The sequence below is a fragment of the Nicotiana tomentosiformis genome, chromosome 12 (genome assembly GCF_000390325.3).
Source record: "Nicotiana tomentosiformis chromosome 12, ASM39032v3, whole genome shotgun sequence".
Classification (NCBI taxonomy): domain Eukaryota; kingdom Viridiplantae; phylum Streptophyta; class Magnoliopsida; order Solanales; family Solanaceae; genus Nicotiana; species Nicotiana tomentosiformis.
Window position 1 is genome coordinate 81,689,528 of NC_090823.1, and position 72,089 is coordinate 81,761,616.

At 38.1% G+C, this 72,089-nt stretch overlaps 4 protein-coding genes across 4 annotated transcripts; 2 read left to right on the forward strand and 2 right to left on the reverse strand.

The window, feature by feature from the left end:
• Window positions 1–1,704: 1,704 nt before the first annotated feature.
• Window positions 1,705–4,528, forward strand: LOC104100282 (glucan endo-1,3-beta-glucosidase 8-like). Its single transcript, XM_033657139.2, has 2 exons — window positions 1,705–2,591; window positions 3,308–4,528. Exons 1-2 carry the CDS (start codon window positions 2,251–2,253, stop codon window positions 4,407–4,409), a joined length of 1,443 nt encoding a protein of 480 aa, XP_033513030.1. The 5' UTR covers window positions 1,705–2,250; the 3' UTR covers window positions 4,410–4,528.
• A 20,288-nt stretch (window positions 4,529–24,816) lies between these two features.
• LOC138902940 (uncharacterized) lies at window positions 24,817–26,373 on the reverse strand. The gene is made up of 3 exons (XM_070190843.1): window positions 25,898–26,373; window positions 25,306–25,741; window positions 24,817–24,840 (listed from the first exon to the last, which is right to left on the reverse strand). Exons 1-3 carry the CDS (start codon window positions 26,371–26,373, stop codon window positions 24,817–24,819), a joined length of 936 nt encoding a protein of 311 aa, XP_070046944.1.
• Window positions 26,374–30,997: 4,624 nt separating this feature from the next.
• On the forward strand, window positions 30,998–39,296 carry LOC104100280 (PHD finger protein ING2). Its single transcript, XM_009607489.4, has 7 exons — window positions 30,998–31,195; window positions 31,314–31,385; window positions 32,502–32,695; window positions 37,157–37,220; window positions 37,704–37,960; window positions 38,094–38,132; window positions 38,906–39,296. The coding sequence occupies exons 1-7, from the start codon at window positions 31,150–31,152 to the stop codon at window positions 39,008–39,010; spliced, it is 777 nt and encodes a 258-aa protein (XP_009605784.1). The 5' UTR covers window positions 30,998–31,149; the 3' UTR covers window positions 39,011–39,296.
• A 16,575-nt stretch (window positions 39,297–55,871) lies between these two features.
• On the reverse strand, window positions 55,872–58,021 carry LOC104100279 (patatin-like protein 3). Its single transcript, XM_009607488.4, has 2 exons — window positions 56,984–58,021; window positions 55,872–56,635 (listed from the first exon to the last, which is right to left on the reverse strand). The coding sequence occupies exons 1-2, from the start codon at window positions 57,905–57,907 to the stop codon at window positions 56,261–56,263; spliced, it is 1,299 nt and encodes a 432-aa protein (XP_009605783.1). The 5' UTR covers window positions 57,908–58,021; the 3' UTR covers window positions 55,872–56,260.
• Window positions 58,022–72,089: the final 14,068 nt, after the last annotated feature.

Here is a 72,089-nt window from a genome sequence, read left to right on the forward strand (position 1 = left end):
ATAATATATAATCAAGTAGAAATTACATACTCTCAAAATATAGGTGAAATCCATCTCCAAAATAGCCTCATTCCATGCTCCAAAACTCAAAATAATGGAAAATAGGTGAAACCCTTGAAAAATATGCCACTGCCAGGCATCATCTCGCACATGCACTCACCAAACTGCAGGTGCAGAGTCGCTTCTGCGACCAAATATTCGCTTATGTGAACTCCCAGCTCACACGCCACTCTCGTTTATGTGATAAGTCTTCGCAAAAGTGGCGTCGCAGGTGCGTCCAAATCTTTTGTGTCTGCGGTCCTTCCTGAGCTGACAAATCTTGTATCTCCGTGCAGCCTTTCGCAAATGCGGTATCGCAGATGCGACAACATCCTCGCATCAACGACCTTCCCCATCATGACCAATATGCGCATCTGCGCAAAATGCACCGCAAATGTGACTTCGCATCTGCGTAACCTCACTCGTAGGTGCGACACACAAGAACCCATTGTGCCAAGTAACTCCCAAAAGGTTTGAACCCATTCCGGAACACCCTCGAGCCCTTCGAGACCCCGTCCACTTACACTAACAAGTCCAAATATATTATCCAAACTTATTCAAAATGCTCGAAACACCACAAATAACATCAAAATCAATGATCAAAGATCAAAATCATTCTCTTAACTTTCAAACATTCTAACTTCGTCGAATATGTCCGAACCACACTTAGACATTCCAGATCACAATCAAACTTTGCACACAAGTTCTAATCAACTAAATGAACTTATCTGGGGTTTCAAAACCACAATAGGAGCCCTATAATACTGAAGATGACTCCCACTTAAACCTATGAACTATACAATTGTTCAAATTGTCAACTTTTGACAAATAGGGCTAAAACCTTCTAGGAATGTCCAAATTCAAACCTAACATACGTCCAAATCCAAAATCAATATACGAACCTACTGAAACTATCAAACCTCGATTCCGATGTTGTTTACTCAAATGTCAAACCTTGGTCAACTCTTACAACTTAAAACTTCCAAATTGAGAATCACTCTAACTAATTAATTTGAATCTCTAGAACATCAAAACCAACCTTACACACAAATCTTAATGCATCATATGAAACTATTCAAAGTCTTAAATTATAAAATGAAATGCTAGAACTTAAAACGATAGGATGGACCCACCAAAATATATGATATACAAAGAATGTTATGCAAACCACTTGTTACTTCATAATTTTCGTCGTGGTATTGCAAATCTTTCTGTAATGGACACTTCACTCTCAGAGTGAATCTGAATTGATGGGGTCAGCGTGACTAAGATGTTGGATGAGAAAAAGAATATAAGGTCAAGTAAAATGAGATGAACCGAAATATATAAATGAAATTAAATAACTTAAGCTTAGTATAATGTCAAAAATAAATATCGTGAGTCGGCAACCGACTTGCAGGTCCCCATGATTTTGTTGAAGTGGTGTGATCCAATATGGGCGCCTTGAAACTCGTTCTCTTTCATCTATCAATATCACACACTGTAGTACTGGCTTTGACTCCACTATTAAAGATATTTTAATAAATCATTTATAATAAGTCGGAATAAGAGTGAATTTTCTAGTGGTAAGCATCATCCACTTTCAATCAAGAAGTTGTGAGTTTGAGTCATCCCAAGAACAAGGTGGAGAGGAGTGAGCCGAGGGTCTGTCGAAAATAGCCTCTCTATCTCAGAATAGGAGGTAAGGTCTGCCTACACACTAACCTCCCAGACCCCACTATTTATAATAAGTCCATTAAGTTCAGCCATTCTTCTTTCTTCACTGGCTTAGCTTCAATAACAAATATTAACCATAAACCCCTAAATAAAGCCTAAACTCTCTCTCTCTCCCTCTCTCTGTTTCTTCCTAGAATTACAAGATTTTTCATCAGAATTATCCCCCACGTTTAGTACTTAACTGGTATATTGTCAGACTCGGTCTATTCTCTCTACACATTCCTCCCATAATTCTTTTACTGATTCGCCCTTTTCTTCATTCTTGTACTATTTATCAGGTCTCTTGTCAAAAATCCTTCTCCTTTTCTCTTTCTGGATTCTCTTTTCTCCCCACTAGCTAATTCTTTGTTCAAGATACCATTTTTTTTCTCCACAATAAGTCACTTGAATTTCCAAGATTCTGCTTACCCATCTGCCAAATTCATTATCTTTTTCTGAAAAAAGAACTTTCTTCAAGTGAGAATATTGCCCTGTTTTAATTTCCTCTGGAGCAACATGTTGAAACTTGGGGTTTTAGTAGTAGTATTATATTTCCTGGTATATTTGGGTGATAATAAAAAAAGTGTTGAAGGCCTAGGAGTAAACTGGGGAACAATGGCAAGCCACCCATTGGAGCCAAAAATAGTGGTGCAAATGCTGAAGGACAATGGTATAAAGAAAGTGAAGCTGTTTGATGCAGATAAGACAACAATGAATGCACTTGCAGGTACTGATATTGAAGTTATGGTTGCCATTCCTAATGATCAACTTCTTACTATGACTGATTATGATCGAGCTAAAGATTGGGTTAGACGCAATGTCACTCGCTACAATATCAAAGCTGGTGTTAACATCAAGTAAGATATATTACATCTTTTATTTTCCTCCTTTCAATTCCCATTCTTGTTTGGATTTCTCTTTGCTTCATTTGTCGAATATCTGTGTCAACTTGCATCCACCTTTGTGCCTAGTATCACATCATTCTGTCAACTACTTAAGGCTTAGGTAGATAAGAAAAATTAATACTGCTAGTATTTTTTTTCTTTTTGTTAGGACTTGAACCTTCAATCTTCCATAATTTTTACCGATCATTAGAATGTACCCTTGGGTTTAATAAACAAATGTTCTTATAACTAAGACTACTAATTAAATTCTTAAGAGGTGCGCAAAAATTTTAAAAATCAAATAGTATGAACTTGATATAATTTCTTTTTCCTTTTACGTATTATGATACTTCCATGTGCAGTTGTTCCTCCTTGCGTAGCTTTCAAAAATGTAAATGCAAGATATGTGGATCTGTGCTCATCTTTATTGGTTCAATAATTTATTATTCTCAATGCTCTAGAATTTGCTTATAAATGCCGTCTTGAGTTGGCAATATATGTAATACTAAACAAGCCAATTACAGCTAACTATTATAGCAAGCCTGGATTAATAACATGCATAACATGGCAAAATGACCTCTACACGGTTACTGTGAAATTTTTTACACTGTCAGTTTATATAAGTTAAGCTCGAATTCAATTTTGTATGTCTGTCTTCTTAGTCTTGTTGCATTTTAATCTGTCTACAGATATGTGGCAGTTGGTAATGAGCCTTTTTTGACAGCCTACAACAACTCCTTTGTGAACTTAACATTCCCAGCTCTACAGAACATCCAAAATGCACTAAATGAAGCAGGAGTAGGGGACTCCATAAAAGCAACTGTACCACTAAATGCTGATGTCTATTTCTCACCAGAGTCTAATCCTGTACCTTCTGCTGGTAGATTCCGGACCGACATAGCTGAACTAATGACACAGATTGTTCAATTCATGAACAAGAATCAAGCACCCTTTACTGTAAACATTTACCCCTTTCTAAGTCTTTATTCCAATGAACATTTCCCAATTGACTTTGCTTTCTTTGATGGTGCTAGCAACCCTGTAGTCGATAACGGGGTCGAGTACACCAATGTCTTTGATGCCAACTTTGATACCCTGTATTCAGCATTAAAAGCAGTTGGTTATGGCAACATGAACATTCTAGTTGGAGAAGTTGGTTGGCCTACAGATGGTGACAAGAATGCTAATTTAAACTACGCGTATCGATTCTATAAAGGACTGTTTTCCAGGCTTGCAGCTAACAAAGGAACACCCCTTAGACCTGGATACATTGAAGTTTACTTGTTTGGACTAATTGATGAGGATGCTAAAAGTATTGCTCCTGGTAATTTTGAGCGACACTGGGGAATTTTTCGATACGATGGGCAGCCAAAGTTTCCTATGGACATTTCAGGTCAGGGACAAGATAAGCATCTTGTTGCTGCAAAAAATGTGCAATATCTTCCTAAAAGATGGTGCATGCTTAATCCAAATGCTAATAATTTGAGCATACTTGCTAATAACATTGACTATGCTTGCACATTCTCAGATTGTACAGCATTAGGATATGGTTCTTCTTGCAATAATTTAGATGCTAATGGGAATGCATCATATGCATTTAATATGTATTACCAGGTTCAGAATCAATTAGATTTGAGTTGTGATTTTCAAGGATTGGCAATGGTGACTGACAAGAATATATCTCAAGGGACTTGTAACTTTATTATTCAGACAGGTATTTACTCTGTCTCTTCTAAGGTTTTGCCTGGAATTGTTGTATTGCTAAGTGGCTTCACATTTCTTTTACTGTAGATATATTTCTGTGTAGATAAATTTACATTTTGATTAATTTATTTGCATTATAGATTGTATTCAAGAATATTATTGGGTATCTCACCCTTCAATAAAAGTTTACAGGATTTGTGCTTTTTCGTTCCAATTCTCAGCTTCTTTTGTGATTGAAATGCTCAAAATTGCCTTTTGCTATACTATAGGGACCAAAAAGCCCCCCAAGGTTACCTAAGGTCCAAAAATACATTTCTCCACTAATGCCCGTCCAATTTTAAAAAACTCTTGGCAATTTTTTCATGCCACTTTTGACCCAATAATATAATGTAGCCACATACAATAAAGGGTGGTCAATTGAATATTTTTGGAGCTCGTTTGAATTGACTTAAAAAAAGTGATTTTCATTAGAAATAGCTTTTAAGCCAAAAAACAGTAAGTTAGGGTTGTCAGCTTATTGGTTTTTGCTTGTTTTAAGCAGTTTTAAACTTATTTTAAGCACTTTTTAATTTTGCCAAACACTGAAAAAAAAAGCTAAAAAGAGCTTAAAAACTGATTTGACCAGCTTAAAAGCCAATTCAAACACCCTCTTCATCGAAAAATTATACCATGTATATAAAATATTATACTAGCATATAAATCAAAAATTACTTATTATACATGTATATTAAATCTTGAACACTCTTAGTGAAATTCCTGGTTTCGCTACCGGATGTACTTTGTATTATACTTAAACATTTGCGTTTGAGAATGTTTACTTTATTTTAAACAAAGATGTTAAGTATTTCACAATGTTGTTAAAGTTACATGTCAAAACATTTGTATTATAAATAAATATGTTATACTTATAGAGATATAGAAAGCAAAAGCTGGTAGAATTCCAGTCTATTTCTCTTGTAATAGAAAAGCTCAATGTTAGTAAGTGAAAAAGTTAACAAAATATTAGGCACTCAAGAAGGCCAAGACTTCCATATGACAAACGCTACCTTAATAGTCTATTTTAAAAATAAGAACAAACTGAATAATGAACTATTATAACCAAGCAGAATACAAAATTTCTATTCCTTAATAATCTATTTTAAAAATAAGAACAAACTAAATAATTAACTATTATAACCAGGCAGAATATAAAATTATTAACAAAAGACTAATCTGTAAACATTACTATGCCATTTCAAACAAAAACATTGAGTTACATTTATTAATTGTTAATTAAGTTATTCTCATTTAGTAAAAACTTCTTTCGGCTTAATTTACAATATTAATAATAAACATATTATGTTTTTTGATATATATAACAAGAAAAGAGTAATTTGATTAAGAAATGATAGTCAATTTAGAATTCACGATATGATTATTCAAACTGTAATAACTTGACCATTTGAATCTTCAAGATTATTTTGAATGTCAAGTAAACATTTCAAAGTGGAACTGCTCAAACAACTACCATTAATTCTAGCACTTAATGACAAAAGTCTATAAAAAGAAAAGATAGAATTGATACTCCTTTAAAAATATTTGTTTCTTTATTTTCAGGTCCACTTCTAATGACACATATTTTTTCTTATGTTATAAAAAGTTATGTCATCTTATTTAATATTATTAACTAATGAATTATCAACAAAGAAAAATGCAAACTTTTTTGTTATTCACAAGTTGATCAAATTTAAATATATTATGAACTTTTTCCCTCCTTAAATTTAACGCTAAGAAATTACCAAAATGTATTCCCTATAAGTTCATATGCTACAAATAAGCCTACTTATTATTATGCTAAAAATATGTTATTATAAATTTTAAATTAGAATGTGAGGAATAGACAACACACAAACACAAAGAAAACCCAAATTGATGAAATATTGGTTATATTTTTACTCTTTTTTCTTTGATGTTTAATTCGAACAAATTAAGTTTAAAATTAGATGGCTAACTCGGAAATGCAATAATTTTTATCGAATAAAGATGCATAAGAAGTTCTTATTTTTAAATATTATCTAAATGAATATGAATGGTTTTACAAAACAATTAGAGTAATACAACTAAGAAAATATTTTTGTAATTACGTGTTGGGCCCATGAGTCATCCCTCATCTAGTAGTGATGATAAAGAAGAAGACGCCATTGTTGGTGTTTGTTGTTGAGAGATAAAGTGGGTAAGGAGGGAAAATTTATTCCCAATTCCAACATTGGTAAAACTGTACAAGAGAAAATTTATTGGCTTTCCTTTAACCACCCCCACAAGACTTGTAAATGCTACAAGGACAGTGTTGTAGCAAACACAAAAAGATGATTTTTTTTTCATGGAAATGTTTAATTTTCTGCTCCAAACACACACTAAAGCTGAAAATTTGACAAACCTTCAGCAATATTCACATGACCATCATCATAATTATCTCTAGTAATTTCACCATAGCAAATTTTGAGCAAATATTCTTCAAGATTTTTGGCTAAATCAACACCCCAATTGGATTCTAAATCCCTAAGTGGCTGTACAACACTGAAATTTCACATTTTCTTCATCTGCCGCGCCGCCGCGGCTCGCTTCTTCTTGACTGCTTTTCATCTTGTGGGACTACAAATCCCACCTTCCATTACTGAAAAAGAATCCTAAATTCTACAATTTGTGAATTGTTCAAATGAATTTACAAATCCCCAATTTTTGGGGAAAGGGTACATTAAAGTGACGTCGTTTAACTTCTGGCTCTGAGGGGAACGGAGATTTTTTAAATTTTTGGAGTAATGTTTTTCCACCTTTTTCCCGCTCCGAGGTGTATATATATATATGCTGGTAACCGATAGCCCATACTGCGCGCGAGCTCAATAAACATATGCTAAATATTAGACTACAATTTTTGGGATCTTCGTACAGATAGACGGTTATTGGTTTTTTCTAGCATATATACACAAAACGTACACTAATGATACATGATTGTTCATATAATATATATAAATTGTACATATATATTATATATTTGACCGGTATTTTTAGCTTAAGCGGTTGGATGTACGGCTATTTAGCTTAAAAATCCTAAAGTTAATCTTAAATCACCTAAAATAATTGAAAAGGAAAAACAATATAATGTTGTTGGTCACAACTATTACCTGAAATTCAAATTTTAAAAGGAGTCTGCTTTTATGATCATGTTGTGCTAATTAACATGAGCAAATTTTTCGCCTAACTTAAGTTGAATGATACAAAGATCCCTTTTTATAACATAAGAAATTACATATCGTCGCTTCTATGTTCTCTCTGTGATTTTTTTGCTTCTAAAGTTCTTCTCTTATTTTCTTCGTCTCTTTCTCTGTTTTTATAGATGTTTTGTTTCTATTAAAGGTGCTCATGCAACTATTTTCACTGTCAATTTTTTGTATATCTTTCTAAGGTAATTAATTTTCTTTAATATGTCTTGAATATAAAAAATATGGCTATAGTTTAATAAAAAACTTAGGTTTAATATGTCTATCAGTCTCTAATCGCTCCTCTTGCCCTTAACTTCGGGCCTCTGGTCTGTAAGTGTGTTTATCTCTTTAAACTTCTACAAATTTCAATTTGTTTCCTTTGTGAATTTTGTACCACTTTTGTATTAATATCTTAAATGCATCGGTTCTTGATGTTGTATCAACCTTTTTTACAAGAAAAATTAGGTTTCGATTGAGTTTCTCTGTTGCCCAAAGTCTCCATAGCATCGCAACGCCCATCACTAGAAAAAAAGCTTAACACAAATTAAACCTGGTGTCTTTGTCTTCTGCAGTTCTAATTTGGCCATTAGTGTAGAGAATATCGTACATTTTAATTTTTAATTTAAGAGGAGCGAAATTATCGGTTGACGAAAATGAAGTTGGTGGGGATATCTAAGGCTCTAAGTGGCTCGACAACGTCGTCAATTAGATGGTAAAGTAAGTTACCGCTGAACTTCAAGAAGATTAAGAGAAATAAAGAGAGGTTCTCAGTGGTGAGAGTTAATCTATGATGGAGCAAACTGATGATTACCCCAGGATTCTTGCTTTCTCTGTTTTTTTATTTTGTATTTTTATTAAAGAATTTGAGGTTTTAATGGAATTTTAATATAATTAATACAATTTATTTACAAACAATTCAGGTAAGTGAAAAGTATAATAATCGTATATAATTAATTGTTGAGTCATTCCTCTGTCATAATAATAATTAACACAATTAGGATCCTTTATTTTCTAATTTCCATAGTAAGCATATTAAAGTGTATAGTTGTTTCTTCATTTATCCATTTGTAATAGTAATGGATAGTACTTGTTTTTTTTTTTTTTTACTTCAAGTTGACTATGTTTTATTCTAACAAAAAGTCTTTACCCAAAACAAAAGTTACACTATATATAAATTTTTAGAGATAGGCATGCTAAAGTTAGATCAATATAATGAAAATAAAAAATTTGAATTTAATTTATAGAATGAACTTATCTTGTTTACCCAAAACGGACCTGCTATTAATTTTTGTATAAGATTTTACAAATGAGTATGCTACAGCTAGATGAAATTTAATTTGCAATGAAGGATACAGAAATAAAACAATAAAAGAAGAAAATAATACTGCAGAGAAAAGTAGGGAGGGAGAATTCTAATTGATTTGGGATAAATTACAATGGAATAGAACCCCCATATTTACAGGGAAAAAGTGACTTAGCTACCAAGTAACAAATCATATAATTTCTCTAAAATATAGACATTCACCTTAAATACAATTCTATTTATAACAATTCCCCTTGAATGTCTATTCAACAGATAATGTGCCTCGTTAAACCTTAATTAAAATAAAATCCAATGAAAAAAAATTTTAGTAAAGGAAAAAGAGTACACATATCTAACAATACGCATTTTGGTTGCCTCATTAAAAACCTTGCAGGGAAAACCCAGTGGGACAAAACCTTGTAAGGAAAAAAGAGTACAACGCGTATTAACTCCCCCTGATGAGAGCATCAATTCACATCCTTGAACCTTCGCATTCCAATCTTGTGCACTAGCTTCTTGAAGGTTAACGTCGGCAGAGATTTGATGAATAAATCAACCATATTAACTCCAATGAATATGTTGCACCTTGAAAATCCTCGTTATCACATTATCATGCTTATAGTTATAGCAAGATACATATGTGCACAAATTGCCCTTAGGATTGTATATGCTTTAAGCGATTTGAATCCTTCAGGGATTGTCATATAAGTTAAGTCATATAAGTCATTTAAATAGACTTTAGATGCATATCAAGTTTTCATGTCATGCTAAACATCTAAGATAGATAAAAGTGATTGCACACACCATTGACTTTATACTATCAAGTATTTGAACTGCAGGTCCAAAACTATATGTCTTTCATATGAAACAAATTCTATTTGAATTCTGTCTCTTTCATTTGGCCAATATTTTTGTGTCTGTATTTAACATACTTAATATCTCCATCTATACTTAGCGCTATCATTGATGTTGTCGACGAATATTTTATATCGATTCCAATATTTTTTCATAAAGACATAACATAAAGATCTTTTCATTCATATTTTCAGGTACTTGAACCTCTCCTTGAGATTTTATGAATTGTTATATCATATGATCTTTTAGATTACTTGCCTCATTATTATGATCATTTGCTCATCTTCTTTATCAAGAATTTTATTTGAAACCGATTTGTCTATACGCTTTAAGCGTATCATAGATTTTGTCCTTCTAGGACTTATTTTAATGGGAGTATTTGTAGTGAGAGTATAGTTACTTTCTTTGGGTCAGCAAATGCGTCTCCCATGCTTTGCAATATAGTGCAGATGAATTATCTTTTTATGAATTTCAAATTCATATTATCTTATTCGAGGATCTAGATGTACAAATGATAATTCATTCCGTAACTTTTTCTCGATTGTTTATCCTGTCTCCCCTCATGTTAGAAAAACTAACTTGTTTTATCATTTTTGAGTGTTATGGTATTAATCAAAATATACACCGCACATCAATAATAATAAGATGAAATTATTTGGTTCATGACCCCTGAACCATTTGTGAGGGGAGAATATAATATACTTTCGTATATAACGTATATCAAATTAATATAGATAACTTTGTTCTCATAAGCAATAGTTTAACTATTAATCGGAGGCATTCAGTAAATTATTTTGCTAAATTAATTATGATATAAACCAACTTATCAAGATGAACTGTCTTGAATAGAAAATCTAAAAATTATGCTCTAAATTAATCTATTGAGCAAGTTAACTCACAAATATCAGGTTGCGGGTTAATAATAAGAGCACATGTAACCATCTCATATATGCATCTTATGTGGTATACATGGCAGGTGAATGAGCCCATATTCACCTTTGATATTTTCAGCATTCATGGGATCCAATCCCAATTTTAGTTGGTCTATTAATTAATAATAACAAACAACATAAGAGAATTCGTAAAGAACTTTCTAGTTCTTTAATATTTACCCATGTGAGTTCTTTTTTTTTTTTGCACATCATACTGAAATTGATATGGCTAAACTAGTTATGCCAACTAGATAAATTATCAATATTGATAAACTTCAGGTTTACACCATGACGCGTACAATTATCAATAAACTCCAAGTTTATTATGATATGAGATTTTATATCAATAAACTTTTACTTTATTGTGGCATTCTTTTATTTGTGTAGTACAAACTGGAGAATAACACGGGTAACTTTTTACATACATATTACCCCGCTACAAGTAGTAGTAATAGAAGATATTAAATCTTTTCTTTATTTATAGTCTCAACATAACCAACCACTTTCGCGAATACTTTAGAAACTAAATAAGTTTTTTTGAGACTTACTACAATACAATACATTATTGGTAATCAATTTATTTCTCCAAAATAGTATAATTGGCTCTTCCAAAGCTCTCAATTAATTTTTTACTACTACATATTCATCAACATCCATATGATAAATATATCATTCAACGAGAAAATTATACCATTATGGTCATGGTCAAAATTATTATAGGCAAGCTATGTTGCTTCCATTACTTTTGCCCTGTAATAATTACATTGCCATAATATTTTGGCATATTTACAATAGGTACGTGATCAATGATCATCCATGCCATAATAATAAAATTATTTTCTTATTTCGTCTCAAACCTCCTTCCAGAGGTGAGTGCAGTATATTCACTACCACTAGCGCGTTCATATTCTTCCAAGAATGAATATGTATTCATGAATCACATGTTATCACATTCACATCATGAATGGACCATAATCATTTATATGTGCTTTACAAATATCATGTCAAATCCATGACAAACATTACTTTCACTGAGTGAAGAATTATTTTGAGAATCCTTATTGTTCTCATTACCACAATGATGACGATTATAATTTCGTATATTACCACGTCCGCATCCATTGATACCTTCACAGTAATAATTTTGTCTTCTTTCAGACTTATCACATATTGTTATCACATTTTCTTAAGGGAATAAGAATGAAGCAAAGTCAATGGGACGTGTTTTCACTTCTTGTGCTCATAATCATACATAAATTTGATCATGGCAAGAAATAGAAATTTTACCACTTCGGGTGGTTATAATTTCTTACAAACTCTATTAGAGTTATAATCAAAATTTATTGTCTTTGCTTGTATTTAAAATCAAATTATAGAATTTCAAGAATTTGAAAGAGAAAAATAAGGTAAAATACTTACCTTCAATCCATAATTTAATCGTGAAGGAAGTTCATGGAACAGTTGAAAATCATTATGCTCAATCCCAAAGCGTCTACTCAATTGGTTAGAGTCTCGTGCTGATAACGTGTTATAAAACAATAAAAGAAGAAGAAGAATATTGTAGAGAAAAGTAGGGAGAGAGAATTCTTATTGATTTGGGATGAATTACAATGGAATAGAATTCATATATTTATAGGAAAAAAATAACTTAGCCACAAAATAACAAATCCTAGAATCTCTCTAAAATATAGACAATCACATTAAGTTCCTTATTTCTCTACTTTAATTAATGAAGTGAAATTTCAGCCAACTTTCATCATTCGGGAACCGCTTAAGTTTCTAACTCGGATTCCGAGTGGGATTTTATTTTAAACAAAGAAACTGCATAAAGTAGAAGAAGACATCTCCCTACCTATATGAGAAGTAGACAAGCCTAATTATTATGCATGAATAGGCTGTTTCAATCCAGTACAATTATCCTATCCTATACTAAATGAGGGGAGGATTCCTCCCATTTACAAGTGTTATGTTATGTAGCTAGTGTGATGCCTGAAATGCATTTAAAAGAGAAAAGGACTATACTTCATCTAATGGATTTTATTAGAAAATATAATCCTCTTATTACAGATGCAGATACAAGAAGAGAATTTAGACCTACTATCACGATTCAAAATCACGTCACCCGGTATACTACCCGACACAAAGGAACCAACCCATTTAAAAATACACATCTATATATCTAATAAATTCATGTGGAAGCCTTTTTCAAATATAATTATCTTTAAATGATTAAAATCATTAATTAAACACAATCTTTAAAACCTTTTTCAATAATTAAAAGTCATAAAGATAATAATATTTCTTTCGTGCCATATGAATAACCGTCAACTATAATCCCAAAAGAATAACAATGTCTATAGAATCTCCATGACACGAGAATAAAAAAAATACTTTTGATAATTTTTTATTTAAAAGAAAGCATGAAATAACATGATAGCTACCACCGAATATAAGTGGCGTCTCATCATATACCTCGGGTAGAGAGTCATCCTAGTCTTGTATGCTCATCATGTACCACACCTCATTATGAAATGCGTAAAGTAAACAGGGCCCTGGAGAGGGCCCGCGAGGGTTGAGTACATCGTTCGTTATAGTACCCAATAAGTGTCGTAGAATGTCACAACTCGAGTTCCTAAGACAATGCTTTACAAAAAATAATACATCCAACACTTGATATAAAGTGATAAATATTTATATCAATCATGTTCTTTATCATTTTAAATAAAATGATGATGGAATGTGAGCCATGATATAACCTTTTAAAACATTTATATCAATACACAATTTTAATAAAAATCATATAAAACCATTTCAATTTCATTAAATCATTGAAATCACTTTTGGCTCATTAGACCTAAACATAAGAAAATCCTCTTTTACCTTTTACGACGAGCACTATAAGACACCAACATAAGAATAATCACTAGGTGATCAACCTAGCAACAGGTACGATGCAAGCCGACGTAACATCATTACATAAAGTAATGATCATTTGCCGATGAAATAGGAGACTTTATCTCATAAACCTTGACTTAGCCTTGGATTATGTTCCTACACTGATAGGTATAGTTCCATCGTAATGAACTCAACATTCAAATCAATCTCGGTGGTCTCTACTAGTATGTCACGACCCAAAATCCCACCACAGGCGTCGTGATGGCACTTAGTCTCTAAGATTAAGTAAGCCGATTATAATTAAAATTCAAGCCAAATTTCTTCTTTTTTTTTTTAAATAATTAATCGAAACCAACAACGAAAATAGTTACAAATAACCTCCCAAGACTGGTAATACCGAGTCACGAACTCTAACTGAATAAATGAAATGATCTCAAGGATCGAATACTCAATACTGTTTGATTAATAATTAATAATACAATAAAATGAAAAGACTCCAAGGGACTGCGACGACCAAACAACTCTACCTTGAATCCTTGCGATCACACTCGAACACTCCAATACCTGGCTCTACACAAAAATATGCAGAAGTGTAGTATGGGTACACCACAGTCTGTACCTAGTAAGTATCAAGACTAAATACAGTGAAGTAATGACGAGGTACAGTCAAAATACTCACTAGTCTAATAACCTGTGCAATATATTATACAATAATAATAGGAAATAAATAACAATAATAGCAACACTAATCAACCAGTGATATACACAGCAGGGCAACAAGAACACCATTAATATTGCTCAACAAATAATAAGTACAAGTACACCCAATTAATCAAGTCCTTTAAATATAAATCTTTCGCCTATATGCTTCTCAAATAATAATCTTCAGGATATAATGCTTTCCAATAAATATATTTCGGATATACTCCCTTCAAATATATATATTTCAAATATAATCCTTTCAAATAAATCTCTTTCAAATATAATTCCTTCAAATAAATATCTTTCAAATAAATCTCTTTCAAATATAATTCCTTCAAATAAATATCTTTAGAATAAAAGTCACCTTGTGACACCTCATTTCAAAATCATAAAATACGGGTCTCAGCCCACTTTCATATTTTCACGGCACCTCGTGTCAATTTCTCTATCACAACCGCACGGACAACTCACGTGTCAATATCATCATCATTTAACCACGGCACCTCGTGCCCATATTTTATATCACAACTGCACGGACAATTCACGTGCCAATATCACCATCATTATTTACTCACGGTACCTCGTGCCCACATTTCATTTCATAATCCACCTGGCAATAGCCAAAGGCTCCCAATTTCAACATAGATGAGACTATTATCAAGTTTACCGAAACAACAAGACAAATTGCACAAGATATAAAAATAAACATAAGAAAAATCACAACATCACATAAAAATTACCAACGCAATAACTCCACATCATCACATATCATCCCTGACAATAGCCACCCTTATCTCTCCTATAGCCACCTTTATCACTCTTATAATAGCCTCCCTTATCCCTCTGCCCTGACAATATCAATAGCCATCCTTATCGCTCATATAGCCACCCTTATCGCTCAGTATAATAGCCACCCTTATCACTCCGTCCAAATAATATCCCAACACATATAACCACAGTGAAATGCAATCCTTATACCCACATAATATCAACAGTGAAATGCCACCCTTATATCCTCATAATAATAACTTAAATCATACAATAATTTACACGAAATATTATCACGATAACACAACACAATCAATTCCTATCACAATTTGCCCAACAACCACAATCAATTCCAATGATATAGTAAAATCAATAAATTTTTCAAAAATAGCCCAAGGCTCCACACAACGTATATAAAACCTCAAAAACAATCAACATAGATAGAAAATACTCAGTATAGGGCAACGCCTTCATTAATCCAAATTCTTGATAATTATATTAACGCTTCAGTTTAAGCTTAGTTCATTAATTATTTGCAGATGAAAAATCCATAATATAATTATTTCCAGGAAATATCAAATCAATAAAATCACGGAATTTACATAAATATTCAAGCAACAATCACATCAAATTGTCATATAAAAACAAATTCAACAAACAAGGATTTAGGCATGGCAAAATATATGATTTAATAAATGCCAACAATTATCCAATTTACTACGCAATAATGCCTAAGACTTTAACCCAATAAAATTTGCACATATAAGCCCGAGTACGTACTCGTCACCTCACGTATACGGCTTTTCACATTTTACAAATGGCACATAAGACTCGATGCCTAAGGGATAATTTTCCCCACTCAAGGTTAGGCAAGATACTTATCTTTTTGGAGTTATGCCGATATTTCAAAATCGCCTTCTTGCTTGAATTGACCTCCGGATAGCTCAAATCTATCCAAATTAATTCAATTCATTCAATACTAATTATAGAAATTAATTCCATATGAAAATACTAATTTTTCAATAAAATTCGAAATTTAACTCAAAAATCGTCTGTGTGGCCCACATCTTGGAATCTAACGAAACTCACAAAATCCGATAACTCATTCAATTGCGAGTCCACCCATACCAATTTTATCAAATTCCGATAACAACTCAACCTTCAAATCTAAAATTTTCGTTCTTGAAAAGTTTTGCAAAAATCTTGATTTCTTCCATTTAAATCCGAAATAAATGATGAATATAATCATGTATTTATGAAATATAATCACTTTTGGATATAGGACACTTACCCAAGTCGAAGTCGTGAAGAAATCCTCAAAATCGCCCAAGAACCGTGCTCCAAAAATCCAAAAACGAAATGAAGGAAATGACCATTTTTGGTCCTTAAGTTTCTGCCCATCCGTCACTAAAAGTTTATTTTCCGTCACTAAAAATCCACATCGGAACTTGCTTGCACCAACAGTTATTTGTTTCACTAAAAAGGCTTTAACTCCATCATACGAATTCAGAATTCGACGATTCTTATTCCTATGAGTCACAAATAATAATACGAATCTAGTCGTTCAATCGAAACTCAATTCGGAGCTCATTTGCTTAATGCGATACCAATTTCGCTCGCTAAACAATTAACTCATGTTTCACGCTAAAAACCCAATCGCGACTTGATGAAATTAGACCAAACTTTTCAGATCACTCCTACAATTCATTATCAAAATCTCGGAAGTCTCGAAATTGAATTTTGATCTCTAGAACTAAAAATGGACCTTTGGATCATTACATACTTATGCTGAAAACATCAAACTCTTCCAAAACTCTTCCCCGGCAGCTTGTAGTATATCAATCATAACTTCTTGTACTCAACTCCAACTGCCAAACAATTTAAATTTCTGCAAATTAGATACAAAGGGCTACAACTTTCATGGTTTACTCATTGCCCAACTCCTTATAGATTGCGATATATAAGCTCCCAAAGTCAGCCATGTGCAACAGAAATTTCTGGCGATGCACGCTGCTGTAGCCAAAATCTGCAGTACCAGCTTTAGTCAATCGATCATAACCTTTTGTACAAATGTCCGAATGATGAATGATTTATCATTCTGAAAACTAGAAGCAAAGGGATAAAACTTTCATGTTTTGATAATTTCCATATTCCTTATATATTTCAAGATATAAGCTTCCAAACTCAGCTCTGTGCATAAAACATTTCGCACATTGCTGTATAAAAAACAAGAGTTAAAAAATGATCCAAAACCACTCCAAAACTCATATGAGGCCCTCAGGACCTTAACCCAATATACCAACAAGTCCTAAAATATCATACAAACTTAGTTGAACCTCAAATCACATAAAATAACGCTAAAATCACGAATCATACCCTAATTCAAGCTTAAGGAACTTAAGAATTTCCAATTTCTACATTCGATGCCGAAACCTATCAAATCAATTCCAATTGATCTCAAATTTTGCACACAAGTCATAAATGATATAACGGATCTATAAAAATTGTCAGAACTGGATTCCGACTCCGATATCAAAAAGTCAACTCCCCGGTCAAACTTACCAAAAATTCAACTTTCTTCATTTCAAGCAAAATTTCACTACGGACTTCTAAAAATATTTTCGGACACGCTCCTAAGTCCAAAATCACCATAAGGAGCTATTGGAATCATAAAAACTCTATTTTGGGGTCGTTTAATCCGGTCAGTTATTTCAACTTAAGCTTCCAAAACAAGAATTGTTCTTTCAATTAAATCCTGAATCATCCGAAAACCAAACTTGACTGCTCTCGCAAGTCATAATACACATTTCAATGCTGCTCGAGACCTTAAGCCACCGAACGGAATGTAAATTCTTAAAACGACAAGTCGGGTCGTTACATAGTAGCTCCCAAAATATTTAATATTCCAAAAATAGATTCATAACTTTGTAGCCTCAAAAGACCTACTTTTATCAAATTACGATGTTAATAACCGATCCAACCATTTGAACAAAAATCAAATGAAATCCTTTCTCATTTCATGTTAAAGTGATTAACAAAATGAGATTTCAATCCTTAAATATTTAACAAGTGTTATTTCAATATGTAAATGTTTCGAAAAAATATTACACTTCACATTTTATAAAAATCATAACAATAGAACTCAAACATTTTATTCCTTTATCAATAACATAAGTTTTTAATAAAACTTATAACTTTTGTCTCAAGTGTCATTTTCCAACAAGTTTGAGAATAATTTTTTTAATGAATATGTAACACAACTCAAAATACATGGTTACGTTCTTACTCACTTATCCCCACAAGCACAAACGTATATCTACAAATAACTCACATGTAGACTCAAATCATGCTTAAGAGAAAAATTTTCGAGAAGAGTAAGTCTAATAAACTTATCTCAGGTCCAAGCTCCAAAATAATGTTACGACACTCTAAAATTAACAAAATTCTCCAACGACGCCAATGATCACAATCTACATATACGAGCTCATATAAATCAATAATGCATCACAACAATTCCGACTAAGTCAACTAAGTATATAATACTTAGTTCCAACTTCACAAGTTTAGCAAAAATTCATATTTCACCATTCGAAGGTCAATTCTTAGGTTTTAGCTCCAATTCATCCGTTAAACGTGTAATGAAATCAAACTGTTCATTAGAAACTCAAAACGATATCGTTCAACCAAACCCAAAACTATTCATCTTCTCTACCATCCAATTTCAATGTTTATTTTCCAAGATTTGATGAATCAATGTTTAAATTTAAATTTCTCTTCATAAATATACTCTACTATGCCTATGGAATATAATATACAAGATTAGGATGAAAGGACTACCCCTTTGTCAAACCTTAAGAGCCTGTTTGGAAGCCACTTAGAAATTGAATTTGGGTATAATTGGGTATAATTACATAGTTTGACATATTTGTTTGGCCAAGTAATTACTTGGTCAGCATGGAATTAGGTATAATAAGAGAAATGTAATTACACTCTTCAATTCTAAAGGGGATGTGAGAATTTGTCACGACCCAAAACCTAACTCGTCGTGATGGCGCCTATCGTGATACTAGACAAGCCGACATCTCCAAAACACTTTCAACATTTAACAGAAATGAATTAATATATTTAAAATAATCGGAGTCTTTCATAAAAACGGGATAAAAACCAAAGCATAAGTGCGGAAAAATAGCCTGACATCAGGGTGTCATTGAGTCATGAGCATCTAGATATCCAGTCTAATACAAACAGTGTCTAAGTATCAATACAGAAAAGAAAGAAAACATAGAAGGAGAGACAAGGTCTGCGGACGCCGGCAGCTACCTCGTAATCTCCGGTACTCGATCGCGCATGAATTCAACGACATCCGTGATCAAACACACCTGGATCTGCACATAAAGTGCAGGGTGTAGCATGAGTACAACCAACTCAGCAAGTAACAGAAATAAATAAGGAACTGAGAAGGTAGTGACGAGCTATGCAAATACAGTTCATTTTCAATAATTCCATCAAAGAATAGACATGCTTTCAAATCCGGTAGTTCAAGTCAAATCAGTTTATACAGTTACAGGGTAGGTAATCCGGATATAGAATCTTTCAGAAATTTTACAACAATGACAGATAACAATTAAGTGCATCAACAAATGACAAACAAGTACAACCTCTCAGGGCAACAAACACTCAACTCGTCACAACAGCTCGATCACTCGTCTCTCAGCCCTCAGTACTCAAACTCAATAGGTACCTGTGCTCCCTGGGGGTGTGTATACTCCGGAGGAGCTCCTTCAGCCCAAGCGCTAATATCGACGCGGCGTGCAGTCCGATCCCATATAAATAGCCATAAGGCTCGTTGTGACGTGCAAACCAATCCATATATATAGCCCTAAGGCTCGTTGTGGCGTGCAACCCGATCCATATATACAGCCCTAAGGCTCGTTGCGGCATACAATCCGATCCATATACATACATATAGCTCACAGCTCGACACTCAGGCCCTAACTCAGTCACCAATCTCTCTAGTCTCTCGGGCTCTCAGAAATCATAAAGATCTGCCCAGACAAAAATAATATCAACAAGAATCAAGAAGAGACTGAGATATGATACGCAAGTAAAACCATGACTGGGTACAAGACAACAATTAGCAAATACTTCAACAAGTACACGACCTCTGCGGGTCCCAACAGTACCTTCACATAGCCTAAGCATGATTTCTAACATGATTTGCAGTCCAATTTCTATAACACAGAGAGAACATGTAATTAACAATAAGCTATTCGACTTTACAGTCTCACGGGACGGACCAAGTCAAAATCCCCCACGGTGCACGCCCACATGCCCGTCACCTAGCATGTGTGTCACCTCCAAAATAGTCACATCATACCAAAAATCTGGGGTTTCATACCATCAGGACCAGATTTAAAACTGTTACTTGCCTCAAACCGCGCAAAATCCTACTCCACAATGCCATTGCCCCTCGAATCAATCTCCAAACTCCCCGAATCTAGCCACAAGCAGTACGATGTAATTAATATAAGCTAAAAGAATCAATTCCAGAAGAAAAACATGAAATTATAAGCCAAAAATCCGAAATAGGCTCAACTCGACCCCCGGGCCCACGTCTCAAAATCCGACAAAAGTCATAAAACCCGAAAGCCCATTCACTCACGAGCCTAACCATACCAAAATTACTCAAATCCGATAATAAAATCCCATTCAAAACCTCAAAATTCTAACTCAAGAGTTCTTCCTCTTTCCCCCCAGTTTCTCACCCCAAATCACATATTAGATGATAAAATTAAAGATGAAATCATGGGATTTAACCAAAACCAAGTAAGAATCACTTACCCCAATCAACTCCACAAAAATCCCTTCAAGAATCGCCCAATTCCGTGTTCTCTAGCTCAAAATATGAAAAAAAAAATGGGTTCAAACCCTCGTTTTTAAAATTAATAATGTCTGCCCAGATTTCCTTCTTCGCGAACGTGACCGTCCTCTCGCGTTCGTGTAGGCCAACTCAGACTGCCTCCCAGTTTACTCTTTGAGAATGCGATCAACGCTTCGCGAATGCGAAGCTTTACAAGCTCAACTCATCGCGAACGCGGCAGACCTCAAATTCATAGTCCGGACATGCTCCTAAGTCCAAAATCACCCAACGGAGCTAACGGAACCGACAGAACTCCATTCCGGAGTAGTCTTCACACACTTCCGACTACGGTCAAAATCCTAAGACTTAAGCTTCTATTTTAGGGACTAAATGTTCCAAATCACTCCGAAACCAAAAACAAGACCTCCCGGCAAGTCACATAAGCAGAAACAGATACAGGGAAAACAATAAATAGGGGATCGAGGCTAATACACTCAAAACGACCGACCGGGTCGTTACATCCTCCCCCTCTTAAAACAATCATTCTTCCTCGAACGAGCATAGATACATACCTGAAGTGGTAAAAAGATTAGGATAACGGCTACGCATATCATGCTCGGTCTCCCAAGTCGCCTCCTTGACCGGCTGACCCCTCCACAGAACCTTTACAAAAGCAATATTCTTTGACCTCAGCTTTCTGCCTATCTAAGATCACCACCGGCTCATCAACATAAGATAAATCCTTGTCCAACTGGACTGAGCTGAAATCTAATACGTGAGACAGATCGTCGTGATACTTCTGAAGCATAGAAATATGGAATACTGGATGAACTCCTGCTAGACTGGGAGGCAAGGCAAGCTCGTAAGCAACCTCCCCAACACGTCGCAATACCTTAAATGGACCGATAAACCACGGGCTCAGCTTGCCCTTCTTTCCGAACCTCATAACACCCTTCATGGGTGACACTCGGAGCAAGACCCGCTCTCCAACCATGAATGCAATATCGCGAACCTTCCGATCTGCATAACTCTTCTGTCTGGACTGGGCTGTGCGTAGTCTATCCTGAATCACCCTAACCTTCTCCAGAGCATCCTAAACCAAGTCTGTACCCAATAATCTAGCCTCGCCCGGCTCGAACCAACCCACTGGAGACCTACACCGCCTACCATACAGAGCCTCATACGGTGCCATCTGGATGCTTGACCGATAACTATTGTTGTAAGCAAACTCCGCTAGAGGCAAGAACTGATCCCACAAACCCCCAAACTCCATCACACACGCACGGAGCATATCCTCTAATATCTGAATAGTGCGCTCGGATTGTCCGTCCGTCTGAGGGTGAAATGTTGTGCTCAACTCCACCCGAGTACCCAATTCATGCTATACGGCCCTCCAGAACCGTGATGTAAACTGCGTACCCCGGTCAGAAATGCTAGATACCAGTACGCCATGAAGCATGACGATCTCGAGGATATACATTCGAGCCAGATGCTCGGAAGAATAGGTAGTCATCACAGGAATGAAATGAGCTGACTTGATCAACCGGTCCACAATCACCCAAACTGCATTAAACTTTCGATGAGTGCGTGGAAGCCCAACAACGAAATCCATAGTGATCTGCTCCCATTTTCACTCCGGAATATCTAACTTCTGAAGTAACCCACATGGTCGTTGATGCTCATACTTCACCTACTGGCAATTTAGGCACCGAGCTACATACTCCACTATGTCCTTCTTCAATCTCCTCCACCAGTAATGTTGTCTCAAGTCCTGATACATCTTCGCGGCACCCGGATGAATAGAAAACCGCAAACTGTGAGCCTCCTGGAGAATCAACTCACGCAAACCATCTATATTGGGCACACATAGCCTGCCTTGCATCCTCAATGCACCATCATCCCCAATAGTGACCTCCTTAGCATCACCGTGCTGGACTGTGTCCTTAAGGACAAGCAGATGGGGGTCCTCATACTGACGCTCCCTGATACGATCATAAAGAGAAGACCGAGATATCACATAAACCAATACTTGACTCGGCTCATAAACATCCAATCTAACAAACTTGCAAGCTAAGACCTGAACATCAAATGCCAGTGGCCTCTCCGCTGCTGGAAGATATGCTAAGCTCCTCAAACTCTCCGTCCGGCGACTCAAGGCATCGGCCACCACATTGGCCTTCCCGGGATGGTACAAAATGGTGATATCATGGTCCTTAAGAATCTCCAACCACCTCAGTTGACGCAAGTTAAGATCCTTCTGTTTGAACAGATGCTGCAAACTCCGATGATCAGTGTAAATCTCACAATGGGCCCTGTACAAATAGTGCCGCCAAATTTTCAAGGCGTGAATAATAGATGCTAACTCAAGGTCGTGGACAGAATAGTTCTTCTCATGGGGCTTCAACTGGCGCGAGGCATAAGCAAACACCCTACTCCCTGCATCAGAACACACCCAATGCCGATCCGCGAGGCATCACAATACACTGTGTAAGAACTAGAAACTGATGGTAGGACTAGAACTGGAGTCGTGGTCAAAGCAGTCTTGAGCTTCTGAAAGCTCTCCTCGCACTCCTCCGACCACCTGAAAGGAGCACCCTTTTGGGTCAATTTGGTCAAGGGCGATGCAATAGATGAGAAACCCTCCACAAAATGACGATAATAGCATGCTAACCCAAGAAAGCTCCGAATCTCCATGGCTGAGGACGGTCTGGGACAACTCTTCACCGCCTCTATCTTCTTCGGATCCACCTGAATAGCCTCACTGGACACCACGTGCCCCAAGAACGCCACTGAACTGAGCCAAAACTCACACTTGGAGAACTTTGCATAAAGTTTCTCCTCCCTCAATCGCTATAACACAATCCTCAGATGTTGAGCATGCTACTCCTGTCTACGAGAGTACACCAGGATATTATCAATAAATACAATAATGAACGAGTCGAGATAAGGCTGAAACATACTATTCATCAAATGCATGAACGCTGATGGGGCATTGGTCAGCCCAAAAGACATCACAAGGAAATCATAATGGCCATATCGGGTCCTGAAAGCTGTCTTAAGAATATATGAGTCCCGAATCTTTAGCTGGCAATACCCTGACCTCAAATCAATCTTGGAGAACACCATCGCTCCATGAAGATGGTCAAACAAATCATCAAGACGCGGCAAAGGATACTTGTTCTTGATTGTGACCTCGTTCAACTGTCTATAATCAATGCACATTCTCATAGTACCATCCTTCATCTTCACAAATAGAACTAGTGCACCCCGAGGTGACACGCTAGGCTAAATAAACCCCTTATCAAGGAGTTCCTGAAGCTACTCCTTCAACTCCTTCAAATCAGCTGGTGACATACGGTACGGTAGAATAGAAATGGGCTGAGTGCCCGACACCAAATCAATACCAAAATCAATATCCCTGTCGGGTGACATGCCCGGCAAGTCTGCAGGAAATACATCCGGGAAATCTCACACCACCGGAATTGAATCAATAGCATGGGCCTCTGCACTAACATCCCTCACAAAGGCTAGATAAGATAGACAACCTTTCTCAACCATCCGCTGAGCTTTCAACTATGAAATCACTCTACTGGAACATAGTCTATGGAGCCGCTACACTCAATCCTCGACAACCCCGGCATCGCCAACGTCACGATTTTAGTGTGACAATCTAGAACAGTATGACATGGAGACAACCAATCCATACCCAAAATCACGTCAAAATCGACCATACTAATCAACAGAAGATCTACTCTGGTCTCCAGACTCCCAATAGTCACCACACACGACTGATATACATGGTCCACAATACTAGTATCGCCTACTGGAGTGGATACATAAACAGATGAAACTAAAGACTCACGGGGCATATCCAGATAATGAGCGAAATACGAGGACACATATGAATAAGTAGAACCAAGGTCAAATAATACAGAGGCATCTATATGGCAAACTGAGACAATACCTGTAATCACAACATCCGAAGCAATGGCATATGGTATGGTGAAGAAACTGACTAGGCCTGATTGTCCTCCCTCTCTCGGGCGACCCCTAGCTGACTGGGCTCCACCTCAAGCTGCCTGAGCGGGTGGTGAAGAAACTGCTGTTGATGTCATAGACTGGCTCCTCTACTGAGCCGGACATCCAATAAGGCGGGGACAATGTCTCTTGATGTGGCCAAACTCTCCACACTCATAGCAACTCCCCGGTGCTGGTGCTGGGTACTGAAGGGAGCCCCGAGCACTAGGATAACTGGTAGAAGGACCTAGCATAGACGAGCCCTGACCCGATGGAGCACGAGACGAACTCTGAGCTGGGAGGGCACTGAGAGATGAATGGCCATGCTGATAACTGTGTGAACCATGACCAGATGATGCACCACGGTGAACTGGGAGAGCCGTCTGAGCATTTCTGAAAGGACGACCCCTACCGTGGTGGAACTGCCCCCAGAAGAAACACCGCTAAATCCACCTTGTCCACGAGGCCTCTTGGACTCTCTCTCAACCTGCTCCTGGCTGCGAACCATCTCAATCTGACGAGCAATGTCGACAACCTCATCAAAATTAGCATCAGACTCTCTCTCTCTAGTCATAAGCAATCGCAGCTGAAAAGTGAGGCCATCTATGAACCTTCTGATCCTCTCTCTATCAGTGGGAACCAACCAGATTGCATGACGGGACAACTCAGAAAATCTCATCTCATACTGAGTCAAGGACATATCACCCTGACGAAGCTGCTTGAACTGCATGCGCAGCTCCTCTCTGTGGGACTGAGGCACGGACTTCTCCAGGAAAAGAACGGAGAACTGCTGCCATGTAAGGGGTGCTGCGCCAACTAGCCTACGCCTCTTGTAAGCCTCCCACCAACTGAAGGCAGCCCCAGAGAACTGAAAAGTAGTGAACGAGACCCCACTGGTCTCCAGAATACCTGCCGTATGGAGTATCCTCTGACACTTGTCCAAGAAACCCTGTGCATCCTCTCCCTCTGCACCACTGAAAGATAGAGGCTGGAGCCTCCCAAACCTCTCCAATCTACGCTGCTCATCCTCAAGCATAGCAGGAACCACATAATCTTGAGCAGCGGCAACCGGCTGGACTGGTGGTGGCCCCGGTGTCTGGAATCCCTGTACCACCTGCTCTGGTGTGCGGGCGGCGGCAGTCTGAGCGCCTCCCCTGGCCTGAGAAGTGGCTGCTACGGCCGGAATAGAGACCGCCTGAGCAAGACTGGTACACGCGGTCAAAATCTTAGCTAAGGCCTCCTGAAGGCCTAGAACCACAATAGGCACAGGTGGTGCCTGAGCTGGTCCCACAGGCTCATCCATAACTGGTGTCTGCTCCTGAACTGGGGCAACTGGGGGGTCTGCAGGTACTGCCCCAACTGTTGTGCGGGCTGCACCTCTGCCCCTACCACGGCCTCTACCGCCACCTCGGCCTCTCGTGGCCCTGGCTGGAGGTACTGGTGGTTGCCCATCCTGCCTCGTAGTACGAGTCCTCACCATGTGTGAGAGAATAAAAGAATAAATATTTAGTCACCAGAATCAACAGATTCGCACGACACGAATTCAAGAATGTGAAGTTTTCCTAAGGGTTCGGCGGCCTCTCGAACATAAGTACAAACGTCTCTGTACCGATCCGCAAGACTCTACTAAACTTGCTCATGACTCGTGAGACCTATGTAACCTAGGCTCTGATACCAACTTGTCACGGCCCCAAACCTAACCCATCGTGGTGGCGCCTATCGTGATACTAGGCAAGCCGACATCTCCAAAACACTTTCAACATTTAACATAAATGAATTAATATATTTAAAATAACCGGAGTCTTTCATAAAAACGGGGTAAAGCCCAAAGCATAAGTGCGGAAAAATAGCCCGACATCGGGGTGTCACTGAGTCATGAGCATCTAAATATCCAGTCTAATACAAACAGTGTCTAAGTATCAATACAGAAAAGAAAGAAAACATAGAAGGAGAGACATGGTTTGCGGACGCCGGCAGCTACCTCGTAGTCTCCGGTACTCGATCGCGTACGAACTCAATGACCTCCGTTATCAAACACGCCTGGATCTGCACATGAAGTGCAGGGTGTAGCATGAGTACAACCAACTCAGCAAGTAACAGAAATAAATAAGGAACTGAGAAGGTAGTGTCGAGCTATACAAATACAGTTCATTTTCAATAATTCTAGCAAAGAATAGACATGCTTTCAAATCCGGCAGTTCAAGTCAAATCAGTTTATACAGTTGCAGTGCAGGTAATCCGGATATAGAATCTTTCTGAAATTTCACAACAATGACAGATAGCAACTAAGTGCATCAACAAATGACAAACAAGTACAGCCTCTCGGGGCAACAGACACTCAACTCGTCACAACAACTCAATCACTCGGTTCTCAGCCCTCAGTACTCAAACTCAATAGGTACTTGCGCTCATTGGGGGTGTGCAGAATCCGGAGGGGCTCCTTCAGCCCAAACGCTATATCGCTGCGGCGTGCAGCCCGATCCCATATAAATAGCCATAAGGCTCGTTGTGGCGTGCAACTCAATCCATATATACACCCCTAAGGCTCGTTACGACGTTCAACCCGATCCATATATACATCCCTAAGGCTCGTTGCGGTGTGCAACCCGATCCATATACATACATATAGCTCACAGCTCGACACTCAGGCCCTAACTCAGTCACTAACCTCTCTAGTCTCTCGGGCTCTCAGAAATCATAAAGATTAGCCTAAACAAAAATAATATCAACAAGAATGAAGAAGAGACTGAGATATGATACGCAAGGAAAACTATGACTGGATACAAGACAACAATTAACAAATACGTCAACAAGTACGCGACCTCTGTGGGTCCCAACAGTACCATCACATATCCTAAGCATGATTTCTAATATGATTTGCAGTCCAATTTCTATAACACAGAGAGAACATGTAATTTACAATAGGCTATTCGACTTTACAGTCTCACGGGATGGACCAAGTCACAATCCCTCACGGTGCACGCCCACACGCCCGTCACCTAGCATGTGCGTCACCTCCAAAATAGTCACATCGTACTAAGAATCCGGGGTTTCATACCATCAGGACCAGATTTAAAACTGTTACTTACCTCAAACCGCGCAAAATCCTACTCCACAATGCCCTTGCCCCTCGAATCAATCTCCAAACGCCCAGAATCTAGCCACAAGCAGTTTGATGTAATTAATATAAGCTAAAAGAATCAATTCCACAAGAAAAACATGAAATTATAAGCCAAAAATCCGAAATAGGCTCAACCCAGCCCCCGGGACCACGTCTCGAAATCCGACAAAATTCACAAAACCCGAAAGCCCATTCACTCACGAGCCTAACCATACCAAAATTACTCAAATCCGATAACAAAATCCCATTCAAAATCTCGAAATTCTAACTCAAGAGTTCTTCCTCTTTTTTCCCAATTTCTCACCCCAAATCACATATTAGATGATAAAATTAAAGATAAAATCATGGGATTTAACCAAAACCAAGTAAGAATCACTTACCCCAATCAACTCCACAAAAATCCCTTCAAGAATCGCCCAATTCCGTGTTCTCTAGTTCAAAATATGAAAAAAATGGGTTCAAACCCTCGTTTTTAAAATTAATAATGTCTGCCCAGATTTCCTTCTTTGCTAACGCGACCGTCCTCTCACGTTCGCGTAGGCCAACTCAGACTGCCTCCCAGTTTACTCTTCGCAAACGCGAAGCTTTACAAGCTCAACTCATCACGAACGCGGCCCATACCTCGCGAACGCGTAGACCAAAGACCTGGGATTCCCAGCTACCTCAAGTCTCTTCGCGAACACGACACCACTCACGCGTTCGCGATGCACACGCAGACCACACCTTCGCGTTCGCGTCCTCTTCTTCACAAACGCAAAGAACAAAATCTTCCCAGCTCACATTAACCCTTCGCGAATGCGAGGCTCCTCTTGCGAACGCGTAAGAGTAAACCATAAAATATACACCAATAGATATCAACCATCAACCAAAGTCCAAAAATGATCCGTTAACCACCCGAAACTCATCCGAGGCCCCCGAGACCTCAACCAAACATACCATTAAGTCCCAAAACACTATAGGAACTCAGTTGAATCCTCAAACCACCTAAAATAACATCAAAAACACGAATCACTCTCCAATCCAAACTTAATGAACTTTAAAATTTTCAAATTCTACAAACGATGCCGAATCATAACAAACCACGTCCGATTGACCTCAAATTTTGCACGCAAGTCATATTCAACATTATGGACCTACTCCAACTTCCGGAATCGGAATCCGATCCCGATATTAAAAAGTCAACCCCCGGTCAAACTTTTCAAAAATTCGACTTTCGTCATTTCAAGCCTAAATTAGCTACAGACCTCAAATTCACAGTCCGGACACGCCCTTTAAGTCCAAAATCACCCAACGGAGCTAACAGAACCGACAGAACTCCATTTTGGAGTCGTCTTTGCGCACTTTCGACTACGGTCAAAATTCTAAGACTTAAGCTTCTGTTTTAGGGACTAAATGTCCCAAATCACTCCGAAACAAAAAATAAGACCTCACGGCAAGTCACATAAGCAGAAACAGATATGGGAAAAATAGTAAATAGGGGATCGGGGCTAATAAACTCAAAACGACCGGCCGAGTCATTACAGAATTGGTGTTAATTACACTGTGTAATTACAAGGTTACTTTTTAATTGCTTTCCTTTTTGTTATTTCCATTATTTTAACTTCTTTTAATTTTATTTTTACTTTTTTTAATTTTAAAATATATTTTTGTTTGTACATTATTTATATTTTATTTTTCTATATTTACTTCTTGTGATTCTATTTAATTGCTCGTATATTTTATTTCTTATTTATTTTATTTTCTTTATTTAGTGTAACTGCGTTACTATTCTAGTTTTTGAAACTACACCTCGTAATGTTAGAAATAATAAGTCATTAACAAACTTGATATATAATTGGTGAGTCCATTAAAGTAGAATTTCGTTGTTGAATGAGATTATAAACTTATTATATTTTCTAATCGTAAGTTGTATTAGAACTTATTTTTATTATGTTGGAATTTGACATATGTTAAACTATTTGTTTTTGAATTTTAAAATTGTGTTATATTTATGGTTCCAATTTACTTATTTTAGTAGTATTGACTTGTTATTTCACATTGCATGTTGTTCATTTTTTAGTTAGAATTAATAGATTAGTTTTGTCAAATATTTGAATAATATTATTATATTATTTATAAATATTAATTTATTTTATCAAACATGCATTCCATGATGTTTTTACAAAACATATGTTTTTAGTTTTATAATTAATTAAACTAAATATTACTCATTTGAAAAATATATATAAATTATTTTTACAATATTAGTTATAAATATATGATTACTAATTAATGTATATTCAAGAAAAAATATGCATCTTAAATACCAAATCTAATATCATTGGTACTTATAAAAAATCATTTATAGGTACATATTTATTATATTAACTTTTAATAATTAATTCATTTAAAATTTAATCTACTATGTAATTACACTTGTGAAACCAAACAATACACTTATAATTACATTGTAATTACGTTATGACAAACAAACAGGTCGTCGTTGGTGGCAGTTTATGATGCTGGGCAGTGCCAACTATGATTGTTGCTGGTGATGGGGTGGTTAGTTGTGGTAGTTGAGGTGGATGAGTGTTGGTTGTGGTTGAGAATGATGATGGTGGGAGTGGTGGGGATGATGGGTGGTGGTAGTCGATAATGGTGGATGCTATGATTGAGGATGATGGTAGTGGTGGTGGTTGAGTATGGTGGTGGTGTGTGGTATGGTGGTAGTTGATAATGGTAGGCAGTGGCGGCAGTTAATAATGAATATGGATGATAGTATTTTAATGATATTAAGTCTTTGTTATAAATCTTAATCATATACACATATTTACACCCATTAAGTGATTATGAAGTAAAAAAAATAAACACACCTAATGATTAAGATCTGAATAATTAATATTTAAACTTTTAAAATAAACACTTAATGTCTAAGATCTGAACGATCAAAATACAAAACTCGGATAAGTGCAAACAAATGAGGCCTAAATATACTGATCTTTTCATATTTCCCTTGATAAAGAAAAAAAAGGAAAAATTGGGAAATAGGTGCGGAGAAGAACATTTTCGAATAAACATCGTCGTTAAACCTAATTCCTAATTTCCCTTCCCTCCTCAAAACCCTAATATCGTAAAATCAAATTCATCCCGACGACAATGGCGATCGCCAGAACCGGAGTTTTCGTCGATGATTACTTGGAATGTAAGTTTCCGATTTCGAATTAATCCTTTTTTTTTTCTGCTTTACTTTTGGCTCAGTTTAAAGTTGAAAGGCTTGAATTTTACGTCACTAATTAATAAAATTTTGTGTTAAAAAACAGATTCAAGCACATTGCCTGCTGAGCTTCAGCGGCTTCTTAACACCATTAGAGAACTCGATGAGCGTTCTCAAGGTATGCCCTTTCTAAGAAATTAACTTATATATACTCACAGTGTAAAAAAAAAACACGCAATCATTATATTTAATCTGCTATAGCAGGTTAGTTGATTTTTGTTGTTGAAAAATTAACCTAAATAGTCGCACACTAAACTGCTTAAACTTAAAATAGCCTATGGATGTATAATATATGTATAATCCATGTGTAATATGTGTATAAACATGTATAATCAGTGTATAATCTATGTATATCGGCTAGGAAAACTAAATGGTGAATCCGGACAGCTATTTGTGTTAAGATCCCCCTTTATTTCCTGGTTGTCAACTAGTAATTATAGACATTTATTTTTCTTCCAATCAGAGTAGCCAAAAGAGGAAAGCACAAAACAGTGCCAGAGGTTGTTGGAGCTTTAAGTGCATAGCTCAATTAAAGGGTGGGCTTTAGCAAAGAAAAGCGCCAATGAAGAAAAATAAAAAAAGGAAACATAACTTGAACAGAAACAATATTTATTTGCACAAAAGAATGGAAAAGCTATACTTAAAAACCATATATGTCATGTTGTGTCCTTAAAGAACCCTGTCGGTGAAGGTAGACACACCTTAACGTCTACACTAAAGCGCCAATTAAGTGAGGCACAATGTACAACCTGAGCTTCAGGGCTTCAGTGAGCTTTATTGCTTGTTACCCAATAAATAAAGCTATCAATGTATAAGATAAACCAGAACATAGGAATACTCCAATTGTCCCCAATTTGTTCGGCGAAGTTTGATTGGGCATTGAGTTTATCTAAAAAAGAAAAAGGAAAATTTTGACAGCTTAATATGCGTAAAATGCTAAAAGTACCTTCTGTAGGCAACTAGTCTTTTTTTTTTTGGTTGCAATGAGGCTTACAACAAGTCATGTTAGTTCTGATAAGAGCATCTAAAGGAAGGGCAAAATTGGATTGTAAAAATTAAATATTTTCTAAATATGAATGTGTTGATCTTTCTGGGACGGACAAACAAAGAATGAGTCCCAGAAAAAAAATGGAATTAATGGATTACTTTCTGCTTTCATAGTCGCACTTTTTTTTTTTTCTAAGTTTAGTAATGTAATGGGTGTACAATCTGTAATATGAAATGGAAAATGAAGGAATAATAAATCAGACTAGGCAGCAGACCAATTACTGCCTAGGATTAGCTTCTCAGAATCAGGGATCAAGGAAATACAATTATGATGACGATGAGGCTTTTGAGAAATTGAGGAAGGAGATTGAAGCAAACCAGGACAATGCCTTAAGCCTTTGCACTGAGAAGGTTTTACTTGCTCGACAAGCTCATGATATTGTAAGCTTCTTATTGTATTCGGCTTCTCACTGATGTGCTGTATTCCTCAAAGTTTTCTTGTCCCTGTTTTATGGAACTTGACCTTTTGCTGCACTCGTGATTCTTGTAACTATTGCAGTCTTTCTTTCTGCTTTTTGTGATTAATCTTCTTACGGCAAGAATAATTGAATACTTTTCTCTTTTTGTTCTTTATTTAAGCTTATGTCTTCCATAGCATTTTAGCGATGATTGTTTTCATTTGAGTGTAACATCTAGTTGCTGCCAATCTCCCTTTCACTGGAAAATGCTTTTGGGCAAATTCCTTGTGGTTTATTATTGGCATATTTTGTTATCGTTTATCGAAGCCAATGGTGAAGTTTATTAAGAGGGACCAAGAAATAAGGATGAAGAATTCACTATGTTAGAATAGGAAATAAAATAAATTTGCACTTCGATATGAAAGTGGAAGCCAAGAAGGTGGCCTACACGAAGCTAGTGGAGAGCAAGACGAGGAGGAAAGGAGGATGAACTTGGAGGGGTATAAGACTACGAAGAAGGAAGCAAAGTCAGCAGTTTCGGCGGCAAAAACGGCTGCCTTTGAACGCTTGTATGTGGAACTAGGGGACAAAGGTGGGGAAAAGAAGCTGTACAGGCTCGCTAAGGCAAGCGAGAGGAGGACCCGAGACCTGGACCAAGTGAAGTGCATCAAAGACGAGGAAGGCAAAGTATTGGTTGATGAGGCACTCATTAGGCGAAGATGGTAGACATACTTCCATAAACTCTTGAATGGGGGTGGGGGGGAGACATGAATATTGTGCTGGGTGATTTAGAACACTCCGAAAGGCATCATGATTTTAGGTATTGTAGGCATATAAAATTTGAGGAGGTTGCGGGGGGCTATGCATAAGATGAGTCGGGGAAGAGCGACCGGGCCAGGCGAGATACCAGTGGAATTTTGGAAAAGCGCAGGCAAGGCAGGTGTGGAGTGGCTGACTAGGTTATTTAGTGTTATATTTAGGACGGCAAAGATGCCCGAAGAATGGAGGTGGAGTACGATGATTTCGTTGTACAAGAACAAGGGGGATATTCAAATTGCAACGACTATAAGGGTATCAAGCTGCTTAGCCACACGATGAAAATTTGGGAAAGAGTGGTCGAGATTAGGGTGAGGAGGGGGTGTTTTTCTCCGAAAACCAATTTAGATTCATGTCGGCGCGATCTACTACAGAAGCCATTCATCTTGTTAGGAGGTTGGTGGAGCAGTATAGGAAAAAAAAAGAGACTTACATATGGTGTTTATTGACTTAGAAAAGGCATTCGACAAAGTTCCGAGGGAGGTTATATGGATATGTTTGGAGGCAAGAGGTGTACCCGTGGCATACATTAGGGCGATTAAGGACATGTACGATGGGATCAAAACCCGAGTAAGCAGTGGGAGGAGACTCAGGGTACTTCCCAGTAGTCATTGGGTTGCACCAGGTATCAACCCTTAGCCCATTTCATTTTTCCTTGGTGATGGATGTATTGGTGCGACATATTCAAGGGGAGGTGCCACGGTGTGCTATTTGTAGATGGCATAATATTGGTAGACGAGATGCGCAACGGAATTAACGCGAGACTGGAGGTCTGGAGAGAAACCCTAGAGTCTAAAGGCTTCAGGTTGAGTAGGACTAAGACGGAGTACCTGGAGTGCAAGTTCAGTGATATAATCCATGAGGCATATGTAGAAGTGATGATGGATACGCAAGTCATCCCTAAGAGAAAGTTTCAAGTATCGGTCAATCAAAGGGAATATTGAGATTGACGATGATGTCACACATCATGTTGGAGTGAGGTGAATGAAATGGAAGCTCGCATCTGGTGTCTTGTGTGATAATAAGGTGCCACCAAGACTTCAAGGTAAGTTCTATAGAGTGGTTGTTAGACCAGCTATGTTATATGGGACTGGGTGTTGGCTAGTAAAGAACTCTCATGCTCAGAAGATGAAAGTAGCGGAGATGAGGATGTTGAGTTGGATGTGTGAGCATAATAGAAGAGATATGATTAGAAACGAAGTTATTCAGGACAAGGTGGTAGTGGCTTCTGTGGACGATAACATGAGGGAAGTGAGGCTAAGGTGGTACATGCATGTGAAGAGGAAATGCATAGATGCCCCCGTGAGGAAGTGCCAGAGGTTGGCTATTGTGGGTCTGAGGAAAGGTAAAGGTAGGCTGAATAATTATTGGGGAGAAGTGATTAGACAGGACATGACATGTCTCCAGCTTACCGAGGACATGAACTTAGTTAGGAAAGATATAAAAATCGAAGATTAGGGTGGAGGGTTAGTAGGCCGTCGAGTTTAGGACTCCGTCTCTGCTATGTTTGTTTTGGTTGTTTGTTTTTTGTTTTCCATAACAGTACTAGTATTATCATTTTAGTATTTTCTTATTCTTGGTGTCCAGTAGCATCTGTTGTTCCCCTTGTATGGTTATATGTTGCTCCCAAATGCACACGCAAGTATACGTGGTCAACAAGTAATATAATGATAAGTAGAGTGTTAAACCCACATAGACTTGTATTTAACTACCCACTAAATTCACTCAAATTGTTATTCAATCGAGTCAATACAAAGTTGAGTGGTGTGATTATAACTAAGCAGAGAATGTAATAATTAACTAGTTTAGCAAGCCGAAAATGGTTGTTGAGAATTCAATAGAGATAAGCATTCCGGGGTTGTGATCGATTCACTAATCCTATTGTGTTCTAATTAACTCTCCTTTTCCTGCAATTCGCTTATGGTTGCTAATTAATCGAGTAATTGCTCTCGTAGTATTCTCCCGAATTACTACTCCCCTATTCAAAATAGATTTAATGCATATATTCCTATGGAATCAATCTATCAACAACCCATTAAGATCACGATGTTAAATTAAGCATGGTGATTAGGTATATTCCTATTCTAGCCACAAATCCGCTCCCCCACATTAGAGTTAAGATCATGCCCTCCTCAATTCTTCTCTAATCTAGGCGTAGCTTTCCAAAGCATAGCATAGATAGTAAATAGAACCTAATTGTTGGCCAGACAATCAAGCAATCAAACACAGAATTGAAGAAACAACCATATATTAGCGAATAATAATCAAAGGTAAAGTCAACTTCGAACAACAATATTCATGGTTAAATCACAACCCCAGAACTTATGATTCTTAGTCACTCATGGTAATGTTAAACAATTTCACAAGTGTTTGAATGGTTGAAAATATTAAGAAAGATGAAGAAAAACTGAGAATCCTTGCGCCCGAGTGTTCCGTGCTTGTGTTTTCCTCTCAAAGTGGTCTCTCCCCCTCCAAAATAGGTTTAGACTTCTTTTTATACGAGTTGGGGGTGTGTAGGACCGAAAAAGACCTTGTCCTGAGCAAAGTGGGAAAAAATCCCGTCACCCATCGTCCAGGTCAGCGCGTCGCGCTGGCCCTGCGTTGGGCAATCACCCCAAAAATTTTGCAACTGTTTTCTGCGCCCCAAGAAGTGCGTCTGCCTGGGCGCTAGCCGGGGTGGTTTTTTCGCTTTGTTCTCTTTTTGCTTCAAATCATGCACTTTCGTCCCACATTGCTTCGGGTTGACTCCTACACATAAAAATACCACGAATTACACATACAATTTCCTCAAAATATGAGTAAAATGCTAGGCGATATGCATATTAATACACATACTTTAAACCTAATATCATTATGTTAATGCTTTGTTATTTTTGTTGTTAATGTTCTTTCTTTAGTATTTCCAACATGATCTCCTTATTACTGTTTTCCTGTTCAAACCTGTTGAGAATTGTTTTTCTTGAGCCAAGGGTTTTTCGGAAACAGACTCTCTATCCCCCAACCCCCCAACAACAAGGTAGGGGTAATGTCTGCGTACACTTTACCCTCCCCAGACCCCACAATGTGGGATTACACTTGGTATGTTGTTGTTGCTTCTTCGATATGAAATATTGCAGAAAGAAATAGGAAATTAATAAATGAATTGAGCTGTAAGGAAAAACAAAAAGGTTGCTCAAGATATAATGTGAATGCAGAATATAAGAACAATTTAAACTGGCCATAATAACTCATAATTGCACAACAGATTCCTCTCTTGCTTGCCAAATTACTAAATCTTTTGCAGGTTATTCTTATTAACTTCTTTCAGCTATAGGCAATTTGTATGACAATTATCTTTTTCCTTAAACATTAATCTAAAGACAAAATTAATTTTGTCAGAAGTGGACTAATTGTCAGATTTCTTTTCCTCTTTCTTTGGCATAATTAAAGATCAGATTCTCTTGAAACTAATAATAGCCTTTTGTTGTCACAGTACCTTGTCATTGTGAAATTTGTAATGATTGTACTTGCATCTCTTTCAGTTTTCGTTGCTAAACATAGTAGTTGAATAATTTGATCATTTATTTACCTGTAAATCTTTCTTTCTGATTGTAAGACTGCTCTCAGCTTATTCTGGTTTCTTCTTCAGATAGATAGCCACATCAAGCGCTTAGATGAAGATCTTTCCAACTTTGCTGAAGATCTTAAGCAAGGTGCAGTAAATGTTTCCGAGCTCTCAAGTCTTAGCATGTGCTCCAATATTCTCTTGGAAGTTATCTTTGGGTTTCATCAAATTTTGATGCGAAAAGTGCTTTATTACAGCAAAACTTCGGAGACACATCAAAATTTGCTCTGTGGGTTTCATCAAGATTTGCTCTATGCGATTCATCAATATTGGATTTGTGTTCAAATCTTTGCTGTAATAAAGCGCTCTTCATTTGAGCAAAAGTTTTTTCGGGTTCCTCAGACAGCACCGTGGATTTACCTTCCGTGCTGCTAAACATAGTAACTATAATGTTTGGTATCTTCTATACTGGGCACTGGGAATTTTTAGGTAGTGATTGCCCCTTAGAATTTTGATTTTCATAGCAATACAAGGTTCATTATTTCTTTTCTGAAAAGTTGAATGCAAGGCTCAACTTCCCTCCCCTTTTTTTTTTTCTGTAGTTCATCTTTTGACTTTTGGACTTCTGCAGAGGGAAAGCTACCTGCCGATGAACCTCCTATCCTTCCTCCATTACCTTTGGTCCTCAAGACTGAGAAGCGCAAAGGACCGTATGTAACACCTCAATCAAAGAGGCTTGAGTACAGGGACTGGGATTGGGATCGAGAACGTGACAGAGATTACGATCTAATGCCTCCTCCTGGCAGTCATAAGAAAGATTTCGCTTCTCCTGTTGATGTTGAACAACCCATTGATCCAAATGAACCCACCTACTGTGTGTGCCATCAGGTCTCAATTTCTGATAGCTCAATTTGCTTTTATGTGCTAAAGTTGCTGATGTTCAATTATCGATCTACATTTATCATCATTGTATTATTGTGTACAAATGTTTTGCTAACTTCTGAAGCTATTGATTCTTCAGGTATCCTTTGGAGATATGATTGCTTGCGACAACGAAAATGTAGGCCCCCTTTGTGCAATGGTTATTGTTTGTGACCTTCACTTGATCGCACCATTTCATTTATCTTCTATATACACCTCTATCATTAGGGATTATGGTGAATTTATTGCTATTTGCTAGAACCCAACTCGAGTTAATTGTCTTTTTATATTTTAATGCATATCGGCTCATTTTAGAAAATAACAAGCATGACTATTTGCTCGTGACAAGTATTATTGGTGAAATGATTTGAAGGCAAGTAGAGCAGATGGTAAAAAAGAAGATTTTCTTATGAAAATTAAGAGATTGTGTGGTTTCATGGCAAGATAAATCTTACACCTCAAGTTTTATTCATATTTTGGCTTTTACAGAATCTGCCATGGACTGGCTTAGTTCCGTATCATGTTTACCCAAATTCTAGCCTACTATAGCCTGGAGCATTCCCCATTAGACATTCTTCAAAATCCTTTTCATGAGCATGGATAATGTACCATATGACATACATACATACATACATACGTATGGTGGACTTCAAATACTTGCATTATATAGGAAGTTATTACATAGTATACAATTGCAGAACCTTACATTTGAAGTAGATCCCTGTTCAATTTGTTTATACGGGAGCCCTTTTGACTTTGACTCATGTAATTCAGTGATCACTAAATTCATAATTTTAACACTGGTGGTGCATAATGCGAGTATTCGTGTTCATGTGATTGGATGAGTCACTTCTTCTTGCTATAACAATTACCTTCCCGTTATTGATCTGAGTTTGGGGTTTTTTTTGACAGTGCCAAGGAGGTGAATGGTTTCACTACTCATGTGTTGGGCTCACACCGGAGACAAGATTTAAAGGGAAGTGGTACTGTCCGACCTGCAGACAACTACCACATTGATTAAAGTACACAACCTTTTATGTGTGTTGTAATTCCTTCCACATTAATTTTTGAAGGGATCTTTGATAGTTTATGCTCTCCTAGTGTCTCTTTTCATAAAGAAATGTACCTATTCTGTTAATGGTCAAATTTGGTACCGTAGATATGTGCATAAGAGAGAGAGGGAAGAAAGGGTGGTCAGATAAGTGCATCATCTATCTCGTGATCCCTGGTTTTACAGTCATGGGATGAGATTGCTTTGTACATGTTTAAGCATATATCTACCAGAGGAACCAAAATTTCTCAACGCTGCATGATGAACTCCAAGTGTTGCTATTTGTTTGTGAATGCCTTTTCATTTCTTTTTGGAGTAGCAAACAGGACAGCTATTAGCATGTCACGTGCTTTTTACATGAGCGTTATCACTTAATAATGGTAAATAATTATGTATTTTCATCTTAATATATCACTTAAATATAGGAATTGACATGATTTATTGCGTGGAGTACATTTGCTAGGATAAGTTTTTCTCTTGATCCATCTCATACAGATTCAAATACTGAAGTCAGAAATACAGATTCAATCAAGTTTTTACTTGTGCTTGCTGGATTTTGCATTCACAGTAATGAATGCAAATCTAGTATAAATATATATATATATATATCTATGTTTACATATATATAATTCAGGTCCAAATTAGTGGTTGCAAATGCACTCGCAGTTAAAGTTCTACACATCTATCGCTGCTAGTAAGAAGTGGGACTTTCCAATGCCTTATGAAAGAGACAGACATATAGGAAAGCTTAGTTGCATATATCAACGAAGAGTTTAACTAATATACATCATCAGTCTAAATTTTTTTAATATTATCAAGTCATTTAGAAGTCAGTTACATGTCATTTTTATATATAGCAAACATGAATTTGTAGTCTGCAAACGTGAAAAATAGCAGGTAGAAACCATACTACTAGCATAAAATGTATTTATATTATCGTTGTATATAACTCAAATTCATTAATAAAATGTGATTTCTCTTTATGAGCTATGAACATTTTGTGAAAGCCACACTATATTTGTATAGTACAATTGATTGGTCTACCCTTGAGCTATTGAGCTACCGAGGGACAACGGACTTAATTAAGAAAGCCACTCTTTTTCTTGGACCAATCTATGACCAATAAAAATGAGTTGGGCACACCCACGCGGACTCAAGAAGTGGGTGTTGGGCGTCAGCTTTGGAGTGCCAGAAAGGGACCCCTATAAAAATGGTGGCCAATTTTCAGAGTCAATGCTTCATTGATTCATGACGAAGCAATATAACAGAAAAACAAAACACGAGTTATATTTGAAAGTTGAGACTTGAGACCACCATTTGTCATTTCCTTCTCATAGGTCCCAAAATATATATGCTATATTTTATGTGAAGAAGGTATTCTGTTTGCTAAGTGATCACCGCGTGGCGTAGGGGCTAATTTGGAGTATGCTCATTGTCCTACCCTCCCTACCCTGTCTTTGTATTGTGGTCACAGCCAGACCCCAAAACGTAGCTACACAAATATGAAATACAAGATTTTAGAGTTTCTAAGTTATATTATGATTTTTACACAATTCAATTGGATATAACAAGCTATTGTCCTATATTTTTCAGGTAACCATATCACATCTCTATGAAAAATTATTTATTGTTGTAGGTATAATATACTAAAAATATTTGTACACTGTCAGCGATCATATTTATAAACTGTCCAAATATGAAATATCACATCTACTATGCCCACTCCCAAATTCGGCAAGTGATTGTAATGAGTTTTACTTTACACCGACAGACAAAGTTAAACCGGACATGTGGAGACAGAGATAATCTTTATATATTAAAGCGACTCCTAATATCTTTCTCTTCCCCTCTCTCCGGTGTCAATTTCATCTTCTTTTTCACAAAACTGCCATTTGTAATCTTCCGTCCACACGTACAATTGTCTTGTGTCTACCCTCTCTAACTTTTTCTTTTTTATCGTGGTATCCAGGCTTAACTTGCGCACACCTCGACTAGTTAAATTTTATGAAATATTTATTACTTTTCACCGGCACAAATACCGATTAACTCTTTCCATTAATACTTAGATGTATATGAAAAAAAATCACCTAATATTTTTTATCTCCGTTAAAATTGAACATAAGACCTCATGCTAATATCAACAAAATATCTTGGATGTGAGCATGTCAATACTAACTTCCATTAAATCAGGTAAAGACCGTGTTTAGTTAACTTTTTTCCACCTAGAAACGTGAGACAAAGGTGGGTAGCTTTGAAGAATTATGTCAAAGTGTCATGCCATTGAATTAAACTTGTTGATAGTACGACATAATTACGGTCAATTATTATCCAAGTATCACGCTACAAATTTATTACTGGGTATACTCAATGCCTCTTTCAAAATCTTATGCTTCAAAGATGTCTTAATTAAATTACTTTCTAATGAAGTGAGACAGCTTTGTGTTCAAAGATATTACATGAAGAATGTTGCTCCTTCCTCTCTTTAAACTCATCAAATATAATGTTTGACGGTTTGACGTGTTTACTCTTAAAACGGATAACAATTAAATTTGTACGCGATTTTAAGAATATGTAGATTGGTTCAACATAAGTAATCAAGAATGTTAGATAAACGAATTAATTAGAGATGAAATAAATAACCAAACCAGTTGTGACATTGAGTCTGGGCTCGGATTTAAGCTTAAAAGTAGTTTTGTCCTCGACCGGACCCTCGATTCGAAGCCAAATGTGTATGGAGAACTATGATTAAAATAAGAACCTTTCAATAGCTAGAAAGCAGAGAAATAAGTTTGTATTGCCTTGATATGCGTGCAACCATGTGTCTATTGAATAAGAAACTGCCCCTTTATATAGTAGGGGAGTTTTACCCCTAGTACAATTCTAAAAAAGGTAAAAATCCTCCTTGTACATCAATCACTGATACGCTACCGACATCGAGCGAGATTCGCGCCGTGATATCTGGTTGGTGCAGATATCACGGCCTTCCGTTAGTCGAGTGTAACCATTTGTACTGTTTTCCGAGGTCTTGGAGCTCGTTCCGGTTCCGGGGGGGGGGAGGGGAGGGTGTTGTCTTGTCAAGCCCGGCGGAGAGAACCCTGTTCCAGTCTCGATTCAAACAGTTCTCCGATTCGGTTTCTATCTCATACATTCATACTTCTTACTTCGTTTGACTCACCGAGAACTCGGGGTGTGTGTTGACCCCGAGTTTACCTGTATACAGATAGTCCACTCGTTTCTCAGATAGTAGGTTTGCCGAAACTATGGGAAACGATAGATAAGCCTTGGTTCCTTCCTTCGTACGTTACAATCGAGAAGACGAATAAGCTGAAACGTCCCATCAGTCGCGTCGTTCTGACTTCGGACATGTGTCAATCATCGGCTGGTCGCCTCCGAATGTGAAACGTCGTATTGATTATATTTTCTCCTATAAAAGCTTCAACCTTTTATACTTCTTCCACTTTCCGATCCTAACTTTTATCTTCGAACTCTCTAGCGGCTATCAACACTTTCAAATCTTCATCCCTTTACTTTGATCTTCAATTCTTCATAACTGTTCTTAGGTTTCTACCCAGATCTTCCTCCTACTTTCAAACCTTCATACCTTTTCCTTCAAACCTTCATACCTTTCCTTCAAACCTTTATATACCCCTTCAAATCTTCATATCTTCCCTTCAAATCTTCTTATTTTCCAAATCACGATGGCTAAGACTTCCAAATCAGTTCCTCAGCAGGCTGCTTCTTCATCTACCCACCCGGCCGCAGGTACCGAGGCAACCGTTCCCGAGGTAGTTGCTCTCAAGACGCTTGCTCCCAAAGTGGTTGCTACAAAAGTAGCCCTAGAGTCCCATGAAAAGCTTTATTCCTGGGGGTTGTTCAACCGCGGACGACTTCAAAGTCGAGAAGGCCTTATCCAAACAAGACCGAGGTGAATGGGCATCAAGATATATATGCTTCATTACCGAAGATACCATTCCCATAGTCCGAGAGGACTGTAAATAGGGAGGTAAGGACGTGGCAGTCCCCGGGCCTAAGGACGATATTACTACTCATGTGGAGGGGTATTTAAGTGTTCACACTTACCCGTTCACGCTGGGCCCGATAGACCCAATAGTTTTGGGCTTTGAAAGAGATATGAGGTGTTCCTTGGGAAAATCTACCCGTCTCTTTGGAGCATCGTGATCCTCATATGTTATTTTGTTAATAACACTGAATCTCCTCGGTTCACCCTCGACCACCTACTCCGTCTGTACAGTCCTCGGATTTTTTTAGGGGGACTAATCAAGCTCACTCGCCGGGCCAATAAGGCTCCCTTTTCGAGCATCGATGAGAAACGAGACCAAGGCTGGCAGGGGAGCTTTGTTTGGGTAAAAATTGAAGATTTGATCCCTCCCGAGTTCCTGCCATTTCCCGAGAAGTGGAATGCATCTCGTAAGTATAGCCTTTCTTTAAGTGTTAAGTCTCCTTGGTTTCCTTTCTCACCATCAGTATTTGTGGTCGTGCAACTGTTGCTCGGGTTCCCAATGCCATCCCCCGGCTCAAGGAGTGGGTCGAAGGCATCTGCAAGCAGATATCATACTTTGAGCGTTCGTGGCGCAAGCTTTTGAAGGGCCGATGGGAGGCCCATTCTCATGGTAAGGGTCTTCTCAGAATAGTTACTATTACGCCCCAAACGTACATAATGCTGGCCTTTTCTTTTTTCTTTGCAGGTTTGCCTATGTCACAACCTAAACCGATGGGCCATGACGAGTGCCCGAGTCCTACCTGTCGAACACCCCTAGGCATGCGTCTAAGATATAAACATGAATAACATCTGTTAATAAACTGCTGAATCACGTGAATAATATACGTGAGGAAAATATATCCAAAAAACATATATACACATGCGGAATATGGTAGGGCGAGCCGACAAGGCTGCGATAGACAACTATATATCCAAAATTGGAAGCCGACAAGGCCACATACTATCCAACTATACATGACTGTCTACAGACCTCTAATAGAGTGTACAACTGTATAAAGGCCATGACTGGGCCTCGTCGTACCCATATCTACATACAAAAGTAGCGTACCAAAACTAATAACAGCTCCGGATCAAGTGAAGCACACCAACTCTTGCTGATCAAGGATCTTAAAAAGGCGGACCGTCAACTTGTCTACCTGCACCTGCGAGCATGAAACACAGCGTCCCCAGGCAAAAGGGACGCCAGTACGAATAATATACCGAGTATGTAAGGCATGAAAATTAGTCCATAAAAGACATAAATGAAACATGGAGTAAAGGAATCCATCTGTAAGTCTAAATAACTTTGTGAATCCTGAAATATTTATAAAGTCATGCATGTGCGTAAAATGTCTTATCATGCATAGGTATATGTGTTAATAATATCATCCAGCCTCTGAGGGCATCCCGTCATATCAGCTCGTCCTCTGTGGGCGAAATCATCACATATACCAGCTGATCAGGTGGTGGTGCGTATATAATGCCGTAACATTTTCCCATATCCCATATACATATAATATACGCATATATAATGCTATCTGGTCATGGGTCAATGAATGAAATGCATAAAAAATACGTTAATAAGATTTCTCGGAAGGTTATAAGATCAATATGCCTTGCGGATAACTTTATCAACTATATATTTTTCTGAGACACATGAACAGAAGATATAATAATAATTCATATGGGGAATTAAGAACATAGGCGCCCCTAGTACTTCTATGAATAGAGTCATTTATGAAAGTTGCGCGTTTACTCGTTTCGTTTGTATTGTATGAATCATGCCAAAAAGAAATAAGGGATAGCCTTAACATACCTGAACCGATTCTCTTGACAATCCCTCTAACACACACCAATTGCGAAAAGGACACGTAACAGCGGATCGAATGAGGAAAAAATCCGTATGATGTTCTTGAGAAAGATTATACCGGACTCCCTTAGAATTGCAAATCTCGTTGCTATTACGTAGTATAACTTCGTAAGAATTTTTTAGTAAATCACGTTGCTATCACATAATAATTTTTGCTGAAGCTTTCTTCGTTACATTATAGAGATACAAAGTGAATTAGAGAGCTCTTTAATATCTTTGGGTGTGGGCCCCACTGATATGGTGACTTAGCCACAAAAACTTTCTAAATGTGCCACCTTTTACATGAATTAAGAGTCACAATTTTGTCTTTGATCAAGACCTCAACTGCTGCCACGTTGGGAGGCCTACTAAACTTATCCAAAGATTATAATTAATTAGCTAATCTCCCACCAAAGATTATTAATTATCAATTATCTATATAATTAAGAATTATCCCAAATTACTTAAAATATTACTCACTTTTTACATACTCTATTCACCTTATCATAATCATGTGGTACCTTGTATGACACTAGTCTATAAACACCGGTTATTATAGTTCGGACCATAATTTATCCCAAATTGACAACCTTCAACGAAACTCATTTTTTGAATCGTTTACCCTTTAACTTTCATGGAACTTACTTATCGCCTGTTATAAATAGAATAAATGCTTATAACCTCAAACATAATCTCATTCCCGAGTCTATGTCGATTAACTTACGATGAAACTTTAACGTACGAAATGCGCGATGTAACAGCCTAAGACCACTAAACTTAGACCTTTTGAAGGGGACGAGGGTGCGCCCTTACCCGTTGATCCCTCCATTATGGGACAACCCAGAGCTACCGCGGGGGAGAAGAAGAAGAGGAAAAGAAAGTCTTTGGGCTCCCCGGGTCCCGAGATAAAGCCAAAAAAGAGGGCGGCTTCTCGGGCTCGTAAGCCCAAGAAGAACACCAACTCCCGGGTGCCGGATTCTAACTCGCTTCGCCGGCTCAGGGATGAGTCCGAAGAAGATGACATCTTTGTCGCTCACAGATCGACCTCCACCGGGGAGCAGGCGTCCACCGAGGAAAAGAGCCATGAGGCTGATATTCTTCTGATTCGAGAGGCCGAGATGGAGATGAGGGCTGAGACCTCCCGAGAAGCCGCTTCTGTCCCGAAGGAGGCGACCAGTGTGATAGACATCATCGAGACACCCTCCTACACTGAGTCCATGCTTGAAGAGGCCTAAGCAGTAAAGGAAAAGTCAAGTAAAGGAGTTCACGACGTGGACGATCCTCTCCACTCCTTCTTTGATGGCATTGACATGTTGACTTTGGAAGATTTTTTCGGGCTGGGCGACTTGGAGATCCCGAAGAAGGACGTGCCTTCGGAGGCTAGCAGGCCGAGTTCGAGCCTAAAACCGGAGAAGCAACTTCCTGCTCCACGAGATATTGGTGCCTTCGTTAGTTTGCAGGCCTTGGTACTTCACCACGAGAGCTTCCTCAGGTACCGCTTCGAAATCAACCGGCTCGAGTTCGAGCTCAAGGAGAACGTTCGGAAGAAGGACATGTATATGTTTTTCAGTAAGCAGCAGGACGAGGCCGTCAAGGATCTTCAAGCCGAGCTGGATAGGGCTCAGAAGTAAGCTTTGACCCTGAAGCGGGAATATGCCGATCTGGTCAAAAAGGTAAAGGTCTTTGAAGTTAAAAATGAGGAGCTAGTCACGGTGGCTAACAACACAACCTCGTAGGTCCAACAGAAGATCGACCTGATCGACCAACTCCGAGCCGATATGAACGAGGTCCAAGCCATGATCGACGGGTGGAAAAGCAAAATGGACCTGCTGGCATCAGAGAAGGAAACTGCTAAGGTGGAGTTGGCATCGTTTGAGAACCAACTCCGGGTGGCGAAGGACAAAGCTGACAAGTGGTCTCAGCTGAATGACGATCTCCGAGCACAGCTGAGCTCGGCTGTCACAGAGCGGGACGCCCTCGGTAGTGAACAGTGGCGAAGCCATATAGTTATAAGGGTGGTCAACTGACCACCCTTCGATGAAAAATTACACTGTGTACATAGGTAAAGATTACGTTTTAGAGGTATATAACACATATTGAACACCCTTTGTCGTAAATATTTTTCACTTTTTAAAAAAAAAATTGAACACCCTTGGGGAAATTCCTAGCTTCGCCACTGGTAGTGAATGCAAGGCAGTGAAGTCCAAGTTGGATACAACCTCCATCGATATCGGAGAAATGGTGGCCAAATACAAGACCAATGTGGAGCCAGTTGAGGTCCGCCTGAAGGCAAAGGTCGAATACATGAAGCGACTATCCGAAGAGAGACCCTCAAAGAGATCTACGCCCGAGGTTTTGACCTATCGGTTGAGACCGAAGAGGCCAAAAAGTTCGAGGCCGAGGCAAAGAAGCTTTACGAGCCTGAAGGTGCCGAAGGCTCTAAGGGTTTCGAGGGATCGGAGGGATCCGAAGGCTCCGATGGTTTTGGCGACGAGTCGGGCCCCAGTGAAGACTAGGCGTAGATGCCTTAGTACTTTTTTATTTTATTTTTTGTCTCATGTACATATATGTTTTTGTTTATTTTGAGGACATTTTTAATGGGCCTTTGTAAATATACTCCGGAATATATATATATGGAATTTTCCCTTTATGGCAATATCGTACCTTTCCTTCGATACGGTTATTCCCAATTCGGTCCTAACTTTCCCTCGTTCAGGTTCTGGGTGTGTAATGTTACTTTCCTCTACACCAAGTCCCCGATCTTGAAATGTCATAGATTAGCTCTTCGGTTGTAGTATCTTTCTATCCGTTGTTTCTGGGTGGCCAACCAGACTAGAGCTACCTCACGCCTTTTATCTAATAGTTCTAGGCTCGTGATCATGGCTTTGCCATTTGACTCTTCGGTCGCATATTGGAATCTGACGCTCGGCTCTCCCAACTTGACTGGTATCAAGGCTTCAGCCCCATAGACCAACGAAAACGGAGTGGCCTCGGTACTAGACTTCGAGGTTGTACGATATGCCCATAGGACTTCAGAAAAGATTTCCTTCCATTTCCCTTTGGCATCGGTCAATCTCTTTTTTAGGTTTTGAAGTATGGTCTTGTTTGTTGATTCCGTCTGTCCATTCCCACTAGGGTGGTAAGGTGTTGATAGTATCTTCTTAATCTTGTGATCTTCGAAAACTTATTTACCTTGCTACCGATGAATTGCTTCCCATTATCGCACACAACTTCGGCTGGTATCCCAAATCGACATATTATGTGGTCCTAGATGAAGTCAATGACTTCTTTCTCCTAGATCTTTTCGAATGCTTGAGCCTCGACCCATTTGGAAAAATAACCAGTCATGAATAGTATGAATTGAGATTTGCCGGGTGCACATGATAGGGGACCGACGATGTCCATTCCCAATTTCATAAACAGCCACGGGGACAAGACCGAGTGGAGTAGCTCTCCTGGTTGATGGATCATCGGTGCGTGTCTCTGGCAGTCATCGTATTTTCATATGAAGTCCTTCACATCCTTCTCCGTTTCGGTCCAATAATAGTCGGCCCTGATTAATTTTCGAACCAAAGATTCTGCCCCCGAATGGTTTCCGCAAGTGCCTTCGTGAACTTCTTTCAAGGCGTACTCGGTATCTCCCAGCCCCAAGCGTCGAGCTAACGGGCCGTCGAACATTCTCCTAAACAATTGCCTTCGACCAAGCTAAATCTAGCAGCCTTGGTACGTATGGCTCTCGATTCTTTAGGATCCGAGGGTAGTTTCCGAGTTTTCAAGTAGTCTATGTACTTGTTCCTCCAATCCCAGGTTAAATTCGTTGAGTTTACTTCGTCTTGGACTTCTTCTATCACCGACTTTATGATCTCTACGACTATTCCCGAATTGAATTCATCATCGTCAACCGATGAACCCAAGTTAGCCAGAGCATCAGCCTCGGTGTTTTGATCTCGGGGCACGTACTGTAGGGTCCATTCTTTGAATTGATGCAGCGTTACCTGTAATTTGTCTAAATACCTTTGCATTCATTCCACTTTCACTTCGAACGTCCCATTGACTTGATTTACCATGAGGAGGGAATCACACCTAGCTTCGACCACAAGGCTTTTAGCCAATTCGAGACCTGCAAACATGGCCTCATACTCGGCCTCATTGTTAGTTAATTTCACAGTTCTAATAGACTTCCTAACTACATTCCCTGTAGGAGGTTTCAGCACGATGCCGAGCCTGGACCCCTTTGCGTTCGAGGCACCGTCCATAAAAAAGGTCCAAGTTCCCGAAGTAGTCCCCGAGGCTAACAATAATTCTCTTTCGACTTCGGACACTAAGGCCAGTGTAAAGTCGGCCACGAAGTCGGCCAAAATTTGAGATTTTATGATAGTTCAGGGTCGATACTCGATATTGTACCCGCTGAATTTGACGCCTCATTTGGCCAATCGGCCCGAGAGCTCGGGTTTGTACATGATGGTCCTTAGTGGGTAAGAGGTTACGACACATATGGGATGACCTTGAAAGTACAATTTTAACTTTCTGGAGGCGCTTAGCATAGCGAGCGCCAACATTTCCAGGTGAGGATACCTTGTTTCAGCCTTGCCTAGAGTTCTATTGACATAGTAAATAGGGAATTGCGTACCTTCCTTTTTCTGGACTAAGACTCCACTTACCGTCACCTCGAAAACCTCCAAGTAAAGGTATAACTGTTCATCCGCCTTCGGAGTGGAACAGGCATTCCAGGTCCAGGAAACATTATTCTTCTTCTTCAACAGTGAGAAGAACCGATGGCTTTTGTCAGAGGTCCTCAATATGAATCGGCCCAGGGCGGCTATACGCCCGGTCAACCTCTGAACGGCCATGACGTTATCCACCACGGTGATGTCTTCTATGGCTTTGATTTTGTCAGGATTGATCTTGATTCCCCGATTAGATACATGAACCCGAGGAATGTTCTGGATCCGACCCCGAATACGCACTTTTTCGGGTTCAACTTCATATTGTATCTCTTCAATATGTCGAAAGTTTCCTGCAAATATTTCAAATGGTCCTCTGTTCACAGGGACTTGACTAACATGTCATCAACATAAACTTCCATTGATTTTGCTATCTGTTCTTCGAACATCCGGTTTACTACGCGTTGATAGGTGACACCAGCGTTCTTTAATCCGAATGGCGTTACGTTATAACAATAGGTGCCGAATTTAGTTATAAAGGAAGTTTTTTCTTGGTCGCCCGAGTCCATCCGAATTTGGTTGTTCCAGGAATATGCATCGAGAAAACTGAGTATCTCGTGCCCGGCTATCGCGTCGATCATCCAATCGATGTGAGGCAAAGGAAAAGAATCCTTAGGACATGCCTTGTTCAGATCTTTATAATTCACACACATTCTTAGCTTATTTCCTTTCTTAGGTACTACCACTACATTGGCTAACCAGTCTGAGTACTTAACTTCCCGAGTGAAGCCTATTTTAAGGAGTTCAGATACCTCGTCCTTAATGAATATGTGTTTGACCTCAGGCTACGGTCCTCTTTTATACTTAACCAGATAGAACTTCGGGTCCTAACTCATCTTATGAGTGGTTACCTCCGACGGGATCCCTGTCAATTCAAGATGGGACTAAGAGAAACAATCTATGTTAGCTATAAGAAATTGAATGAGTTTTTTTCTGAGATCGAGAGTTAACCCCGTTCCCAGGTATACCTTCCGATCGGGTAAGTGTTCGATCAATATGACTTGCTCCAGCTCCTTGACCATCGATTTGGTGGCATCAGAATCATCGGGAGCAATGAACGACCTAGGAACTCCGTAATCATCCTCCTCGCCTACTTCTCGCTCTTCTGGTACGGTCGAGGACGATTCGGTGATTGCTATTTAATTTCTTCCTTCATGGCCGGCTCCGTGTTTTTTGATGTCAAAACCACGGGCACTGGGATCACCTCGTCGACTGCAAATATTTTTTTTTGTGGTCGGCTGCTCTCTATAAACCGTATTGATTTCTCCTGGCGTAGGGAACTTCGGTGCCTGGTGTAATGTTGAGGGTACTGCCCTTATGTTGTGAACCCATGGCCTTCTGAATAAGGCGTTATACCTCATGTCCCTTTTGATCACATAGAATTTTGTATCTTGAGTCATCCTGGTGGTATTCACCAGCAGGGTTATTTCTCCTTTAGTAGTTTCACATGCCATGTTAAATCCGTTCAACATCCGGACCGCTGGTACTATTTGATCTTGTAACCCAACTGCTCTACGACCCTCGATCTGATGATGTTGGTTGAGCTGCTTGGATCAATAAACACGCGTTTAACTCAAGATTTGTTGATAAGTACGGATATCACTAGTGCATCATTATGAGACTGTACGATGCCCTTGGCATCCTCGTCGCTGAACGAAATGGTTCCCTCCGGGATGTAATCTCGGGTGCGCTTTTCCCTCATGATGGATACTTCAGTGCGCTTTATCTCGGTCCCTGGGGGACATCAACCCCTCCAATGATCATGTTGATGACATGCTGAGGTTCTTCTTGTTCGGTCTATTTATTGGAGTCCCTGTTCCTGAAGTGGTTTTTGGCTCGATCACTAGAAACTCTTGAAGGTGCCCGTTATTAAACAACCGGACAACTTCTTCTCTCAATTGTCGGAAATCCTTGGTCTTGTGACCATAAGTGAAATGATACTTTACACATTAGGTTACGATCTCTCTGGGTAGGATCAGACTGCAATGGTTGAGGCCACTTGGTTTCCTTGATGCGCCCAATGGACGATACAGTGCTGGTTGCATCAACGTTGAAGTTATACTCTAATAATATTGGTGCTTCCCTTCCCCCGAGCGTCCTGTCAAAAACATTCTTGCTCATCAGACCTCGGCTATTGGTGCCACAGTCGCTTCCCTTCTAAGTCCTCGTGGGGTTACGCCCGTGCCCGTTTCTCCTTCGATTTGCACTGTATGGTTGATACCAATCTCGGACCGGCCTTGATTCATGATCGACGACTCTCTTAGGCATGTCGATGGTTCTGATGGGATAAACAGACCCAGAAGGGGCTCTGAGTTGGTCGTCCTCGACTCTGAGTTTTGACTGGTACCTGTTGTGGACGTCGGCCCAAGTTACCGTCGGGTACTCTACCAAATTTTGTTTCAGCTGCTACAAAGCCAAGGAGCATCGGGGGTTAAGTCCTTGAATGAATGTCTGAACGGACCAATCATCCGCAACCGGAGGCAAATCCATCCGTTTCATTTGAAATCTTGACATTAACTCTCTGAGCATCTCGTTGTCCCTTTGCTTAACCTTGAAAAAGTCCGATTTTCTGGTCTCGACCTTGATGGCCCCGGCATGAGCCTTTACAAAAGTATCTGCGAGCATAGCGAATGATTCAATGGAATTTGGGGGCAAGTTGTGGTACCATATCATCGCTCCTTTTAACAAAGTTTTTCCGAACTTCTTTAATAACACTAACTCGATTTCGTCATCTTCCAAGTCGTTACCTTTGATGGCGCATGTGTAGGAGGTCACATGCTCATTCGGATTCGTGGTTCTGTTATATTTTGGAATATCTGGCATACGAAACCTCATCGGTATTGGCTTCACTGCCGCGCTCGGAGGAAAAGGCTTTTGGACAAATTTCTTGGAGTTCGAGCCTTTCAATATCGGGGGAACTCCTAGGATTTGATCGACCCGGGAATTATATGTCTCCATCTTCTTGTCATTTGCCTCAATTATCTTTTCATCCGATTCCACCCGTTTCGTTAATGCTTCAAACATTTTTATTACTTCAGGGCTGACACCGGGCTCGGTTTCACCCGGTCTTTCGGTGATCTGCTCATTTCTTTGGGTGTTTTCCCAAGATAGTTCGGGCTCAACTCTGCTGGGGACGCGACTTTGATATTGCAGCTGCGCTATCGCCATTTGTTGAGCTTGCAACATTTTGAAGATCAATCGTAGACTAACCCTGTCACCTTCGCCTTTGGGCACTCTTCGATCCGTTGGTCGGGCTCCCCCGCGAACGCTGTTCTTGGGGTCGGTAGGCAGGTTAGCGTCGATGGCCACCTGCGAGTTAGCATCGACTGGGTCTGTAACTGGAACTCTGTTGGGGACAGCAGGGGGCACCTCATTGCTAGGCACAAAATTGTTGTTTTCACCATGATGGCCAGACTCAGCCTTAACGTTCAAGTGAGCAGACTGAGAATTTAACATTTTTAAACTGATCTGAAATTGAGACCTTAAAGAACAAGTGTAAAATAGAGTGTGTTATGGATATTTGTATCAAACCACCACTATTATCTTTAGCCCCACGAGGGGTGCCAAACTGTTTACCCTTAAAACGGATAACAATTAAATTTGTACGTAGTTTTAAGGATATGTGGATTGGTTCAACACAACTAATCAAGAAGGTTAGATAAACGAATTAGAGATGAAATAAATAACCAAACCAATTGTGACGTTGAGTCCGGGCTCGGATTTAAGCTTAACAGTAGTTTTGTCCTCGACCGAACCCTCGATTCGAAGCCAAATGTGTATGGTGAACTTTGATTAAAATAAGAACTGTTCAATAGCTAGAAAGTAGAGAAGTAAGTTTGTATTGCCTTGACATGTGTATTACCATGTGTCTATTGAATAAGAAACTTCTCCTTTATATAGTAGGAGAGTTTTACCCCTAGTACAACTCTAAAGAAAAAATAAAAATCCTCTTTGTAGATCAATCACTGATACGCTACCGACATCAGGCGAGATCCGTGCTGTGATATCCGGTTGGGCGCGGATATCACGACCTTTCGTTAGTCGTGTGCAATCATTTATAGTATTTTTCGAGGTCTTGGAGCTCGTTCCGGGTTCGGGGGTATTGTCTTGTCAGGCCCGGTGGCGAGTACCCCGTTCCAGTTTCGATTCAAAGAGTTCTCAGATTCGGTGTCTATTTCATACAATAATACTTGTTACTTCGTTTGACTCACCGAGAACCCGGGATGTGTGCTGGCCCTGAGTTTACCCATATACAATGTGTTTTTATGCGAATTAAGGGAGTAAAAGTAGAGGCGTATTCAGAATTTTATGAGCATGGGTGCACCACTATCTTTAAATAAATATATGATTTGACAATATAAATTTTTTTACAATGACCAAAGTTGATGGAGAAACTCTAGTTAATATTATTAGCATTATGTATATCCTCGACGGTTTTTTATACTTTAAAAACTATCAATAATAGCATTATTACTTACTGTTTTTAATATCTTACGTTATATATAGCAAGCTAAAAAGTATTAAAAATTCTTCATCCGTCCTATTATGTATATCTTTTTATGTACTTTTATTTCCATGTAGATATTTGATTTGCATTATTAGTTTTTGATTATAGTAGGAGTTTAAGATTAATTTTATTATCTTTTTTTGGTACTTCATTTCTTGACAAAATGTAAACTTTTTGAGATTGAAGTTCTCTTTTTTAGCGACCACTTACAAACTACTATTATCAGTGATAATCTCCAAGAGTAAAAGATGGTATCACAATATCACATTTTATGAAATAATTTAGTGAAAATTTTCTTTTTAAAGAACAAATTAAGTCCGAGTAATCAGAAAAGAAAACAATAAAGATATAAAAATATATTTAATCAAAAAGTCTAAAGGAGTAAGTAAGGATCAAACCCCTAACTTTGGGGGCGAAGGTGCACTCATTGACCGATGAGCCAAAGTGCTCACTTGAGCATGGGTTCACACATGCTTATTTAAGAACAAAATCAAAAAATATAAGTGATATACATAATCTAGGGAGGGGAGAATGGATTCACGTGAACCCAACCTTCCCATATAGATCGGTCCGTGAGTAAAATTTAGCAAAATTATCTGTGGACAGAGCTATTGGTGGGATAGAGTTAACCCGTCAATTGAATTACACGTAAACTAACCCGAATACCACAGTTATAAAAATGCAAGTGTCATACACAATTATCAAGTTTAAATTATCGTAAATGGGACTAGTTTGGTCATATATAATTTGTAGCAACAATACTGTTAACTAGGGGTGTGTATAGGTCGGGTTAGTTCGGATTTTTTAATTATCAAACCAAACCAATGGTATCGGATTTTTAAATTTATAAACCAAACTAAACCAGCAAAGTCGGGTTTTTCAATCTCGATTTTTCTCGGATTTTTCGGATTTTTTCGGGTTTTCGGGTTTTTTTCCGGTAAAGTCTTCATAACATAAAATATATAACTTGTGATCCAAATTTTTTTTAGGTCCTAGTAAAATATAACTATATAATGTATTTTTTAAGAAACTAACACAATAATATGAGATAAGTCATAGCATTATACTAAAAATATTCAATAACAAATATAAAATAATAAAATTACATAAAACAAATATTGCTAATTAATAAGCCATAATAAAAATTAACATAATCTAAAAATACTATATAAGTCATGCTAAAATAAGTATAGCTAATAAGTACTAATATTAATTACATAACTAAGCACTAAAGAAAAAGATAAGCTAAGTTATGCATTTTCATTATAAACCAATATAAAACTAAAATAATTATACAACACTATCGTCATTCCTAGTATTGAATTGAATTTCTTTTAGTAACAATAGTATTGATTTGAACTTTGTTTAAGTTACTACATTTATGGGCCATAAAATTTATTTACCATTCAAGAATCTAATTAATACGTTAAAAGATAAAATTGTGAAAAAGTTTAAGAAATAAATAAATATTTATATGTATAAAATATTTTTAAAAATTATATAAATATACTATCGGGTTGGTTTAGTTTCAGTTTTGACTTTTTTTAGTTAAAACCAAACCAAACCAATTATGGTCTGATTTTATTTTCCAATACCAAACCAAATCAAACCAAACCATATCATATTTTTTTTCCCGATTTAACTCGAATTATCGATTTGATACGGTTTATCAGTTTTCTTTGTACCCTACTGTTAACCCTTGTCGGTGACATCCCTAAATGAAAGAATTTGATCTAGCAAGTCCCTCTTATGAGCAATCCATTCATATTACTGAAATCATATACATATAAACATTCATCAAGATTCATTCCTAAATATACATTTCAACTACTAATCAACCCAAGAGCTGAAATAAAAAAAATCATAAAACGAGAAACAAATAATTTTTTGGGAAATTCTAGCAGCTCAGCTCAAACTCGGACGTCCTAAATTCATCACGAGTGGCTTCACACTCATATTTCAAGACATTGACTTAGCTCGATTCAATTCGGTTTGACTAACCTCAAGCTCACAATTGTCTATCCTAGTAATTACTAGTCCTTTGATATTTGAATTAGTTTACGCACACGTCTGACTCTATCACAATTGTTTGCGCGTACGTCAACTATTTCACCGAATAATTACTGATTGTTGGAGTTAACATGAAGAATTGGATGAAAGAGTTGTTGCAGAAGATGTTCTAGGAGATGATGGTGCATGTTTCAAGATCACAGGGGGTAATATGCTGTTTTTTCTCCTTTCTTGCTCTTTGATTAATTCACTTGCAACTATCTTCAACTTGTCCAAATTTGAATTCTCAACCAACTTCTTCCCTTGAAATAAGACACATTCCACATTCTTTTGCCCTAACATTTCCTCTGCAATGACCACCATTTTCCTCATTCTTTCACCTTTGCTTATGTTTTCCTCTTTAATTATTTGATTTCTCTTCCCAACAATTCCATTTCCTTGAATTCGTACATAGTTATTTTTCCTAGATTGTCCAAATGCCATTGATACAGCTTGGTCTACCTGCATTTTTTCGCATAAAAAATTATTAGCCTTTGTCCGTACATGGAATATTATCAAGTCAAGACAAAATTTATTACAGTATAAAAAAGATTGCGAACTAAAGTTCCTAATTTTATAATACAAAAGTTAGGTGACCTTGTTGAAACATTTAATGTGTACTATTTTTATCTAAATGCCATTAAATAATGTGAGGTCCCATGCCAAAAGAAAGGTTTTTAATCAATAAATCTCATTAATTCCAAAATACCTACTATTCTAATTAGGAAGTATTTTAAAGATAGCAATTATTACTACTCCTTCAATTGATTAAAATACTAAAAATAATTTGCATGAACCAAGAAGACATACCATGTCGGCAGTTCCATCTCCGGCAATCTTAACGAATGCCGCCGGCGACGACATCACATTTCCGGTGCCGGAATCTGAATCTCCATTTCCCAAAGAAACTACTAACAAATCTTCAACTCCATTAGCAAATGGGAACTCTTGCTTGTTATTGAGGACATGTGTAATAGCTGCAGCGGTTGGATTAGTCATCGCAATTCCACCACCAACGGCTGTGATCTTCGTCTTACAATCAACAGACTTTATATCCACCGCACGATCAGCCATCGTGGCCCCACATACATCAGCCATCGTGAAATCACAGCCATCCATTTCCAACGCATCAGCGCGCGAAAAAACAAATGGCGCCCCAGTAGTAAGATCGTAACATGGGATTAAAACCGCTTTCATCGTATCTTTTAACGTTAAATCCCCGAATACTTTCCGAAACACCTTCGCCGGTCGGGAAAATCGCCGGAAAACTCCAGTCTTGAAACTCCGGGAAATTTTCCGACCATTCTCGACAACAAAATCAAGAGCTTCCTTTGCAGTAAACATAGGAACCCCATCATTCCCACGTGTGAACAAAAGACCGGCGAGTACACCGCCGGCGCCGGAACCAGCGACAACATCGAAAAAATCAGCAATATGAGCATTTGGTTTTCCCGATTTCTGGCGAAGGGTATCTTCCAAGTGGGTCAAAGATTTTCCGGCGAGGACACCATCAGTGGACCCACCAGCATCAATTGTCAAAATTCTGACTTTTCCGGTGCCGACATTCTTGTTTCCGGCGAACGGAGCTGATAAATTTTTGTCTGAAGTTTTTATATCATCATAGCCAAAGAGGAATTTGTTTTCAAGAATGGAAAAAATTTCGTACGTGAGCTTATCAGTTTCCATGTTGGAGTCAAGCATTGAAATTGTTGTATTAACTGATGCAGCTGCCATTTTTTGTAATTGGGGTGCTACAAAAACCTTTCTTTGATATAAAACAATGAACTTTCCTTTGTTTTGTTGTAATATATGAGCAAAGAAAATGGTTTTAGAAGAGAAGAATGAGTAATAGAGTTGACATACAAGTGTATATATAGATAGAGATGTAGAGAATTGTAAGCGTGGGGGTGTGTGGGGTAGAGGGGGTGAGGTGGACGGTGGGGGGGGGGGGGGGGGGGTTAGTTTTGAGTATCGAAGAACATTCCTTGAGGCTATCGAGTATAGGAGATTAAATTGGAAGGGGTGTAGTTTGAAAAAGAAGAGAGAGGAAAAGGAAATTGGCGGCTAAATGTTTTAAGATTAAAGAAAGTCTTTTAGATTCCATAACTTTAAACTAATATAAGTATGGACCATATGTAACGTTTGGTTTGGGTTACTACTTTTTTTCTCGACTCGAATTCAAATTTTCTAACCTTCTTTGCTAGACTTTTGTGAAATGAAGAATAAGAAAAGGTTTAATCCTGCAAAGACAGAGTAGTGATCAACAAAGAACAGTTTGAATTACGACATCACAAGTTTGAATATAATGTCCTTTTAATTATTAACCTCATTAGGTCGTTTGACATTCCTCTTTTGTTTTTCAAGTTTCTTTTAATGTATTCTTTTGCCTAGAATGAAACTACGTTTACTATTATCGTAAAAATGTAATGGTAATGGTTAGCATCTTAACATAAAAAATATCTCTAGATCATGGATACAAAATATGTAGGGCTAGATTTTTATCCCTTTTATCGTTTCTCAAAATGACAGCGTCAATAAGACATCTAACACACAATCCTATTACTCAATTACCGTATAATTGTGGAGTTCAGAATCAAAATGTGGTTCTTTTGGACTCAAATGACAAAAAAAAGTAGAAAAAATTGACTATCATTTAATATATAACGCGGTTATTCACCGCGCTATACCTTAACGACACGTTTGTCCGTTAAGGTATAGCGCGGTGAATAACCGCGCGCTATATTTGAACTCAAAATTGGCGGGAGATATAGCGCAAATGTAACGCCTCGCGCTATATTTGAACTCAAAATTGGCGAGGGGTATAGCGCAAATGTAGCGCCTCCTATATATGTGCTATACCTACTTTTAAAAGCGGGTCATCTCCTTCCCCGACCACAAACCAGCAGCACACCCAAATCCCCAAACCAGCCCCCCTATTTTTTAAGCAAAAAAAACTCCATTGGAGCCCACCCGTCCCACAAAAAGTGTATCTTCTCCGTATTATAGCAAGCTAACACCGGATCCAAGGCGTTGTCGTGTAGTGGATCTCGTATATTACTCGTTTCGGCCCCAAATCATTAAATTTTCACATTTCAAAAAACTTTAAATCGAGGTATTCCGACTTACTTTTTGGTAAAACTCATGTATATAAAATGCTTAGTAGTTATTTTTTACTATGGTCTATGCCTTTTTGTGATCATTTTGTGATTTAATTAATTTGTTATTTTTTATCCGGTTTAGATTATTTATGTGCTAAAAAATTAGTAAAAAAGATAAATTATTATTTTATGAATAATTAATGTTATATGTGATTTTAATATTGTACGTATATTAATATGTGACTTTATTGTTGTTTAGTGTCCTTTAGTGTTATGTTGTGCCCTAAATTGTAATGTAGTGCCATTTAGGCTAGTAAAACTGATAATAATTTTATCTTATGGTAGTTGACTTTGTTCATGGCCATTTAGAGTAGTGTTACTTTAGTAAAAAAAATGTTGAAAACTAACATATGAAATATTAATATAGAAAATTTATCAACCTAAGTATCTGTTATATAAATAATTATTAAATTATCTTTGTAATTATTAAAATTAATTATTTAATTATCTGTTAACCCCAAAAATATCTGGAAAAAATGATAGTTCAAACATAAACTCTCGAATTTTAGTCAACAAATGTAAGAAAATAACATAAAAATAACAATATAGAAAATTTGTCAAACTAAGTATTTTTATATGAATACTTATTAACTATATCATGTATAGTTATGAAAATTAATTATTTAATTCTATTATATCCCAAACATAACTGAGTAAGAAACAAACATATAAAATAATAATATAGAAAATGTATTAACCTAAGTAATAATATATAAAAATATTGATTAAATATTAATATAAAAGATATTGAAATATATTTAAAGATGTTAAATAATTAAACATAAAATACTTTAATTAATATTGTTCAATTTACAGACATCGTCATGGAGGTTCTCCTTGTACATCCCGGACCTGCATCTAGAGAGCTACTGTTTTTACAGGGCAACCATAGGTCTTCACACATCTGGGATGGGCATTGTCTGTCCCAATCATTTCACCCCAGACGTATAGACGATATGTGAGAATTTATTAGGGACCACCCACTGCATCCCCGTATAGTTAGACGCCTTCAGGATACTGGTTTCTACAGGATCATAGAGCTCAGCCAGTTGCAGTTCGACTGGGCGTTGATCACGGCTATGATAGAGCGGTGGCGACCGGAGACGCACACATTTCATCAACCCATCGGCGAGACTACCATCACGCTTGAGGACGTGAAGGTTCTTTTCGGACTGCATGTTGATGGTATACGTGTAGCTTACCCGCATGCTCTTAGAGATTATAGGGGATTGGATTACCTTTATATGGTGCAGCGACTCAGCGGTTTCCAGCCAGCGGAGCCAAATACATTGAGTGGGGCCAGTCGATTACAGCTGACGCCCATTCGATAGCATTTGGTGGCGATGAATGTGGAGATTACGGATGATTCACCGCCAGAGGATATCGACCGACACACGAGACTGTTGTTGTTGCTAATATTTGGTGGTATATTGTTCCCGAACACTTCGGGAAACCTAGTCTGCTTGAGATTTCTACTTCATATGGAGCGGCTAGATGATTTATCTGGTTATAGTTGGGGTGCTGCTATTCTAGATTACCTGCATAGACAGATGTGCTGGGCGTGCATGGGCACCCAGAGAGACGTTCCCGGATTTTTACCGCTGCTGTAGGTGAAAACATAGTCAATTCTTTTCATGATTATAACATACATAGTAAAAAAAAATACCTTAAATTTTACGTCCATAATCTATATTTGGTTTGGGCCTGGGAGCGGTTCCTGCAGTTCCTGCCACCTCTACCACGGATCGCTCAAGATGCACCACCTCCATTGTTTCTCCCTTTAGCTTGCAGGTGGGTTGATAGGCGAGGCTACGCACGCGAGGTCGAGGCTCGACATCATCTCCCTTATTACAGGGATTTGTTGGATTTACTTAAAGGCGCGCATGTATATATATACTTAAGTTTACTTGGCCTGGCTTGATATGTGTTGCGTTTACTCATGATTCTTGTCACTACCCCAAATTTCCTCTGTATGAGGTCGTGATGGAACCTAGTTTCTAAGACTAGGTAAGCCTATCAATGCGAAATAATCATAAATATCTGAAATAAATAAACTACCATTCAATTAATTTCATCTCCCAAAACCCGGTAGAAATAAGTCACAAGCTTCTATGAATTTATTCTCTATGTCTCTATATATTGGAGTCTAAATCAAATAAGGAAGACAACATAGTAAGATAGAAGGAGACTCCGGAGTCTGCAGACGCTGGCAGATATACCTCGAAGTCTCCTCGTTCAACTAGTTTACTGATGCCCGGTCTGAAAAGGTGTACCTGGATCTGCACAAAAAGATGTGCAGAAGCGTAGTATGAGTACACCACAATGGTACCCAGTAAGTGCCAAGCCTAACCTCGGTAGAGTAGTGACGAGGTCAGGTCAGGCTCTACTGGAAAATAATAATAGTATGGTAAAATGTTAACAATATAATAAAATAAATGACAATGGAATGAATTAAGTAGCAGGTCACCATTTAATTACATACAATAATGACAATTAATATCTCGTGGAAACAAACAAAATTTCCTTTCAACCTTAAGAAAATCACAACAAATAATCAAAGGCAATTGTGGCCATAAATCAATATCAATAAGGGCACTCCCGAGGTACCTCCTTGTAGTCCCAAATCATAAATAAATTCACAATATCTCATTTTTTTTATCTCACCGCGGGAGTCTTTACAATTTATTTTAAAGAAAATATTTTTTTCGAAATAGCATCCCATGTTTTAGCCATCCTTATCACATCGCATGACTTCTAGTAGTTCCTCCTACTAGCCACGCGTATCAAGCCACCCTTATCTCACCGCATGCGTTTCAATACCCATACCTTATACCACCGCATGCGTATCAATATCACAATATATCACAATTTGCACCTCAAGTGCTCAAATAATTTAACTTGCCAAAATAATTCAACAATAATGTTTTTCACAATAAAGAGCTCACGGCTCATGCCAAAATAAATCATCAATAATATTTTTTCACAATAAAGAGCTCACGGCTCCATCACAATGAGTACGAAAATCTTACAAAAATATTCAGGAATAAATAATTCAGCAAAATAATATTTCAAAATCTTTAATACGTTGCTTCAATATTAAATTTAAAATGTCAAATACTTCATATTAATAATATTTATTTTAAAGAAAATCAATCTTTAAATAATGTACAGAATAAAAGAAACCAAGTTCCAACTAAACAGGTAAAACAATTAGCAGGAAAAAAGGCCAAGCAAATTTAAAGTATATAAATCAAATCAATGATGGAGAATATAACAAGATTTAATAATTTAATTAATATGCAACAGTGATATACTCAATATAAAAATATAATCCTTCACATTTAACCCGTGTACACACTCGTCACCTCGTATACATGACTTTCATCACATTACAATTAATACCAATTCTAGGAAAAGTTTTTACTACACAAGGTTAGACAAGTCACTTACCTCGACTTGATCCAATTTAATCAAGTAATATGCCTTTTCCTCGATTTTTCGACTCCGATCGACTCGAATCTAGTCATAATTAATTCGATACAGCTAACAAAAATTAAAGGAATCAATTTCATAAAAAGATACTATATTTTTCAATAAAATCCGAAATTAACTCAAAAATTACCCGTCGGATCCACGTCTCGGAATCCGAAAAACTTATAAAATCGGACAACCCATTTAATTACGAGTCCAACCATACCAGTTTCACTCAAATCCGACTCTGAATCGACACTGAAATCTTAAAAATTCGTTTCTATGAGATTTCTAAAATTTGCCCAAAATTTCAATCTCAAAACACTAATTAAATGGTGAAAATAATGATATATTTGTGTATATAGTCCGAATCCGAGTTAGAATCACTTACCCCCAATATTTTTCCTTGAAAATCTATCAAAAATCGCCTCTGCTCAAGCTCCAGTTTGTTAAAAATGGCGAAAGGGACGAATTCCCTCTTTTATAAATCTACCTAGGCAGCCTTTGGAATTCGGCCTCGATCGTGGCTTCGATCATGGCCCTCGAGCCTAGGCCTCGATCGTGGCTTCGATCACAGGCTCGAGCCTGGACCTCGGTCATGGCCTCGATTATGGCATCGAGCCTGGTCCTTCGAACATGGCCTCGATCATGGCATCGTGGCTCGGCCTTCAATCATGGCATCGATCTTGAGTCTCGTCTCTGGCTTCGACCCTGGCCGTCGACCCTGGGCTCGATATTTGGGCTCGACCCTGGGCTCGGTGTCTAGGCTCGATCTTGGGCTCGATCACAGCCTAGAATATCCAGCAAAAGAGGAAAATTGCAGTTGCTTTTTAAGTCCAATATTTGATCCGTTAACCATCTGAAACTCACCCGAGGCCCTCGGGACCTCAACCAAATATACCAACAAGTCCTAAAACATCATACGAACTGATTTAAAATCTCAAATCACATAAAACGACGCTAAAACCGCGAATCCTGCTCCAATTCAAGCTTAATGAAACTTAGAATTTCTAACTTCTATATTCGATGTCGAAACCTATCAAATCAAGTCCGATTGACCTCAAATTTTGCACACAAGTCATAAATGACATAACGGAGCTATAAAAATTTTTGGAACTGGATTCCGAGCTCGATATCAAAAATTCAACTCACCGGTCAAACTTCCAAACTTTAATTTCTATTTTAGCCATTTCAAGCCTAATTTCACTACGGACTTCCAAATAAAATTTCAGTCACGCTCCTAAATCCAAAATCACCATGCCGAGCTGTTGGAATTATTAAAATTCTATTTTGGGGTCGTTTGTACATAATTCGACATCCGGTCACTATTTGAACTTAAGCTTTTAAAACCTTTATTTTTTCATCAAAATTTCATATCTCGGGCTAGGGATCTCAGAATATGATTCCGGGCATACGTCCAAGTCCCAAATCACGATACGGACCTACCAAAACTGTTAAAACACTGATTCTAGTCTGTTTGCTCAAAATGTTGACCAAAGTCAACTCAATTGAGTTTTAAAGCTCTAATTCACATTTTAATCCATTTTTCACATAAAAATATTCCGAATAATTTTACGGACTGTGCACGCAAGTCGAGTAATGATAAATAGTACTTTTCATGGTCTTAGAACACATAATTAATTATTAACTTTAAAGATGATATTTTGGGTCATCACAATTCGTGTATTTATTAAATAGTTCGTATGGAGGCCATACAGTGACGCGCTCATAGCTGGTTTGCCCGATTATTGCTCCCGCGGCCGAGCTATGTATAGCTCTTCCGTCCCACTGATATGTCTCGATATTGTCGAGCATCATGCCACCGAGAGAGTCCTTCACTAGTTTGGTCACCCGCAACTTGTACCTATTCCGCCCACTTGGCATGGGACACATTACTAGCGGGAAGATCTTTGCAGGGTTGACCAGACATACATGGCCTCGCTAGAGGCCCATGTTGAGGTTTGAGACTAGAGGTATGACTTGATTCCGCCATTCCCTTCACCTGACCGCATGGATGGCGAGCATGGGTACATGGGTTGGTATCGCATCGTTACCCGACTTCTCGTCAGGAATCCCGTTCATCACGCTGGTGGTCGGTACATTCCATACGCTGGGAGGCATGAGGCAGTAGTATGTTATTTGTTATACTTACTTATAACGTTACATTATCCTTTCGTAATTAATATTTTACATGCTATGCAGGCTATTGGCTTACATCAGTTCTACCAGTTGGGACTGGAGATGCTACATCATACAGGCGAGGGAGCGGCAACTTTGCACGTGTTTGGTCATCGGGTTATTAATCTTGCTTCCACCATATTGAGACGTGCCCAAGAGGATGAGCGCTTAGGATACGAGGCTGCTTATGTCCCACCCGAGGAGTACCATCATGGGCCACCAGTAGAGCATGAACGTGGTAGACGTGGAAGGCGTGGCCAAAGAGGAAGGGGTGGCCCACGAGGTCATGGTGGTCGGCGAGGACGACGTTCCCAACAAGGGGAATTGAGGCACCCGTGGAGGATATTAGAGATGATCAGCCGGGTGAACACCCTGAGCCACACGATGCTCCTCATAATATGCTGTCACTTAGCCTTCAGCTGTCGCTAGGGACTTCGCAGGTGACCCCGTCATCTCCATTGTTAGTTGCGGGCATGACCATTATGCGGCAGGAGAGGGATCAGTATTTTCCTGATCCCCCAGAGCCATTGATGGTTGTTGTTGATTGTCCGATACGAGAGGTGCATAGTGGGCGACGACTAAGTTATTTATCATCACCGAAGGATGTTGAGGATTTTTCACATACTTCATCTACTCCAGTGCACCTCGATGTTCTGACAAAGCATTGTGGCGCTACTCAGACGCAGGTTTGTTGGTATTACTATTATTTCAATTTATTTTTATGTCATTGATTAGTCAGTAATATCTAAAGTGTTTTTATTTTTTTAAAGATTTCGTCATCGCCCGTCAGGAGGCCACATTGTGAGATACTGACTTGCCGGAGACGGATGATTTTATTCAGGAGCCCGCTGAGACCATGGTATGACCATTAGATTTTTTTTTTGCTAACACGTACGTTAGTATTTTATATTTCATATACTAAAATATCTTATTATTCTTTAGTTTACCGCTGGCCCAATGATCACTTCTACCGAGTCTGCCAGCCTTACTAATGATCATGTTGTAGTGCATCCTGCGATAAAGAGGCAACGTGATGAGGATGATCCTGATAGCATTGCCGGGCGAGATGGGATGCACCTCAGGCCAGCCAATGCTTTAAAGCATACAGGCTGTGGGACTCATTGATGTTTATTATTAGTTGTATATATGACATTAAATATATAATAGCAGTATTATTTATCTTTTACATAATTTGCACATGTATTTTTATTTCTCGGATTATTTATTAGTTTAACACTAGAACACAAAAAAAACAACAGCTTAACATAAATTTAAATTCATTACCAATTAAAGATAATACATGACACGTACAATATAAGAATAAAATATTACAGTAAACGCATCCATGTGTTTGTTTAGTCACTATCTCCCATTATTCTATGCTTCAACCACTTAAATTTCTTTTCCAACCTATTTTTTTCTTCTGCCTCTTTTAGTTTCTCCTTCACTGCCGCAAGTTGTTCTTGTAGTTTCAGGATCAGGAGTTCGTATTCACAATTTAGATTATGTTTAGCAAACATGATTTGTAGTATTCATGGTTAATTGGTTCATCATACCATTCTTCAAAATCACATTGATTTTTGTCCTACAAATGGGAGATTAACACAAGACTATTAATTAACATATTATATAAAAGGTATTAACAAATATTTTTTCCAAGAATAATAACTTACAACTTGTTTACACATCCAACGTTTACACCCCAGATTGCAATTTGACCAACATGGCTTCAAAATGGCACGTTTGCCACAGTAACACCTCGGTACGTCATTGCGTCCAGTCATGTCGTAATGCTCAAAAATGAAAAATTAATGGAAAGTTTTTCTATTCGTTTCGTTACAACGCAAATAATAACTAAAATGCGCGAGATTTTTATAGTCAGCTAAGAGTAATTTTAGGTTACATAACGCATATTAGTGAGGCATTTATTCAGATCGACAGCTTTTTCAGGTCGACATGACAATACACATAGTGCATATTGGTGAGGCGCTATGTTTCGATAGATAATGATTCTTTCGGGTACAAGTGGGTCCATTTTTTTCAGATCGACAACTTTTTCAGGCAAACATGACAATACACATAGCGTATATTGGTGAGGAGCTATGTTTCGCGTGATAATAATTCTTTCGGGTATAAGTAGGTCCAGCCTTTTCAAGTCGATAGCCTTTTCAGACCGACGCTTTTTCAGGTCGACATGACAATACACATAGCGCATATTGGTGATGCGATATGTTTCGTGTGATAATGATTCTTTTGGGTACAAGTGTGTCTAGCTTTTTCAGGTCGACAACTTTTTCAGATCGACAACTTTTTCAGATTCACATGACAATACACTTAACGCATATTGGTGATGCGCTATGTCTAATATATAAGTTCGTGCAGTTTAGTTCTTCTTAAATTGAACCAAGAGATCAGTATTCAAAGACCATTTGAAGAACCATTACAACATCCATTTCAAAAATGCCACTAACATTTAATAGGTGGTTTAAGAAGAGGTAAAAAGGTGAAGGTAGTTCAAAAGATCCACATGGAACACGTTATAACACAATCGATCCCTACCTTGAAACAAATATGCTAAGTTGCTATACAGATTTGGTTGATAACAAGTGGTATGGTGTTCTACGTCCCTTGGAAAATAAGCCTATCAATATACACATTTATCTCAAAGTTACAGGGCACATTAATGAGGGCGAAGGTCATTCTACAAAGCCTGAAGGTATGCGAATTTGGGACGAAAAACTATAATGGATTCCCCGTTACTCAAAACGATGTGATTATGAAGTATTATGTCACTGACATGGGCTTGTTGTATCACCAGCACTGTCTGTAACCATCCAAACAAACATATATAAAAATGAACTAGAAGTGATTCGACATTTAATGAAGGATATTCTAGAGATGGAAAAGGCACTAGCCATTCATCATGCAATGGATGATATTAACTACCTGGAAAGAACGGAGGATCGGTATTGGGATTTATTAGAAAATGAAAAATTGCATAGAGACAATGATTATCCTGTTTTCCCAACAGTTGTCGAATGAGAGAGACTACCTAAGTTTCTACCATAGACGTTGGACGTAAGAGTCCCATATTGTTGTAGAAATCAAGCAAGTGGTCTTATTGATAATAGTGATGAAATACGAGAAATATATGTCAACTAGGGCCTAGATTACGATGACCTTGGTCCCGAAGGGTGCGTACAAGATGCTGACGAAGAAGATGAAGATAGTGACAATGAAATAGTGCCAGACAGTGACGATAATGGCGAATCAAAATTGCTATTTATTTATTAGGGTGTATGTTAAATTATTGTATTGAATCTTTAGTGCTAAATAATTAGATTTAACCGCATTGGAAACATAATTTTATTTTATAAATTTTACAAATTGAATATTTACAGACATTTAGTACAACAAAAATACTGCAAAAAAAATACTACGTTTATCCTTGATAATGGGGAACATTGGATGAATTGACACCTGGAGCTGAATTACCACCGCTTTCCAAACCAGCAGAAGGACATTTACGGTGGTTGTGTCCTGTTTGGGAATATATGCCACATTTACACGCATAAACGATATCACCTTCATCCATTTGGTTCCGTATCTGCATTTTTTTTGCACTTGCCGTTGGCGCACATAATCCTTGTTACACATAATTTTAAATGGTTCCGGCGGCCAATAGTGCTCAGCACCCACTGGCTGCAACTGTCCACTATAGGTGTTTAATTATGCAAAAACACTATATTCTTTATCAACGTACCTTGTTGCCGCAAAACCTGTATGTTGAAAGCACTTCATGGCATGTGAGCTTGGAAAGTGATAGATTGACCATTTTCCATATGAGCATAATCTTCTGGCTTCATTGACGGTGTGTGTATTATTCCCGCGGTTGTGATGCAGACCAGTGCGAACTTCAAAAATATTTCGCTCACTGCAATACTGCAAAAATGAGTGCCACTGTGCTCGCTTCCAATATTTCTCAAATCGTTTTATTGGTTGTGGCATAAATTCAACACCCCTTTTCATAAATGACGATGCATCTCTATGTCTTTTAATAAGCCTCTCTGCCATCTACTTGAATAACATCGGCAACATGGCAGTGACAGGCAATTCACGTGCAAACTTCAATAACCCGTTGAAAGACTCTCACACATTTGTAATCATAATTCCTCATCTTCTACCATCATCCTTATGCAAAGTCCATTTGTCAAGCTCATGTCGCATCAACCAACGATAGGCTACTGAGTCTTCCTGCCTAATCAATTCCATTCGCCTCATGAATTTACACTCTTGGTGATCTGTTGCAGCCAACGACATTAAATCATGTAAGTCCTTTGTCGGATAAGCCTTCTGGAAGTTGGCCTTTAAGTGCCTAACACAGTAACAGTGGTAGGCATACGGTTCCTTCTATGCACACAAATTCTGTACATAACTTAAAATATCGCCATGCCGATCAAATATTAGACAAATATTCGAACGATGTTTGACAACGTGCTCCTTCAAGTGGTTCAAAAATAATATCCATGCCTCTTGGCTTTTATTGGCACAAATAGCAAATTCTAGGGGAAATATAGTTTCATTAGTATCTACTACAACGGCAATCAACAACTTAATATCATACTTTCCTTAGACATGAGTGCCGTCTATGGATATTATCGGCCGACAATGCACAAAATCATCAATGGCTAGTTTAAATGCCTAGAACACATATCTGAATATATATTCTGGTATTCCCAGACTCCGCTCAAGCTTTCATTCAATAACAGTCCGGAGGTTAAAGTATTGCAATGCAGCCATGCACCTGGGTAGAGCGACAAAGGACTTATCCCAGTTACCATAAATAATTTGAAACGCATGTTTACGCCCGAGAAATGCCTTTCTTTTGGTAATGGTACATCCATATACCCGGTGGATAGATCTTATACACTCTTTAATCTTGTACCTTATGGACGCTTCAATGTGTGAAATCAAGACAAGAGAAATCAAGTCAACATTCAAGTTAAAATGATTCCCACTGAATGTGTCGATTTCACAAGTGTGGGTGCCAATGTATTTCCCCACAATCCACATATTTATTTTCAACTTTCTCGCATGCAACATCCAATTACAACCTTGAAACCATCTACGACAAATAACCTTTTATACTTCCGGAGATAACTCATGAACCACGAACTCACGACATTCTTTTATGTTGTACATTCGCACCGCCCTGCTTAGGTGCACTTTATTAGCAAAAAGCATGCCCTTTGACAGCACCGTTGCTATAGATTCATCCCACATTACTGTCCGAATTTCGTCAAGATCCCTTGTAAGGGCATCCACATCCGGCATACTTGGAAACTGATCAAGGTAGGGAATTTTCCTTGAATGAAATCGCTCATGGGACTCGTACACTATTGGTCTAACGGGAGGTAGAGCATGCTCCCTCGTCAAATCAGGTTTATCATTCTCTTCCTCATCGTCATCACCCTTATCAGGGAAGGGTGTGTCATCTCTAGACTCATCAACATTGTTGTTATAATCACTATCATCTTTCCGACTCTGCACATCGGCCAAATTCCGATTAAATATGTCGTCTTCGAGCAATTGAGTAAGGACAAGACCTTCAAGTTGCTCATTTTCATTGCACAACCAATAAAATAATGAGTTTCTCAAATTCATCCAAACATTACATATAAACTTTATCACTTAACTTACAAATCATAATATGTAGATATCTCATGATGTACAGTATTCTGTTGCTGATGACTCCCAGATGGACCACCATGATCCAACACATCAAAACTAGGCATATTCCAACTATTTGTTGGTTCATAACTTGTAAAATTCATATCTGGCCGGTACCCCTTGTGGAATATATGAGTGTTAATACAAATTTAATACATAAAGATAAACATCGTAACACAAAGAAAAATTGAAGTTTACCACTCGGCTTGTGGATTATGTAAACTTGGGGAGAAATTATGTCTTTGCTCCTCATTCGCCCGTGGAAATATGTTTAGATCTGGCCATACTCTTTCACCCAAAACCTGTTTAGATAAAACTGCTCCAAAAAACTACCCGATGATTGAGGGATATCCCTAATTTTACGGAACCTCATTATTGTGAACGTCTTCAGCCTTGACGTATATTTCCAACATTTTTTTCACAAGAAATTCTCTGTGTTCATCCAGAGTCCTCAAAATATCTGTCAGAGTTTCATCGTCTTCGATATTAAACTCAGCATAACAAATAACCCCTTGCGGAGTAACAGAATACGAATATCTTCCGATCACTTTAATATTAACCGAACGTTTGCTCACACTCATTTTTTTTCATAACAATAATATCGATCTATCGTACTCCATTGTAAGTGGCAACTTAACATGATATTGTGGAGAACTACTATAACGTACTAAGTTATTCTCCACCACAACGTCACCCCTCCACCCCACCCAATATAATGAAACCCTAATTTTTTGCTATTCGAACATTATGACAAAATGCAAAATGACTTAACGAACAAATATTTCGGAAGATCTGAAGGATCCTGAATGGATTTTACTAAATTCTGAAACTCCTTAAAAGTGAAAAATATCAGCCCGGGGGTATAATTATTTGATGCATAGCGCATGCATAATAGGCGCTACATATGTAGCGTGTATACTGCATGCGCTATACCCATATGAATTATTAGTGGGTCAGTAAAGTGCAGCTGAATTACTGGTGGGGCAGAAAAGTTCAAATATAGTGCGGTTATTCACCACATTATGCCTTAACGGACAAACATGTCGTTAAAGTGTAGCGCGATGAATAACTGCGCTATATATAAAATGATAGTCAATTTTGTTTCCACCTATTTTTGTCCTTTGAGTCTAAAAGAACCATACTTTGGTTCCGCACTCCACATTTGCGTATATAAAAAGACAAAAGGTGTACTCTTTTAAAGGCTAGCGAGGGAATCTAACTGCAAATATGAAGAAAATACGTATGCCTTTTCCATTTATGAATTTCACTATATTCAGCTTACGCTCATCGGTCTAACTAAAACCCATCAAACACATAATGGTGTAAGACCCAATAATTATATCACACTTATAATTAGGCTCTCTTTTATGGATTACCAT

What these genes read in the sequence shown, in the direction of transcription:
- LOC104100282 (XM_033657139.2), top strand. Translation starts at nt 2,251, where the DNA reads ATGTTGAAACTTGGGGTTTTAGTAGTAGTATTATATTTCCTGGTATAT. An exon ending in AAAGCTGGTGTTAACATCAA is followed by an intron (nt 2,592 to 3,307) that starts GTAAGATATATT and finishes ATCTGTCTACAG; the next exon opens with ATATGTGGCAGTTGGTAATG.
- LOC104100279 (XM_009607488.4), bottom strand. Translation starts at nt 57,907, where the DNA reads ATGGCAGCTGCATCAGTTAATACAACAATTTCAATGCTTGACTCCAAC. An exon ending in GAGATGGAACTGCCGACATG is followed by an intron (nt 56,636 to 56,983) that starts GTATGTCTTCTT and finishes GAAAAAATGCAG; the next exon opens with GTAGACCAAGCTGTATCAAT.
- LOC138902940 (XM_070190843.1), bottom strand. Translation starts at nt 26,373, where the DNA reads ATGGTGAGGACTCGTACTACGAGGCAGGATGGGCAACCACCAGTACCT. An exon ending in GAGCAGCGTAGATTGGAGAG is followed by an intron (nt 25,742 to 25,897) that starts GTTTGGGAGGCT and finishes GGCTGCCTTCAG; the next exon opens with TTGGTGGGAGGCTTACAAGA. An exon ending in CTGGGGGCAGTTCCACCACG is followed by an intron (nt 24,841 to 25,305) that starts GTAGGGGTCGTC and finishes TTGTGATTACAG; the next exon opens with GTATTGTCTCAGTTTGCCAT.
- LOC104100280 (XM_009607489.4), top strand. Translation starts at nt 31,150, where the DNA reads ATGGCGATCGCCAGAACCGGAGTTTTCGTCGATGATTACTTGGAAT. An exon ending in CTCGACAAGCTCATGATATT is followed by an intron (nt 32,696 to 37,156) that starts GTAAGCTTCTTA and finishes TTTCTTCTTCAG; the next exon opens with ATAGATAGCCACATCAAGCG. An exon ending in TTGCTTGCGACAACGAAAAT is followed by an intron (nt 38,133 to 38,905) that starts GTAGGCCCCCTT and finishes TTTTTTTGACAG; the next exon opens with TGCCAAGGAGGTGAATGGTT.